We start from the raw sequence: 60,948 nt of genomic DNA on the forward strand, positions 1-60,948 counted from the left end.
TGTACAAGTGAATGGGAAACTTCTGCCTCAAAAAGTTAATGTCAAGCCCTGCCAGTCTAAAATCAATGCGTTTTGAATTTCATCTTGAGAAATGTACAGCTAATCATAAGCACAATGATGTATGGGACAACTACAACAATGGGTAGACTTCTCCATATGATACAACGCCGACGGTGCATAACCGAGTGAGTGTTATGCTTCACATGAGCGTCACATTATTGTAGAGAAAATTTTAACTTGTCCGACGGACAACTAAGATTTGAATCTGCATGTCCTAAATTGTTAATTACTTCTCAGGAAAAGCGGACAACCGTTAATGTCGAGTCCTGTAATAGCATGTAGCGTGTAGTTAACTCATTGACACAACGGCGTCACTGAGCGTTGCGTCGCTGTTATTCCAGCGATTTAATTGTCTACATCCTAGCCTATTTAGACAGTTATATTATCTAAATAGGCTACGAAGTTGAATAAAAAAACTGATGAACATGTGATTGAATGGAATCAGTGTAGAGGGTCCTCATCTGGAGATGTTTGATACCTCAGTCTCTTTGAAGAGATGGATGGATGAGGGACAGAGTCAGGACACTACATTTTAAATCCTGGCCCCAGAATATTACATAAAGTCCCAGTGGTCTACCATGCATTTTTAAGGCTACTTTCATCATTGTAGGATATTTTTAAACCACATAGTTATGTTATTGTTTTTTATTAATTATGTAAAACAAATACAATAATACATGATACATATGGGTGCTCCTTAAACGTTGGTGGGTGCTCCTAATCTGTTCTGGTGCTCCTCAATTTTTAAATTTATAGCAGCAGTTCTACCAAGTTAAACAGTTACATTTGAGCCCTGTCTTTGACACATTATTTAGAAGTGAGTCTTTGGAAAGTATTTTAAAAGTATCATGAAAGTCTTCTAAATGTGATGTTGATTGAACATAAAACTACCACTGTATTGTTGAAGCTCTTCAGTGATCTTCTCTGTGGTATGTGAGGTTGATGAATGAAAACTAAGTGTTTTTTATTCTATTTCCACAGAGCACCACAGGGAGAGATCTACGCTATCAAGAGAGATGGCCTCCAAAAGATCATTAACATGGTCAGAGGAACAGCAAGAACAGAGACATGGACTGTTTGATAAAATGCTGCAACCTGTAGTAAAGTTGTACAGGATAGGTATGTACTGTTTTATCATTTTCAACTGACTACTACAGAATGAAGTCTGTATTTACAGAATCATATATTTATAGTGGTCGATCTACAAAATACGTGCTATACAGTATTTTAAAGACAGATCTCTTTAATGTTGCTTGAAGTTTTTAATAACCAACAGCAAAGAGTTGCAAAGTAGGCAGTGTTATTGTATTAACGCATTGACTGTAATGTATTAATTCATCATCCGTGCCAACAAAATAGATAGTCACTCAACACTTCTGTTAAGGTTTAGGGAAGTCTGGAAAGCCACTTAAATCTACACTTAATGTACACTCACTTATCATCGCTCCAAGTGGCTTGGGGAGCCTCCTCTCTACTCACTCTGTGCTCCCCCTAAAGCAAATGAACATGTGTTATGTGAACCATTTCTGATTCATGCCCGAGTGCAGAGGAGGCAGACGTTGAGGAATTGGAATTTGGCTTTTGAGTTGTTCTCCCCTGATGTTCTCCCTCCTCTCTCCTCCTTCTAGACCTCACTCTACTTCCTGTATGTAAAGAGGAGGTTTCCCCTGAACAGCAGGAGAGGAGCTCCAGTCTGGTCCAGGTGAAACTAGAACCTCCACAGACTAAAGAGGAACAGCAGGAGAGGAGCCCCAGTCTGGTCCAGGTGAAACTAGAACCTCCACAGACTAAAGAGGAACAGGAGGAGAGGAGCCCCAGGCTGGTCCAGGTGAAACTAGAACCTCCACAGACTAAAGAGGAACAGGAGGAAATGCTTCCAAGCTCAGGGAAGGCTGCAGGGTCATCGTTGACATTATTGGCAGTGAAATGCGAAGATGATGATGAAAACGGAGAGACAGAGCCTCAAGCCAGCACCTCAACTGAACACATGACAATACAAGCACCACAACCAACTAGTGATGTTATAGTGATGATAATACATACAGGCGAGAAGCCCTACCACTGTGACCAGTGTGGGGAACGGTTCCGCAAAAGCAGTCATCTCAAAATTCACCAGATAATACATACAGGTGAGAAGCCCTACCACTGTGACCAGTGTGGGAAATGGTTCAGCCAGAGCAGTACTCTCAAAAAGCACCAGAGAATTCATACAGAAGAGAAGCCCTACCACTGTGACCAGTGTGGGAAACGGTTCAGCAAGAATGGTGATCTTAAAAAGCACCAGAGAATTCATACAGGAGAAAAGCCTTACCAATGTGACCAGTGTGGGAAACGGTTCAGCCAGGGCAGTACTCTCAAAACTCACCAGAGAATTCATGCAGGAGAGAAGCCCTACCACTGTGACCAGTGTGGGAAAGGGTTCAACCGGAGCGGTACTCTCAAAGTTCACCAGAGAATTCATACAGGAGAGAAGCCCTACCACTGTGACCAGTGTGGGAAACGGTTCAACGGGAGCAGTCATCTCAAACGGCACCAGAGAATTCATACAGGAGAGAAACCCTACCACTGTGACCAGTGTGGGAAAGGGTTCAGCCAGAACGATGTTCTCAAACAGCACCAGATAATTCATACAGGAGAGAAGCCCTACCACTGTGACCAGTGTGGGAAAGGGTTCAGCCAGAGAGGTGTTCTCAAAAAGCACCGGAGAATTCATAAAGGAGAGAAGCCTTACGTCTGTGACCAGTGTGGGGTACGGTTCCGCGATAGCAGTCATCTCAAAAATCACCAGAGAATTCATACAGGAGAGAAGCCCTACCACTGTGACCAGTGTGGGAAAAGGTTCAGCCAGAAAGGTGTTCTCAAAAAGCACCAGATAAGTCATACAGGTGAGAAACCCTACCACTGTGACCAGTGTGGGAAAGCGTACGGACGTCAGAGTACCTTAAATAAACACATTCAAACAATTCACACTGAATTGAAGCCTTTGAGTTGCGAATAGTGGGAGAATGGTTTTAACCAACATGGTTTAAGGTCTCCTCAGCACATCTATAGAGGATTTGCTGTTGTCACATTGTGAATTATTTCATGGACACTCCTTGTCAAGAAGACACATTTAGTGGTTACACTTCCTCCCTTTGAAGACATTAACACATTCATTGCCAGGTATAAATTAATTCATCAGCCACTGCCAGCGGTTTTACCTTATTTTGAATCTTTTTGACGATCCACATGTTTTCTTTTTCAACCCTGATGTAAACAAACAATGTCTCGGTGGAAAGACAAGTCTCTCTTTTTTCCTCTGGAACAACAACATCGTAACCACGATTGTCCGTACTTTAGGTAACGGCAGTTACATATGGCTCATCTTGGCATCATGTCAGCCAAGATGGCAAACACCGGTTTGGCTCGCAAAACGTCGCGGCAAACTTTTAAGGTATTCAGGCGCTTTTACACGGATAAAGCAACAAAATTGTTAGGGGAACCATGGGCAACAACAACAGCACCCTCGTGGATTGCGATCTGATTTTTAATATCATGTGTAGGTTTTCTCCAGTTACGGCATCTCATGCTAAACAACAACAAGCTGAGAGAAAGCCTCTACTTAAAGGGACATTTCACCGCAGATCACTTTTCACCACTTTTAATGAAGTTTAGGACTCAAGAAACAAGGTCCTGTTTTTTTTTGGGTGTATAATCTGTGTTTTTAGATATCTAGTAATCTTCGAACATCTCGTGACGTTATTTACGTCACGAGATGTTACGTAATTCCTTTCCGCACTACATGTCTCGACGCGTCTCACACAGACCAGCTCCAAAGACCGCCCCAATGGGGTGTCCCCACACGGCACAGTCACTCCCATTAGCTGCGCCCCCCCGTTGCAGAGTGAGACTTTACTTTACCTGAGTTATCTTCTGATAGTTGTACTTGAATGTTGACATGAAATAATAATCCTGTGTAGTGTTTCATAAGCGCAAGGATGAAAAAAAAAGACAGCATGGAGAGGCAGCGCTGGTAAACAAACCGTCGCGAAAGGCTAGGATAAAAATACCAAGGATTTGACAGTGATGTCACTACTATGCGACACGGAAGTAGAACTGCATGAAGATAGCAAGGATTTGTCAGTGATATGACATCACTAACGAATCCTTGGACATATATGTAACTAGATGAACGTGTGCTAGGTTCAGCCAGTGTTGCCAGATATTGTGAGAGAAATAAGCAACCAGGTCTATGAAAACAAACCCAAAAGAGGATAACTAGGCCAAGAGCACTTTACCTAGACATGGGATATTATATATTTGAAAATTGCCGATCTACAAGCTCACAACGCTTCGCGACCCATTGTGAGCTTGTAGATCTGCTATTTACAAAAAAAATCTTGAGGGGGAAAAAGTGCAAAATGTGGAATATTTTTGACACATATTTGTTAGGGGCTCCCTGGCACAAATTATAATTTCAGATGGGGGACTGGAAAAATACATGAACATGTTTGAGAACCACTGATTTAAACAACAATCAAAACATTTGGAAACTAGCCCAAATATCAATTACATTTTAGAAAGAAGCCGCTTATAATAAGCAGACATGGCAACACTGAACACCAGCTGAAACACATGCTGTGTGTTGCCGTTGAAGATCACACCCACAGGCAGCCTCCACTCCCCCAGAAGGAGGTGCAGTGCAACAAAGCATTATGGTCATTGTAGTATTGCAGCGTTCCAGTCAAATCATAGTCAAATACACAGATTTCATTATTTTTCTGGCCATAGGGTGCAAATTTTAAATTGTGCTACTGTTATCTACTACAAATACTATTACCATTGAGTGATTGCAGTTTCTTCCAGGGGTGAAATGCTCCTTTAAAAGCGGAGAGAAGCCAATTCCTACTGTTCTCTGGGCTGTAGGAAAACGGACACGCAAGGACTCCTTCAAAAAGGGAAACATCTCGCTCCTATAGAGGCTTGGCCCAGGTTGCTGTGATTCTCCTGTTAGCGGGCGACGTGGAACGGAACCCGGGGCCACGACCAACAACTCTGTCACCCCCAGCACAGGCCAATGTGGCTGGCAGGCTACAGAATAACAACATCACGCAGCAGCCGGTGTGGCCACTAGCGCCTGAAGCTGCAAGCATTCTACTGGCTTGGCTCCATTTACCTCCTCCGTTATTCCCATGGCTCATCATCCTTGCCGGTATTCTATCTGATGGCAGGAACCCGTTCCAGGCAGCGTCAAACACGGCGTACAACGAGACGTTCCAGAGCGCCAGTACACTGCCTGACGGCAGGATCCCCGTGTCCGGGAGGACAGCGGCTGCGCTCCAGGCGGAGTCAAACACGGCAGACAGCGAGTCGTTCCAGAGCGCCGCTACACTGTCTGATGGTCGGACACAGAAAACTGTATTGTCAAAATAAGAATATTGCATTGTTTAAAAATGAATATTGCATTGTCTGAACATGCATATTGCATCCTTTAAATATGAATATTGCATTGTCTAAATATGATCTAAATATGAATATTACATTGTCTAAATATGATCTAAATATGAATATTACATTGTCTAAATATGATCTAAATATGAATATTACATTGTCTAAATATGATCTAAATATGAATATTACATTGTCTAAATATGAATATTACATTGTCTAAATATTATCTAAATATGAATATTACATTGTCTAAATATGAATGTTACATTGTCTAAATATTATCTCAAAATGAATATTGCATTATTTAAAGGTAGTGTAAGTGATATTTTTGGGTTAAAACAAAAAGTATTTTGTTAAATGGTTAAATCACTATATTCTGATAGTAATCATTGCTATAGAGTGTTTGTTCAGTAACAGATGTCTCCCTGTCTCTCCAGCTCTTTAATAAACTGAAAATACATTTTTCGGTAGGAGTCAAAATCTCAGCCAATCAGGAGAAAGTACCAATTTTTAAGTGTTCCAGTTCCAATTTCGCCTGCTCATTTCTTAGTGTCATCACTTCCAATTTCACTTGTTTAATCTGTATCCTGATTGAGTTCTCTATCCTGGTTGGATAAAATTGGAAATGAAACTGAAACAAAAATGCATTTTCTGTTTTATAAAGAGCTGTAGAGACTCCATTTACTGAACAAACACTCTATAGCAATGAGTACTATCACAATATAGAGCTATTTAACACTTATTTTACCAAAGAAAATCACTTGCCCTACCTTTAAATATGTACATTGCATTGTCCACACTCGGGTGGCACAGTTAGTCTATGAGCCAGACAAGATTTCAATATCAAATGAGTGGGCAAAACATACCTATATTAAATTGTGGCACCGGCATCGGATGGCAAATCTCTTGAATGTCCTATGTTTACTGGTGCTTGATCCCTAGACTCCAACCTGCTTCCGGTCACCTAATCCACACAGATTAAGACATTAAACCTGAGGTGGTGAGTCTTTATTTTTTTGCGTTTTGGCTACCACCCTGCCACCAAAATGTGGAATGCCCTGTGCTACCACCCTGCCACCAAAATGTGGAATGCCCTGTCACCATCCATTTAACTTTACTGCATGGTGACAGACATTCCACATCAAAAGGAGGAGTCATTATCTGCCACCGTTTTTCCTTTATTCCCCTTTGTTGTTGTTGATGACATGTATTATAATGTGTTTATGCTATGTTGATGAATTGAATACATAGGACCACAATGAACCTTTTAGCCTTAAAGGGATAGTTCACCCCCCAAAAATATTTGTTTCTATCAATGCATAAGAGCAGATGGAGCCAGATGTTTAGAAGAGGTAGCTATTCATACAAATGTATCTTGAGTAATGAGTAATTTCTATAAATTAGATGAATATGTACTTGCCCCGACACTATTGCAGTAATTGAGGTTTGAATACATTTTCACAACACCTTTTCATAGGTGTTGGATTCATGTTAATTTAACCACTTAAACTGTCCATACATATTAAACTTGACCTTTCACTCTGTACTTAGTCTGCTCAGAATAGTGGTGGGAAAAAAAGTTCATTTCAGTTTACGGCAATGATTCGTTCAAATAATTCGCTCACGTTCTCGTTCGGTAGCGCTATTTTCTAGTGTTCAAAATGTACTCGAGTAAAAGTACAAAAGTATTGGCATCAAAATAAATACTTAAAGTACCAAAAGTATAAGGACTAACATATTTGAAAATAGCCGATCTACAAGCTCACAGCGCGTCGCAATGCGTTGTGAGCTTGTAGATCGGCTATTTTCAAATAGCCTAGGTATAAAATAGGGGCTAAAGTGGTTCATGTATGTTTTATAATGTGTGTAAAACACCATCGCGGTCGCGCGTGAACGTAACAGTTTCAGAAAGTGAACGAGCTCGCTCACGTTCATGGCAAATGAACTAGTTATTTTGAACGAATCGATCATGAACGACACATCACTACTGTAGAACATCCAAATGGGAGGACTGTGGCCTGACCAGCCAGGACAGTGCCTGTTTAGCTGCATTGTCCACTCCTCCAAGTAGGCTGTCATATAGACAACTAGCTGGTCTTCTCCACAGAATAAGTTACTGACTGTAAACCCAGTGTGATTTTTCGAACATTCAAACATTCAAGAACTGAATGAACTTGCCATTGGGAGTTAGCCTGGCATTGGACAGACCGATAACGTGGATTCACTCTCAAATTCCTCCCCGGTATCAGTCTGGACTTCGGCCCATAGGGAGCGAGTATGAGAAATCAGAAAATGATTTTAATTCTTTTCACTGTTGTACGGAAAGCAGTTGAAACGTAGTCACTGATTGGCCCGATCATTTTCTGAGAGTGTATCCACGTTATCAGACTGTCTATATGTGATATGTTATATAATTTCCTTTTTTTTTCTTGTGAATTTTGCAATGTGATGTTGTCACAAAATCCCAAATCACACCTGGACTTGTCTAGCACACTGTTAGAGAACCTCTGTCTTAATGGAGCAGACAGTAGAACTAAAGCTCCTATGAGCCACAGCAGTAATTAACCTGTCGTTGTCGTCAGGGATGTAGTGCTCGCTTCACTTCACACACCACCACAGAGTTGCACCAGTCTTTTTGAGCAGGAGCATGCACATGCACCGGTGTGCACGTGTGTGTGTGTGTGTATACATCAGAGCATGTGAGCGGAGCGGAGCGGAGCGGAGCGGGTGAAAATGCCGCTCCGCGCTCCAGGGGGCTGAAATGCCGCTCGCTATTCGCTCATGTTAAACCCCCCCGCGCTCCGCTCCCCGTCGCTCCTCGCTCACGTTGATTTGCGCAAATCTCGCTCCACGCTCCGCTCAAACCGGGTCGCTCAACAGTAAAAAAAAAGAAAAGAAAAAGAAAGTAGAAATTCTAATGACATCTCGGTGCGCTGCGCACTGCACATGTCTGTGTGTCTCTGAGTCCGTGCGACCGGGCATGCTCAAACATTCGGTGCGCGGCCCCCGCGAGGGCGGCCTGGAGCGGGAGGCGGTCCTCGCTCTGAGTAGCGCTCCAACCTTTTTATAACCCGCTCCGCGCTCACGTCAAAATCGCGTCGCTCCGCTCCGCTCACATGCTCTGGTATACATGCACCGGTGTGCACGTGTGTGTGTGTGTGTGTGTGTGCACATGCACCGGTGTGCACGTGTGTGTGTGTACACATGCACCGGTGTGCACGTGTGTGCCCACGAGACTGCCTTCCCATACTACAGTTTAGTTTTATTTTAGTTTTTTCGCACAATAAGAACAGTAAATAATGCAGCAATAATTTAAATACACAGAAATACGTGCAGGTGAGAAAGGAAATGGCCACAGTAGTAAGTTGAACATAGTAATCAAACATAACACACGTGTGCGTGCGTGCGCGTGCGCGTGTGCGTGTGCGTGTGCGTGTGCGTGTGTGTGTGTGTGTGTGTGTGTGCGCGCGTGTGGGAGAGACTCACTGCTGCTGTTCTGCAACATTTCCCCCTGGATAAGAACAATACTAGGTTTACATTGCCCTCTAGTGGCCGAACAGATCAATGGCCAAATGACCATATAAATGATTTTTATCTCATCTTACTTGATGTACTGTATTGTCAGCAGTGTCAAAATAATGTATTTATATATCATATAAATAGTTTACTACATATGTTGCCAGACGAATGGGATGAATTGGGATCATACCTTTAACACAAACAGAACTATCAAACTACTTTACCTTGGGCTGTAGTAATGACTTCAACTGCCTTCATCATTATGCCATTATTTTATGTTTTAATGTATTCATTGTTTCTGTGGTTTATTTAACAGACATTGGCTTATTTTGTGTTACCACTGTGTGTGTAGGAAGTGTATTAATGCCATACAAGACAGGTGGGCACTAGGGACATCTGGGCACCTGGACGAGTGGGCACCTGAATTAGGATTTGTGTCCACAAGTGTTTTTTTTACTTTACAGAGCATGCTGCTTTGTTGTTGGTAAGTGATATTTAACTCACCCTGTGCACAACTGTACTGTTTAACGGTAGGCTACTATTTATCTCAATTTTTTCCATAATTTTTAGTGCACTGGTTAGCTATGTTTTCTGTATCTTAACTTTATTACTTCATTATTTTCAAATAAACTCTTATATTGTACTTTTGACCTCGTTGTTGTGTTGTGTTTGGGGGTTTAAAGAACAGTGCCCAGTTGTCCTTAGTGCCCAGGTGGTTTTGGTGCCCACCTGTCCTGTTAAGTAAGTATCGCGAGAAAACCAAATTTCGCGATACGGCCGAGCCGGGAACCAGCGTTGCCATGTCCACTTTTTATAAGCGACCTATAATAATATAATAAGCTGCTTATTTTTCTGTGGAGTTGCTTGTAAATATTGGTGGTTGTGGTTTTCTGGTCTTGCTTCTAAAGTGTAGTTGATTATTTGGGCTTGCTTTACATTTTTTTATATATTTTAACCAATGGTTCGCAAATGATTTCATGTCAAATTAATATATATTTGTCCCTAGCCCTGAAACATGACTGTCATGTGAACCATGGCTAATTTGTCCCTAACCCCCATCTGAAAATATTTTGTGCCATGGACCCCCACAACAGATTTGTGTTGTTAGAATGTTTAAAAATGAAAACATTTCCAAATATTCCACCTTTTTATTTCAATATATTTTGAATAGCCGATCTACAAGCTCACACCGCTTCTTGTGAGCTTGTAGATCTGCTATTTTCAAAAGTGCTCATGTGGCCTAGTCGCTTTAATACTCGCTTCCTCTGGGCTTGTTTTCCTAGACCTAGTTGCTTATTTCTCTCACACAATCTGGCAACACTCTGTGTAGACTTTAGTCTTGTTTTTCTCGTCGCTTCAAACGGATTAAAAGCTGGAGACTCTCAGTGACGTCATTGATTGTTAGAGTTTATCAGGTAAAGTTCATGTTGTATCTTCTTGTTGTTTTCACTACAGAATGTGTGTTTGTGTTGAGAATGTTACTGCGTCACATATGAACCCACACCGTGGATAAGGACAATAAGCTAAGCAGTTAGCATAGTGTGCTAGCATAGCTGCTACAGCAGTCCTAGCAGATCAAATGTGTGTTGTTGGAATGTGTTGTGGAATTCATGGTCATTGTAGGAGCTTTTTCCAGACCGCTGGAACTGCAGACATACAGAGATTACCTTTACATTGTTCATACGATGTTCAAAAGATAAGAATTGGACCTTTACCAACGCGGGCCGGGATCCACTCGAGTCACACGTTTTTTTAAACCGTTTGGGTCACCAGAGATGGTTGTTGCGTTGGGGACATAGACTATGTGTTATTGAATAATAAACACAACACTTATTACCTGTGGACGTGAAGTATTCCTAGGTAAATATAAGTGTATTTTCGAGGAAAGTGAATGGTGGAGATGGCTCCAATGAATGTACAAAATGAGAGCACAGTGAGATGTTTTATAGCCTAGCCTATCTCCTGTAATCTAACGTTAGCTGATGTATCTTTTATTTTTATTTTTTATAATTTATTTGCACATTTAAAAATCAACACATTTGTAACAACAGCATAAAATATTGGGTTGGGACGTGCAGGTGAGATTTAGAAAACCCTGTGGGGTTTATAAAGTTCATCTGACCTCACTTAAGTAGAAATACAAAGTAATAAAAATATAGCTGTTCCATAACTGAGCCCCCCTGTGGAAAATTGACACAGACCAGTACGGAACGTTGGGAGATGTGAAACAGCATTTCACATAAAGTCTGTGAAATGCTATATTAGAGTGAAAGATCAACTGACAGCTAGTCAGTATTACAATCAACAATATGTCCAATAAACTACATTTTCATAGTTTACATTTTAAGTTGAGGGGATGTTCAAATAAATATAGTTTAGGGATGCACAATATTGTTTTTTTGAAACCGATACCGATATCGATAACTTCCTGCTTCTCAAGACCGATACCGAGAACCGATAATACAAATATATATACATATACATATATTTAAAAATAGAAAAAATGTTGTCAAATGTATATGAATCTGTAGTATTAGCACACCTTATTATGGTAAGAAATACTAGTAGTGGGCAAAGGTGGATTTAACATAGCTTTGGACAATAGAATACATTTAATCATAGAACCTTTTAATCATTATTATTATTTTATTTTGTATTATTTATGAAAGTAGAATTTCTTTTTACTATTGATTGTGTAGCAATAAAATACTCAAAACACTGGCTTACAGTTGAATTATTGGCAACTAAAGCCAAATAAATAGGAATTCAAGAAATAATGAAGACAAATACTGACAATGTCTATGAACATTGGCTTGCAGTTATTGCACATAGCCAAAATGCAATATAGTATGCTTGTCATAGTAACCTTAGAAGTCACTTTAAGTTTAGCATGAGGGAGAGGGGGTCTACCCTCTTATGGGAATTACTTGATAGCTCTAGGCTACAGAAAACATTCAGTTGGCTATTAAACATACACAAGACACAGACGACAGACAACCAGTTACTTACAGCTGACATTAATTAGTGCTTTTGATTGCCTCTGTGGTCAAATCAGGGTCAAATGCACAGCCTCAATGAGCCATTGTTGACCTGCTAATGTTACACAGCTGATTGGCAACATGCCTTGGCTTAAACGCATCCACCACGTTACTCTGATCTCCAAGCAAGTTGGAGAACACTCTAAAATTCTACTTTGGCTTGTCAATTTAAGATGACAACAGCAACAAAGCAAAGCAAAGCAAAAGCAAAGCAAAGTTTGTTGTTTACCCAGGGTGTTGGACTAAGTGCGGAACTTATTTACAGCCAGACCCTGCATGGAAGCCTTGCTCAAGGGCTATTCAGCGGTGATTCATGATTGATGTGATGAATTGGGGAATCGAACTAGGGACCTTCCGGTATCAAGGCCGCCCCTCTAACCACTAGGCCACCGCTGCCACCTACACAGGTTAGTAGTAGACCTGTATGTATGATGATCAGTTATTATTCCAGGCAGTGGTCTATCCAAGACGTTTTAACACGTTTGAGACCAGCTAGCCCCATTTAGTACCTCTCCCTCCGCTATGTAGCTCCGAGATGAGGTCCTGCGTGGAGCGGTGCCGTATGGTTGAAAAATGTTCCGCACATTTTCCACTTTACATGTTTCTTACCCCTTTCTGCACATCGTATCCAAAAAGTAAAGGTATTCTGAAATGATCACAGATGTTTGAAATTTTAACTCACCATAAAATCCATCCAACGAGTTGAAAAAAGTGTTTAAATCGCTTCTCTTTCAATAATATTATGCATTAGAAGATGCAATTCAACATTTGACCAGTAGGGCAATCAGTAATGTTATCTCTATGGGCGCAACTGTTGCGCAATGTCTTAAAAACATGTAACCGGCGGAGGAGAGAGGCGAATTAAGTGCTTTTTTCAACTCGTTGGATAGATTTTATGGTACATTAAAATTTCAAACATCTGTGAGCATTTCAGAAAACCTTTACTTTTTGGATACGATGTACAGAAAGAGGTAAGAAACATGTAAACCATACGGCAGAGATAAACATGGAACCTCATCTCGGAGCTATACAGCGGAGGGTGAGGTTCCGATTGGAGCTAGAGACCAGCCAGCTCTCCTCTCTCTCTGTGTAGCGTAGCTGTGTGTGGGGAGGGGAGGGGCTGTGCTGCTGCTGCTACAACGTGTGCGAGAGAGCCTCACAACGGTGTCTAACCGAGTTGTACTTCTCCAGTGTCTAACCGAGAGTTATACTTCTCCACACAACTGTGTTTAACCAAGTTATACTTCTCCAGTACAACAGTGTCTAACCGAGAGTTATACTTCTCCACACAACTGTGTTTAACCAAGTTATACTTCTCCAGTACAACAGTGTCCAACCGAGAGTTATTACTTCTCCACACAACTGTGTTTAACCAAGTTATACTTCTCCAGTACAACAGTGTCTAACCGAGAGTTATACTTCTCCACACAACAGTGTTTAACCAAGTTATACTTCTCCAGTACAACAGTGTCTAACCGAGAGTTATACTTCTCCACACAACAGTGTTTAACCGAGTTATACTTCTCCAGTACAACGGTGTCTAAAAGAGAGTTATACTTCTCCACACAATGGTGTCTAACCGAGAGAGTCCATGCAGATCACAGCTGACAAATATTATATATTATCGGAGCTATTATCGGGGATAATTAGTGTTATCGGTTTTATCGGGATGACGTCATAATTTCTGATATCGGACCGATTATTATCGGGCCGATATTTATCGTGCAACACTAATATAGTTCAATTGGAATGTAAGGTTGAAGGTATGCCCTACACCCTGTAACAATAGTAAAATGTGTGCTGTGATGCTGTAAATAATATCACTGATGTAGTTGATGATACAGTCAAGTCATTGAGGGCAATACTATTTCCCTCTAAAAAAAATGAACTTTTTACGTAGTCATATAGGCCAGTGGTTCTCAACCTTTTCAGGCAGTGAAAATAATCGTATTTGATCTGCTGTGAACTAAAAGATCTGCTGTGAACTAAAACATCTGCTGTGAACTAATTGAATACAAAATAATGAAATGCTGTATTTCCAGATATACTTTGTCTATGTTACAGCCTGTCTGGCTGTAGTATTTAGGTATGTCATAAAACATTGGGGAATTTCTTATTTTCTTTTAAAATGACACATGCACATTGTGGCTGATAATGCTGCTATTTCAGAATTGCTATTATTATGATGATTACAATTATATTGTAATATTGTTTATTATATTTGACAGAGAATGAAATGCAAGCACAGTGCCTTAATATGGTGTTTTCCTTATTGTAATAGCTACAGTATTTATATGGAACTGCACTGTTTGGACAAAACCTTTTTAGTCAACCTTACACGTGACCGTACAACCTTATCCCTCACCCCAAATCTAGTCCACAGTTTCCAAAATACCAGTTAACGTCAGTTCCAGAGTCAATATTCACAGCACAGTCAATGTTCCTCCAATACACTTTATTTTCCCCTAACCTTCCGTCAGTTTAAATGGTGAACTTAAATAAGAAAATAAAAATAAAACCCACATAAGAACCTACAGCCTTTACCATAGTGTGAGGCAAAAGTGTAATGTGAGTGAGATGGTGGCCGTGGCCATGCAGCCAAAGGAATCCACTCCGTGTCTTCCAAGCGACCGGCAAATGGTGTGTTTGCAGAACGGCTTGATCCTCTGCAGCGAGCCTCTGGGTGAATGTTCCTCCTAGGATTAACTTGTTAGAAGTCCTTCACTCGCGCTATGAGCTACCACTCTCGTCTCCACTACTATGACAGGATACATGGACACGCCATGTTTGATTCAGTTCATTCATAAAACGTAGGTGAGCGCAACGTTGATGCAGGGGGTGTGTCGGGGACTTGACGTGTGTGTGTGTGTGTGTGTGCGCGTGCGCGTGTGAGTGCGTGTGCGCGATAGCAGATCGCTACAAGGTTGCTGAATGAAAACTAAATGTTTTATTCTCTTGGTGCTTTCCACAGAGCACCACAGGGAGAGATCTACACTATCAAGAGAGATGACCTCCAAAAGATCATTAACATGGTCAGAGGAACAGAGAGAGATGGACCAGAGACATGGACTGTTAGATGCAATGCTGCAACCTGTAGTAAAGTTGTACAGGATAGGTATGTACTGTTCTATTTACAGGTAGTTAAACTTACAGTAAGCTTCTTATAACAAAGATATAACTTGTCTCTTTTTCTCTTTAAATATTTTAGAACACTTAATGAAGTGATTAACAAATGCTGCTGAGGAAAAAAAACATTAAGTTACAGCTAAATATTATATTTAGCTGTAACTTAATTATATATATATATATATATATATATATATATATATATATATATATATATATATATATGTGGTGACCTTTTGTCCTTGTGGTGGTTGACTGAGAGTACCTTTTTGCACTGACTGGCTTTGTGCAGCAAACATGACCAAAAAAGGGAAATGAGGAATGTCCAAAAGTTAAGGTTGAACTCAAAAAAGGTTTATTCCATAAGTTGTGATCCAGGCTTGAAAACATAAAATAAATAGTCTTAGAATATATCAAATAACTTAGAAAAGAAGGCAGCAGCAACAAAAAACAGACGTAAAAAGCTGTGAACCTCCAATCAACTACACCTGGCCCTCTCTAGGCCAGGTTCTTATGCTTTCCTCTCTTCCATGTCTGTAGAGGGTGACAAAGCACACTGACAGGGGTATTAGGCATGGCACATACATTTGGCCTATTGTAGATCGGCTCCTACAAAATATATATATATATATATATATATATATATATATATATATATATATATATATATATATATATATATATATAAATATAAAAATAGAAAAAATACAGCATGCATCTGGTAATAATATGACTTCTTGTTTATTTTATAAAAGGCGGTATCACTTGTCAACCAGTCATGTTAGACATAGAGTTCTCAATGGGCCTGAAGGTTGCCAGTAGGCAGTGCCAGTGGCTCAAATTATAGTAGAGTGAGTGTGAGAGAATAGACTTATAGTTGACGAAATGGCAACTTCACATGTCCAATAAAATTGTTGATACAAAGCAAGCAAAATTGAACACAAAATGAAGTTAAATCCTCATCTTCACACCTTAATCTGCAATCTCTGCCTCTCTCTCCCCCTGACTGCCTCGCTTCTCGCTGTCTGCTGCTGCCTGTCATTTATACTTAGACAGTACAACAGTCACCGAACACAGCAGTAGATCTATAAACCCACAACGCATAGCATCTGTGTTGCATTCTGGGCTTGCATATCTGCTATGTTCATTGCGCAACACCGCCCTGTGACAAAGTCACAGGGCGGTGTTGCGTTCAAATCAGGCTTTTGTCAGCCTCTGCGTCTGTCTGCTTTATGACTCCAATAAGTAACCGTCAACAATGCGTTAGATCTGGATGCATTATGAGATTCAGTGAGCTTGTAGATCAAATGGCTATTCGGTGCCTAACACCAGCGTACAATGAAGTATAAATCAGGCAGCAAAGACTTGTCTGCTGCCTGCATGTAGCCTCTCCATTAAAAACTTAATTATCAGCAGTCACTGTCAGCACAGCACCACATGGACATTGCTGCTGTTTATAATTAATAAATACACAAAGACAGAACAGAATTATTATCACGAATATTATTATTATTATTATTATTATTATTATTATATTTGTATATTTTCACAGAGCCAGAGGCCCAGCTCCGCCCGACTAATTAGCGTACATTATCGGCCCGAAAACATCTGGTTCGGGTAGAAATTTGAGAATGGTGTTAGTATTCCGTGGAGAAGTATTCCGTGGAGAAATATTGTTAGTGGGAATGAAAACATAGTCGCACCACCGGAAGTGGAGGGCTGAAGACAGACCAAAACCCCGGTTTCCCTGAGCACGAGTCTTCCGTACAGCTCCGCCCAGAGCCAAATGAATAAGTGAAAAACAGCAGAGGGCGCTGTTTTTCCTTTTCATTTGACGATGGGTTCCCAGATTGGGAAAAGCGGACAACCGTTAATATCGAGCCCTGTAATAGCGTGTAGTTAACTCATTGACACAACGGCGCGGGGCGTAGCTGAGCGCTGAGTCACTGTTATTCCAGCGCTTTAATTGTCTAAATCCGAGCCTATTTAGACAATTATATTATCTAAATAGGCTAGGAAGTTGAGCAAAAAAACGGATGAACATGATTGTGATGGAATGGAATCAGTGTAGAGGGTCCTCATCTGGAGATGTTTGATACCTCAGTCTCTTTGAAGAGATGGATGGATGAGGGACAGAGTCAGGACACTACATTTTAAGGCTACTTTCATCATTGTAGGATATTTGTAAACCACATAGTTATGTTATTGTTTATTATTAATTGTGCAAAACAAATAAAATAATACATGATACATATGGGTGCTCCTTAAACTTTGGTGAGTGCTCCTAATTTGTTCTGGTGCTCCTTCATTTTTCAATTGGTAGCAGCACCCTGTCTGTGACAAATTTTGTGAGTCTTTGGAAAGTATTTTAGAAGTATTATGAACGTCTTCTAAATGTGATGTTGATTGAACATAAAGCTACCACTGTATTGTTGAAGCTCTTCAGTGATCTTCTCTGTGGTATGTAAGGTTGATGAATGAAAACTAAATGTTTTTTATTCTATTTCCACAGATTACCACAGGGAGAGATCTACGCTATCAAGAGAGATGGCCTCCAAAAGATCATTAACATGGTCAGAGGAACAGAGAGAGATGGACCAGAGACATGGACTGTTTGATGCAATGCTGCAACCTGTAGTAAAGTTGTACAGGATAGGTATGTACTGTTTTATTAACTGGATGTTTCACCTGACTACTACAGAGAGAAGTCTGTATTTACAGAATCATATGTTCATAGTGGTCAATCTACAAGCTACGTGCTATACAGTATTTTAAAGACAGATCTCTTTGATGTTGCTTAAAGTTTTTAATAACCAACAGCAAAGAGTTGCAAAGTAGGCAGTGTTATTGTATGAAGTGTTACGGTAGTACATTGATCAAATTTGCCTATAACAAAATAGATAGTCACTTAACTGTTAAGGGTTAGGGAAGTCGGGAAAGCCACTGAAATCTGCACTAAATGTACACTCACTTATCATCGCTCCAAGCGGCTTGGGGAGCCTCCTCTCTACTCACTCTGTGCTCCCCCTAAAGCAAATGAACATTTGTTATGTGAACCATTTCTGATTCATGCTGGAGTGCAGAGGAGGCAGACGTTGAGGAATTGGAATTTGGCTATTGAGTTGTCCTCCCCTGATGTTCTCCCTCCTCTCTCCTCCTTCTAGACCTCACTCTACTTCCTGTGTGTAAAGAGGATGTTTCCTCTGAACAGCAGGAGAGGAGCCCCAGTCTGGTCCAGGTGAAACTAGAACCTCCACAGACTAAAGAGGAACAGGAGGAGATGCCACTAATCTCAGGTGAGGCTGGAGGGTCATCGTTGACATTATTGGCAGTGAAAAACGAAGATGATGATGAAAACAGAGAGACACAGCCTCAAGCCAGCACCTCAACTGAACACATGACAATACAAGCATCACAACTAACTAGTGATGACCAGCTCATCTCTTCACACTGTTCTGAATCTGATACTGATGACAGTGATAACTGGGGGAACAGGGATTATGAGTCAGTTGTAAACACACTGGAATCACACAAGATGCAACATGTGGAAGGACAAAGATTGTCTTTGAGCAACAAGCTGTCCCAGAACCCGAAATCATTAAAGCAAAAGCCATCCACAAGGAGTCAAAGAGGAAAGAAACAATTTAGTTGTGATCAGTGTGGGTCAATGTTCAGCAGGAAAGATGATCTCAAACTTCACCAGAGAATACATACAGGAGAGAAGCCTTACCGCTGTGACCAGTGTGGGGTAACGTTCAGCCTAAACAGAAATCTCAAACGGCACCAGATAATTCATACAAGAGAGAAGCCCTACCACTGTGACCAGTGTGGGGAATGGTTCAGCCGGAGAAGTCATCTCAAACGTCACCAGAGAATTCATACAGGAGAGAAGCCCTACCACTGTGATCAGTGTGGGGTAACGTTCAGCCTGAGCAGTAGTCTCAAACTTCACCAGAGAATTCATACAGGAGAGAAGCCCTATCACTGTGACCAGTGTGGGGAATGGTTCAGCCGGAGCAGTACTCTCAAAGATCACCAGAGAATTCATACAGGAGAGAAGCCCTACCACTGTGATCAGTGTGGGAAAAAGTTCAGCCTGAGCAGTAGTCTCAAAGATCACCAGAGAATTCATACAGGAGAGAAGCCCTACCACTGTGACCAGTGTGGGAAAGGGTTCAGCCAGAACGGTGATCTCAAAAAGCACCAGAGAATTCATACAGGAGAGAAGCCCTACCACTGTCACCAGTGTGGGAAAGTGTTCAGCACCAGCAGTTATCTCAAACTTCACCAGATAATTCATACAGGAGAGAAGCCCTACCACTGTCACCAGTGTGGGAATGGGTTCAGCACCAGCAGCTATCTCAAACTTCACCAGAGAATTCATACAGGAGATAAGCCCTACCACTGTGGCCAGTGTGGGGTAACGTTCAGCCAAATCAAAAATCTCAAACGGCACCAGAGAATTCATACAGAAAAGAAACCCTACCAATGTGACCAGTGTGTGAAAGCGTACGGACGTCTGTCTTCCTTAAATAAACACATACAAACAATTCACACTGGAAAGACGCCTTTCAGTTGTGAATAGTGTACCAAGGGTTTTATCCGGCATAATTTAAAGCATCATCTTTGCATCTAGTGGAAGTGCTGATGTTAGCTGCGGAAATACTTTTATGTGATTTATTTCATGGACATTGTTTTTGTGTTACCACTGTGCAGGAGGTGTTTATGTTTCTGCCCAGAACTCCTTGTCAAGAGGACACAGTTATTGGTTACACTTCCTCCTCCCTTTGGAGACTTTAAGTTGAAGGAGATGTATGTCTAAATATGAATATTGCATTGTCTCTTTATGGATATTTGGTTAACGGACTCATTTCATTACATTTGCATGCAGTCAGCAATTTTTACTTTGAAGTGTTTTTTTGTGTGTTTATGAAATTTTAGTTTTGTTGTACAATAGTATGCATGTATATGTTTATCTACTGTTATGTTCACATCATATGCATATTTTGAATTTATTTTATTTTATATCTTTATTCATTAACAGTTCAACGGTGGATTGAGGCTGAGGCTGTGTTTGAGCCAAATAAATCCATCAGTAGATGAAGAACAAGTGTGTTGTGTTTTGCCTGGAGGCAGTGATAATGACTGTCTCTGTTGATGAGCTCTGTGCTTAAGTTTGTTGAAGCTCTTCAGGACAACACTGTGATGCAGTGCTTTTCATACTTTGTGTCCAAGGCACACCAATGGGCAAGTCAGAATCTCTACACACCTTTATTTCCTTGCTAATCTAGCCAATTGAGCTTGTAAAGCCGCTATTTTAGAAAATGTGTACAAAAAAGCCGATACAAATAATTTGTAGTTTCCGACTACAATGACATGCCCAAAAGAGGGATGCCAGGTTGAAATTGGTCAAAACTATATTATGTGTTATAGAATTTCCTTTTTTTGTTGTGAATTTTGCAATGTGATGTTGTCACAAAATCCCAAATCACACCTGGACTTGTCTCATAGCACACTGTTAGAGAACCTCTGTCTCAATGGAGCAGACAGGAGAACTGATCAGAATCACTTTATATGTCACTTTCTCCATGTACTTACATATACATACAGAGAATGAAATATCGTTCCCCCTCAGTCACTAGCAGTGTAACATAAAACATCAAGCTTCTCTAAAAACATAAAGGACCCAGACTAAAAACAGCATAACAAACATAAAAACAGCATAAACAAACATTTAAAAAGCTACCAACACAGCACATATAGTAGGTAAAGTTCCATGGTGCAATCCTTTAAAAAAAAGAGCTACCAGCACAGTCTTGGTAAAGTGCTGTTATGCATTTCAAAAGTGCAATTACACATCATGTCCAGTCCAGCACAGTCCAATCAGTTTAGGTCAGTAGGCCTGGGGGGGGGGGGGGGGGGGGGATTGGCAGGGGGCACAGTTCATTGACAGTCCTTACTGCACTCAGGAAGAAGCTATTTTGCATCCTGCTTGTTGGAGCCTTAAGGCTCCTGTACCTCTTCCCAGAGGGTAGGGGGGCAAACAGGCCATGGGAAGGGTGATGGAGGTCCCTTATGATGCTGGTGGCTCTTCGTGCACAGCGCTCTGTGTAGAGCTCCACCAAGGACGAAACAGAGGCACCAATGATCCTCCCAGCTGTCTTCACCCGGTTCAGCCCATGTTTCTCTTCTGCAGAACCAGGAGGTGAAGCTGTAAGTCTGGCCCCACAGTGGTGGATTATGGATTTACACCTCAACTCCGCATGGATTATACACCAGAAGGATATGGAATTATACGAGACAGAAAAGGTAGAATCACACAATGACTTCTACCTAACTACTGGAACCGAGAAAAAACACCCAGGTTATGGAACCACGGCGATCCACTCGACTCTCACAGCCAACCCGAAGCGAAGAAACAAACCCCTGAATGGTAGATGTAATCGGAAGACGTACTTCTGTTTAATTCTACTACTTTCCGGAGACGTTGAAGTTAACCCTGGCCCTGTGACCACAAGGCAATCCGCTCGGCTCACAGCAGAAACCAACAGGCTAGCGGCAAACGTTGCCACAAGCAACGGGGCAAAACAACAACAAAGCCATGCTGGAACAAAGAACTTCCGGAGCACCGGAGCTAGCCTAGCCAACGTTGCTACCGAAGCTAGCCTCGACGACAACACCAACGGCTTCCCACCAACTCGACTAGGCGAATCAACCCAAATGATCAACCTAAACACCAACGTCGTATCCACCGCAGCCGTCGACGAGGACGCTTGCACCGACGCACAACGGCGATCAACCGGGAGATGCAGCGTAGCCGAGAACGTGGAACCAAGGAGTCACCTAGCTGTTTTCACCGGAGCAGAGACCTTGATGCACCGCTACAAACCTACGGTTCGCTCCAGGGCCAGGGTCCCAGCAGAGACCGTGATGGGACCATTAGCAGAGGCCGTGCTGGGACCTCCGCGCCCCATCCCCCCCCAACCCCCCAACCCTCCCCAATCCCCCAACCCCCCCAACCCCCACTGCTGGCTGCCCACGACGGAACAATGGCTTTGATGGACACTACACCCCCCTCCCCCCCCGAGACTGCTCCTAAACATCTCTCAGTGGATAAACACCTATCCATTGAAAAAATGATCAAATCGTTTGGCGTTGGCTTGCACATGATACATCTTAATGTGAATTCTCTAGCAGGAGACAAGCTAACACAAATCAAGCAGATGTTTTATGATGGTAAGGTTGACATTTTAACTTTCTCTGAAACAAAACTTGATCAAGCGATAACTGATTCTGTGATTGAGATTGAAAACTACAAACTCTTCAGGAAAGATAGGAACAGAAACGGGGGTGGTGTTTGCATGTATGTTCATACTGACAATGTCTGCATCCTTCGGGAAGACCTGATGGATGAAAACATTGAAGCTGTGTGGGTCGAGATCATTTTTAAACATGCCAAACCTGTGCTAGTCGGTACCATATACAGACCTCCTAACCAGACTGATTTCTATGATAGACTTGATGAATGCTTAGCTAAAGTGGACCATGCGGAGACGATTCTTCTTGGTGATTTTAACACTGACATACTCCGCAAGGAAGCGTCAGTGTATAAGTCATTCAAGGCGTGTTGTGATCGGCATTCACTCCACCAGCTGATCACTCAGCCCACAAGGCTGTGTGTTTCCTCTCAAACTACCATAGATCTCATTCTAACAACGGACAAGGAAAAAATCCTAAATAGTGGTGTTTCCACCTGTGGCATATCTGATCACAACATGATCTTCTGCACCAGAAAGAAACGTAAACCTAAGACCGGTTACCACAAAACAATCACAATCAGAGACCTCAAAAATTATAAGAGTGAGGACTTAGATCACAGACTGGAGGAACAGGATTGGTCCGACGTTCTAAACAGCACACAGGTAGACGAATCCTGGCTTTGTTTCAAAACCAAATTCATTCAAATTTTGGACAGTGTGGCTCCCATGAAAACCATCAGGGTCAAAACCCGCTCGGTACCATGGATGAATTCGGACATCCTTACTGCCATGAAAGTCAGAGACAAAAAGTGTTCTGAGCTTCATAAAAGTAGGATCAAACTAGCCAAATGTTCAACAAAGGTCTCGAATCCCACGTAGCTAAACTTGAAAAGGAAAAAAACAAGCTAAGAAACAAGGTAAATAGCATGCTCCTGTTAGCAGAAAAAAGCTACCTCGATGACAAGATTGAGGAAAAACAAAAAAAAACACGAGAGCTTTGGAGGCTACTCAAGAACCTCCTAGGCTGCAGCAAAAAATTGAAAACCAGGCTTTCAAACTTAAGCCTCAAGGTGAATGACACTCTCATTTCATCCAAACACGAAGTGAGTAAAATCCTCAACATATTCTTCACGACCGTAGCCTCAGATTTGGTTGAAAAACTTCCTCCACACTCTGGGAGATATGGTGAGGAGTATGTTGTCTCATTTTACGAAAAACAGGGTGTTTGCAAAGATGACTTTAAACTCTCCCCTGTGAAAACAGAAGAGGTGTTTAAAAAATTGAGTGCTCTTCATCAACACAGAGCCACAGGCCTCGACAATATCCCCCCCAAATTTCTAAAAGACTCAGCCGCCTCCATTGCTCCAATCATTACCCACATATTCAACCTCTCCACCACACAGGGACAGGTCCCCAACGACTTCAAAAAAGCAAGGGTGACCCCTCTGTTCAAAAAAGGAAACCAATTAGACCCTGGCAACTACCGCCCTATTTCTATTCTAAGCTCCATCTCGAAAGTCATGGAAAAAATAGTCTATGAACAGGTCGACAAGTATCTTGCCGAGAAAAATCTAATCTACAAATTCCAATCTGGCTTCAGAACAAACCACTCCACTGACACATGCCTTCTCTATTTGAACGACTCTATCAAACAAGAGATTGAAAAGGGCAAATATTGCGGCATGGTCATGCTGGACCTCCAGAAGGCTTTTGACACCGTTAATCACCCGATTATGATCAATAAACTCAGAGCAATAGGTTTTGATGACACGTCAGTGTACTGGATGAGATCCTACCTGGAAGGGAGGGAGCAAGTGGTGGAAGTAAACGGCACCCAGTCCCCCCCCCTCCCAGTGACTTGTGGTGTTCCCCAAGGAAGTATACTAGGACCCTTACTGTTCCTGATATATGTGAATGACATGTCGTCAGCCTGCGACTGCAACCTGTTCCTGTTCGCAGATGACTCGGCCCTGCTAGTCTCGGACAGGGACAGGCTGCAGGTTGAGAAAACTCTCAGCTCTGAACTCAACAAGATCTGCATCTGGCTCTCCGACAACAAGCTCTCATTACACCTGGGCAAAACGGAATGCATCCTCTTTGGGTCCACTCCTAACCTCAGAAAGGCAGAGAGCTTCACGATCAAAGCGGGTGATGATATCATCAAAAGAAAAAACGAAATTACCTACCTGGGCTCTATCTTGGAGGCTGACCTCTCTGGTGACAAAAATGCTGAAAAAACGATCAAAACGGTCCACAAAAAAACACGCTATTTGCGGAGTATTGATCGTAAAGTCAGTAAGAAGACTCTGAAGACTCTTGCAGTGGCCCTCATACAAGGTCATTACGATTATGCATGTACTTCATGGTATCACAACACCACCAAGGCCTTAAAAACAAGGCTCCAAACATCCCAAAACAAACTTGTAAGGCTACTTCTTGGCCTCAACTACAAAATCCATCTAACCCCTGATCATTTTGATAGGATTGGATGGCTTAGGGTTGCGGACAGAGTACAGCAACTTGCTATGGGCCTGGTCTTCAAGATATATCACAACATTGGGATCCCCCTGTATTTGTCAAAATACTTCCAAAATGTTAATGATGTCCACGATCACAATACCAGAGGCAGCTCCACAAACCTTGTCCAACCCTTTTTTGGCTCAACAAAGGGAAGTAACTCGTTCTCATGCTATTCATCAAAAATGTGGAACGCCCTACCAAAAGGAGTAAAGGAGTGTAAAACCCTACTCTCTTTCAAAACAGCCCTAAAGATACACCTTCAGGAGGCCGCAATTGGAAAATGGCCCCTGTCTAAGTCCTAACCTAACCTACCCCCCTACCCCCCCCCCCCTCTCTCCTTCTCCTTTTGTACATATTTCTCACTCTTCATACCAGTAACCTGTAAACTGATTGTATGACATTCTATAGTAGTTGTGTATATCTGTCTGTCTCTTATATGTCATCATGATTTGTGTGCATGGGGAACTCATTTGAAACAAGCTCTGTGCTTTTATGAGTCTTCCAGTTTAGTAGACCTTGTATTGTGAATTTGTACTTCCATGTACTGTTGTTCTCATGTCTTACTAAATAAAGTACATCAATCAATCAATCAAACTTCCCACTGATGTCAGGACAGCAGAGTCACTGCCCATCTTTCGCCGCAGGCTGAAAACCCACCTCTTCAGGAAACACTACCCTTCCTCTTTGCCTGGCCTACTTGTTAACTAGTTGTACGAATGCTTGTTTTATCGTTGAATTGTTTATTGGATCTTGTTTAGTCAATACAATTATTTGTTTTTAGCTCCTGCTCATTTGACTACTTTGTCTCATCTGTTTAAGGAAATAGGTAGCTGATATATTGCACTTTTACCTTAGCGCTAGGTATGCTCTTGGTTGCTTGTTATTGCAGAAAATGCACTTATAACCTCTGGTGATTAGTAGCTTTCGTTCCCTACCTTTGTTGATTGCACTTATTGTAAGTCGCTTTGGATAAAAGCGTCTGCTAAATGACTGTAATGTAATGTAATGTAATGTAAGTCAGGATGGACTCAATGGTGCCCCTATAGAAGGTGGTGAGGAGAGGATTAGGAAGGCCTGCCTTTTTAACCCTCCAGAGGGGTGTAGCCTCTGCTGGGCCTTCTTGATGATGGCCGTGGTGTTGGCAGTGGAGGTCAGGTTTTCTGCCAGATGAACCCCCTGGAACTTGATGTTATTTACCCTTTCCACAGGGGCTCCACCGATGGTCAGCGGTGGATCTCATCTCTGTATTAAAGGTCCTATGAGCCACAGCAGTAATTAACCTACCTTATAATTTGAGTTAGAGTCGTTGCCGTCAGGGATGTAGTGCTCGCTTCACACACCAGCACAGAGTTCCACCAGTCTGTTTGAGCAGGAGCACGCACATGCACAGGTGTCCACGTGTGTGTGCACATGCACCGGTGTGCACGTGTGTGACCGCGAGACTGCGTTTCCATACTTTCTGATGTAAGCATGAGCTGAGTTCCGGGCTCTCTCTAGGCTGGCAGAGGGAGAGTAGCACCCAGGATTACACGCTTGGGCATTGGCACTGGGTGAATAGGGTTTACAAAATCGTGGGATTAAAAAAAATGAAAGAAACAAGCGCAGGTGAGAAAGGAAACCCATAAAGGGCTACAAGGTTGTCACCTAAAATAAATAACAAGTACAGTAGTAAATTGAAAATGGTAATCAAACATAACACACGACAAGGTGTGTGTGTGTGTGTGTGTGTGTGTGTGTGTGTGTGTGTGTGTGTGTGTGTGTGTGTGTGTGTGTGTGTGTGTGTGTGTGTGTGTGTGTGTGTGTGTGTGTGTGTGTGTGTGTGTGTGTGTGTGTGTGGAAGTAGGGCTACATTGTTTAATCAAGTTAAAAGTTACTGAGTGAAGTTGAGGAGTTGTCAATAGAAAAGTGTGTATTCCAACTAAATAAATATTTTATAGAACATTTTTAAATTAGAATAAAGCTTGTTAAATTAGAATAACGTTTGTTACTTTTTCCTATAACAACTGGCCTGCTGACTGTGGTGTCTCGGGGGTATTGTATTATTGAGCCCTTGTTTGGTGACCCCCACTTTAAAATAAATCACCACCCTGACAGCACCAGGCCACTGAGATCCTCTGACCAGAGGCTTCTCAAAGTCCCAAACAGTAACACCCGGTTAAAGCAAAAGGGTGACCATGATTTTTCCATGGTTTGTCCAAAACTCTGGAACAGCCTTCCCGTCCACTGTTAGGTTGCCCCTCCCTCCCTCCCTCCCTGGACACCTTCAAATCTAGGGCTTCTAAAAACACACCTCTTCTCCCTAGCATTTGATCCACCCTAGACTCTTTCCATCCAGCCTGCAGAGTGGCTGAAGCTAATTGGAGGAAGTTATGTCCACATTCTTCACCAGCAAATTGGTGCCACAGTTTTCACAGCTACTAGAGAGTGATTATTTTGTATTTATTGCTGGATGTGTGTAGCCGAGTGGCAAGCACAAATCAGTATCAGCTTTATCTCAGGTTAACAGAAAGGAGCAGCAGGCCCCCCGCCTAAGATTCGGGTGGGCGAGTCCTTTATTTCTGATAAAAAAATCATGTCAAATGCTTTCAATTCGCATTTTAAAAGGGCGGGACACATTTTTGATGAGGAAATTGCCAATGCTCCTCATCAAGACGCCCATGATGATAACGTTGACTCATCTGTTGTTTCTGTTTCTGTTTTTGACTTTTCTCCCATCCTGGTATCGGATGTTCTACACGCCCTGTCTACCTTAGACCCTAAAAAATCTGCAGGCCCAGACGGCCTTGACCCTTTTTTCCTAAAATTATCATCGGCTATCATTGCTCAACCTGTCACTGATATGTTCAATATCTCCTTAGCCACTCAAAGTCTACCTGAAGAGTGGAAACAAGCAAATGTTTCCCCTCTTCTCAAGGCTGGCGATCCTTGTGATGTAAACAATTACAGGCCCATTTCTAACCTTTCCACCTTGGCAAAGATCTTAGAGGGCCAAGTATCAAATCAGGTAAAGGTTTTTCTTGATTCATACTCTATTTTGAACCCCATGCAGTCAGGTTTTAGAGCAAAACATAGCACTGTAACGGCATGCCTTAATGTTATCGACGACATCAGGGCAGCCCTGGGTAAGAAATCTTTTTGTGCGGCCTTATTCATTGATTTGAGTAAGGCCTTCGATACCGTGGATCCTCACGTACTGCTCAAGGTCCTTTCTAAAGCTGGTTTTTGCCAAAATGTGCTTGGTTGGTTCAAAAACTATTTAGTTGGCCGCACACAGTGTGTCAAATTTGGTGATACCATTTCTGATTCCATCACCCTTGAGAAAGGAGTCCCCCAAGGTTCCATTCTTGGTCCATTGCTTTTTCTTTTGTATGTCAATCATATTTGTAGTCAATCTAAGCATTGTAAGTATCATATGTATGCCGATGACACAATTCTGTACTCTTGTGCTCCTTCTTTTGATGTAGCAGTGTCAAACTTGGCCTCAGATTTTGTCTCATTGCAGCATGAATTGGTAAATAGCAAATTGCTATTAAATGGCCAAAAAACCAAGGCCATGCTATTTACTCCAAATAGAGCTGACATTATCCCCCCAAATATCACCACCTTGGAAGGAGTAACCATCGAATGGGTGGTGCTTTACAAATATCTGGGAATTTGGTTGGATAACAAGTTAAACTTCAATCATCACATTGAAGCGTTGATTAAGAAGTTAAAATTCACAGTAAGCTTCTTTTATAGAATGAAGTCCTGCTTTTCTTTTGCTTCAAGGAAAAGGCTGGTCACTGGCCTGTTTATGTCGCAACTCGACTACGGCGACATTGTGTATCGATTCGCCTGTCCCTCAATATTGGGTAGACTTGATCCCCTTTATCATGCTGCGTTGAGGTTCATTACCAGCTCCACCTATAGGACACATCATTGTATTCTGTATTCCCTAGTAGGGTGGTCCTCCTTAGCATCTCGCAGGTTGCTACATTGGTACACTTTTATATATAAAGCCATTCTTGGAAATTCCCCCTCGTACATTTGTTCAAAATTTAATCTTGTCCAAAATTCGCTCAACCTCAGATCGAATGCCTGGATGCGCTATGTCGTACCCACCACTAAATCTGAGGCAGGGAAAAAAAACCTTGCGTTTTTTGGGCCTTGGTCGTGGAACGATCTACAGACCAGATTAAAATTGGCTTCACTGATCCCTCTAGTGTCTTTTAAGAGGATTGCCATGGGCACATTCTCCAACCATTGCTCCTGCTTTGACAAGTAGTAATTGCTGTGATCTTAGTCTTATATTAGTTTATTAGTTTTATGATGTATTGTTGTTATTAGTATTTTAAATAGTCTGTATTGGTGCTATTGGTAGTAGGTCTTTGGTATTACGGATGTCATGTTTGTCTTTGTTTTGTTATGTCCTGTATTGTCGTTACTGGCAGAGCTGTGTAACATTTTATTTGCCTCTTCTCTTGGCCAGGGCACACTTGTAAAAGAGACACTAGTCTCAATGTGATTTCTCTGGTGAAATAAAGGTTAAATAATTTTTTTTTATATGTGTAAACAGAGGATGGGAAGAAGTAGAAGGGCGCAAGGGGGAACTTTGACCAGTGATCTGTTTGGCCGCTAGAGGGCAGTGTAAACCCATATAATGGATCAGGTTTATGGAGTTATATAGAAGGTAGACTACTTTTCAGAATAGTCTTGTTGTTACAAATACCTATTGTGGGATGGTTTAGTTCATGGGTCTTCAACAGGAGGTCAGCCGCAGACTTACTACAGCCACATTCTTGTGTGAGCTATAGTCTCAAATATCTCAACAATCATATGGTGATCTACCTTTTGAAAGCCTTTCATCAAGTTGCATGGAAGGCTTTAAGTAACATCAGATATCCTGCTATGGCGTCTACCCCAATGGTCCAGAGGAACCAGTTCTCATACATACCTCCTGACACAATCTCCAGGACTTGCATTCCAAGAACTGGGAGCAGCGATGGCCGACAGGACCTGGTGGAAAGACGTGGCATCTAAAGGATGAGGATGAGGATGAGGATGATGATGATGATGGTGGTGGTGGTGAAGGCTTTAAAAAAAAGGTTTAATATACAAAACATTTTCATCCCGTATATTTAATGTGTCTCTGCTTCATCTCTCTCTCTGCTAAGTGGTCCTTGACCTGAACACACACCCCCCATACAAGATTTGTGTTGTGAAAGTACTGTGTGTCAATGATATACCACTTTATTTTCATAATTTTCTCACTATTTCAAGATTCTTTGAAAAGAGCTCATCTACGAGCTTGTATATTCATTATTTTCAAATAGCCAATTTATAGGTTTAAAGGTAAACGGTTTTGGTTTCAGCGAGTTAGGAGTATATTGTTGTTTGTGCAGATCACTGCCTAACAGCAGCTACCATACGAGTAGCCTGTGGCAAGATGGCCAAATTACATATTCGCTTCCACAGATACATATTGTGAAAATAGCCGATCTACAAGCTCACAACGCCTCCTGCTATTTTCACAATTTTTGCATTTTCTTATATTATTTGACAATTTGGCCAATGTTTGACCAGTTTTTATGGTTTGTTGAATACTTTTGATGCAGTAATGGTCTTCTTTCATTTCTTTCTTTTTGAGGTATTAAAAAGGTCTTAAAAGTCCTTAATCGTCACTCAACTGTCATCTGGGGACCCCTCCAAAATCATGTTGGGACCCCCCTGGGTGTCCCGACCCAGAGGTTGAGAACCACTGATCTGTGGTGGGCAGTGCCAAAAAAAATGCTGGGTTTCCGGATGTGTAGTTCTTTGGCTATTTCGATTTGTAGAAGTGAAGACAGAGGAATAACACATGATGCACGTGCAATATAAAATATTAATATTATCCATATTATCCAGCAATATGAAAACATTAGTGCACCTTCACAAAATGAAAACACCATTACATTATTATGAATAGCATTAACCACATGAACCCCAGGCCCAGCATGCCTATTCTGGGGGGAACATTTGCCAAAAATAGCGGCAACGCGTTGTGAGCTTGTAGATCGACTATTTTTGCCAAAGAGATTTGGTGTGGACAGAAAAAAAAGCAGTACAAGAAATGTAGGTTTTTACCGTTTTACTGAGAATAGATCGTTTAAGTAGGCTACATGGGGATTACATCAATAATTATGAATGACAGATGTAGTAGAAGGGTGCAATTTATGACAATAAGGCAGAGAGATGTTTAGTTTTTTTTTTGTAGCCCACGTTTGTATGTGAAACAGTAGAATTAATAAAAAAAAACTTCTCACTTATTTTGTCTAGTAATGTATTATTCTGCTATTCTTTATGTATTATGCTCACATAAGCTATTCAGATGGGGTAAAGTAAACAGTGTCAAGGTATTTAGGCCATTCACCACAAATCAGGATGTTTACATTGATTGAAATATGAGCGCATGTGTCTGGCCTTTTGTTCTGGGTTTTCTTCCTTGCATTTGGAGGCTGGATCACTGAAAGAAAACTACAAGTGAAACCCCGCCCAGTGGAGTGACCGCAGGAAGCATCTGTCCCATTGGTTAGTGCCTATCACTGCCGGGTCATAGTTCACCAATGCCGAACCCGACGCCGTCGGACTTCACGTTAGTGCGCACGCGCACTGAGTGCACTGCACGGCACGCGCATCAGCTCCGATGCTTATTTCTCTCACACAACCTGGCAACACTCTGTTTGTCTAGTTTTCCTCGTCGCTTCCAACGGATTAAAAGCTGGAGACTCTCAGTGACGTCATTGATTGTTAGAGTTTATCAGGTAAAGTTCATGTTGTATCTTCTTGTTGTTTTCACTACAGAATGTGTGTTTGTGTTGAGAATGTTACTGCGTCACATATTAACCCACACCGTGGATAAGGACAACAAGCTAAGCAGTTAGCATAGTGTGCTAGCATAGCTGTAGCCCCTTTCGGGACCCTGTTTACCTTTTTTGTATTTGTGAAGGCGGTATCCAGGGTCCCTTGTCGCTCAAAGCACTCTCTCTTAAAGTCGCGGGTACCACTGTCTCGTCTCGGGCTAATAGCTCGTCGCTTGGAAGTTGCAGAGATTTCTCAAAGGTACCAAAAAGAGCAATACTAACGCGCGGTTAATCTGCATTAATGCGCTCGGATCGGCACTGCCGTTTAACATTTTTAATCATTTAGTAAAGCTAAATGTCCTCTCTCAAACAATGCTCCACTTCCCATGTCCCGCCTCCCCGCGTTGTGATTGTCATGCAAGCATGTAGGAGCTCGCCAATCAGAGGCAGTACTGTAGGACCATAGAGGTATGCGTAGGACGCGCGCAGCTTGTCAGTCACAGCGGGGAGGCGGGACATGGGAAGTGGAGCATTGTTTGAGAGAGGAAATTTAGCTTTACTAAATGATTAAAAATGTTAAACGGCAGTGCCGATCCGAGCGCATTAATGCAGATTAACCGCGCGTTAGTATTGCTCTTTTTGGTACCTTTGAGAAATCTCTGCAACTTCCAAGCGACGAGCTATTAGCCCGAGACGAGACAGTGGTACTCGCGACTTTAAGAGAGAGTGCTTTGAGCGTCAAGGGACCCTGGATACCGCCTTCCCAAATACAAAAAAGGTAAACAGGGTCCCGAAAGGGGCTAGCATAGCTGCTACAGCAGTCCTAGCAGATCAAATGTGTGTTGTTGGAATGTGTTGTGGAATTCATGGTCATTGTAGGAGGTTTTACAATAACATGACTGTTGTTTTGATTGATTGAATATTTTATTAGGCAAAAAAATGTAAAACAACACATTTACATTTAAACTACTTTGTCTAACAGGTCCGGTCATAAAAGTCCTTGCGGACTTGTTTCCAATGAGGGCCTTGGTATTCAATTCATAGACATATATAGTGGCATCACAGTTCGAATATCATTACACAAAGAAAATAAAAAAAACAGCAAGAATATATATATATATATATATATATATATATATATATATATATATATATATATATATATATATATATATATATATATATATATATACATACATATATACATACGTATAATACTATGTACAACAAAAGAAAAAAAAAAGGGGGGGGAAAGATATGTACAAGAACAGGGGGGGGGGGGTCGGCTGTCTAATGTGAAAATGGTACTACCTCCTCTTTTGGCCTCCTGAAAGGTGATTTTTTTAAGGCTCTTTTAAATGAGCCCAGCGAACTGCATTTTTTGAGGGATGGGGTTAGCCCATTCCAATCCTGGGTGGCAGTGCTGTAGAAGGAGAATTTGCCCATCTTTGTTTTATGGGTGGGTGGTACCAAATTGTTGTTAACGCTCCCTCTGGTATTGTGACTGTGGGTGTCACTAACCTTTGGGAGGTATTTACTCAGATATGCGGGAATAGGGGGCATATCGGGCAAATTTTCGTTTACAATTTTGAAGGCCAGTCCCATTTTTAGTTGTTTAACCCTGTCTTCCACCCTGAGCCAGCCTAGGCTGGCAAAATGGGTGGGAGAAAGGTGGGTCATGGGCCCCAATCCGAGGAGTAGCCGAATCAGTTTGTCAAACAAGTCCATGTTTTACTGAATGAACTGAATAGCAAGGGTAGCCACTCCACTGACACATGCCTTCTCTATTTGAACGACTCTATCAAACAAGATGTCGACAAGGGCAAATATTGCGGCATGGTCATGCTGGACCTCCAGAAGGCCTTTGACACCGTTAATCACCCAATTATGATCAATAAGCTCAAAGCAATAGGTTTGATGACACGTCAGTGAACTGGATGAGATCCTACCTGGAAGGGAGGGAGCAAGTGGTGGAAGTAAACGGCACCCAGTCCCCTCCCCTCCCAGTGACTTGTGGTGTTCCTCAAGGAAGTATACTAGGACCTCTACTGTTCCTGATATATATGAATGATATGTCTTCAGCTTGCGACTGCAAACTGTTCCTGTTCGCAGATGACTCGGCTCTGCTGGTCTCGGACAGGGACAGGCTGCGGGTTGAGAAAACTCTCATCACTGAACTCAACAAGATCTGCATCTGGCTCTCCGACAACAAACTCTCATTACACCTGGGTAAAACTGAATCCATCCTCTTTGGGTCCAACCCTAACCTTAGCAAGGCTGAGAGTTTCATGATCAAAGTGGGGGAAAATGTTATCACAAGAAAGGAGGAAATTACCTACCTGGGTTCCATCTTGGAGGCAAACCTCTCCGGTGACAAAAACGCAGAAAAAAACGATAAAAAAGGTCCACAAAATAACACGGAGGATGTGGAGGATTGATCGTCTAGTCAATAAGAATACTCTGAAGATTCTTGTAGGGGCCCTCATACAAGGTCATTATGATTATGCATGCACTTCATGTTATCACAACACCTCCAAGGCCTTAAAAACAAGGCTCCAAACATCCCAAAACAAACTTGTAAGGCTACTTCTTGGCCTCAATTACAAAACCCATCTAACCCATGCCCATTTTGCTAGGATTGGATGGCTTAGGGTTGAGGACAGAGTACAGCAACTTGCTATGGGCCTGGTCTTCAAGATACACCACAACATTGGGACCCCCCTGTATTTGTCAAAATACTTCCAAAATGTTAATCAAGTCCATGATCATAACACCAGAGGCAGCTCCACAAACCATGTTCAAACCAGATTTGGCACAACAAAGGGAATGAACTCGTTCTCATGCTATTCATCAAAAATGTGGAATGCCCTAACAAAAGGAGTAAAGGAGCGTAAAACCCTACTCACTTTCAAAAATGCCCTAAAGATACACCTTCAGGAGGCTGCAATTCAAAAATGGCCCCTGTCCAAGTCCTAAACCTACCCCATGTCCTAACCTAACCTACCCCCCCCCCCCCTCTCTCTTTCTTCTTTTGTACATATTTTTCACTCTTCATACCAGTAACCTGTAAACTGATTGTATGACATTCTGTATAGTAGTGTGTATATCTGTCTGTCTCTTATATGTCATCATGATTTGTGTGCATGGGGATCTCATCTTAAACAAGCTAAGTGCTTAACTGAGATATCCAGTTTAGTAGACCTTGTATTGCGAATTTGTACTTCCATGTACAGTTATGTACTGTCATGTACTGTTCTCATGTCTTACTAAATAAAGTACATCAATCAAAGCCACTAGCCATGGATCACACGACGCTCGTCCGTCCAGAGCGTCATGGCGGATCTTCAACCTGCTTTTTGCTCTTTCTCCATTTACAGCCCGTACATCTACATAAACATTCACATTTCAATTATGAAGTGCTGACCTCATGGCCACGGATGTTGCAATTTACATCGGGTGGGTTTTAGTACCCGTATCTTCCGTATTGTTCAATAAAAAGCATTTTAATCAGATCGGTGGCCATTTCCTCTGAATTGTCTCCATATGCTTTCAACTACGCGACTCTATCGGTTGGGAGGTGTATTGCACCCTGATATATTATAACTTTGTGAGAAAATGGCTGCCGATCGAATTAAAATGCTTTTTATTGAACAATACGGAAGATACGGGTACTAAGACCCACCCGATGTAAATTGTAGCATTCGTGGCCATGAGGTCAGCACTTTTTATTTGAAATCTGAACGTTTATGTAGATGTACGGGCTGTAATTAAATGGTAAAAGTGCAAACACCAGGTTGAGGTTTCATCATGACTGTCATGATATGACAGTCATGTTTCAGGGTTAGGGTAACTACTAGGCCTAGAATTAAGCAAGATTACATCAGAGGGTGAGCTTTACCGTGATTATTGGCACACCAGTGATTGATTGAATACTTTATTAACAGTTTGTAAAATGAAAACACAGGAAAGTACAGTTCAATAAAAGGTCTGCTAAGAGGATTTTAAACCCAATAAAACACTAATGCTTGTTTCCATTGGGGTCCTTTGTACTTAATTCATCAAAGCATGTAATGACAGACACATTTACAATACTATGCAAAATCATCATATAAACGAGTATTAATCAAAAAGAAAAATATGTACATTAAACATTCTGGGGGGGGTGGTGCCCTCAGGAATGAGGCGGAGCCAAGTTCCGCAAGGAAAGAGAATGAAAGAGAAGGAAAGATTGATATCTTCTTCAATAATTAAGCTTTTTGCTTTTATTCAATGTAAATTAATTAGTTAATAGTAATTAATGTAGCCTACATCAGTGAATCATTCTCTGACACTGCTTCTGTTTCTGCTCCAGATATTGTTCTTTCCAACAGCGACATGATGGAAAATAACCTCTGTGTGTTGTTGGAATGTGTTGTAGAATTCATGGTCATTGTAGAAGATTTTACAATAACATGACTGTTGTGACCTCATTAGGACCTACATTTAACACAGACATTTATTAACATGAGCTGAATGCTAACAGTAGATGGGGATGCTAACCTTCCTGTTAACCAGTGTTGTGCCTGAACGCGTTCAATGAACGATCGTTCATGAACTCGTTCGTATTTTGGGCGAACGTGAACTGAACGTACTGTATATCCGCTAGATGAACGTTATTGTGAACGCGTTCATTCTGGCGTTTGTGAACGGCGTTCTCTCTTCGTTCAAACTTCGTTCAAGAGTGTCCCAAAATTCCATGGTTACATCGGTTTGTCATGTTGTATTTCATCCTATTCTGTGTTTCCGAGGCGTCTTGAACGCACCATCAGACAAAAAAAGAGAAAAGCAAGGCGGCGTCTCACATTCATGTGCGCAGCGCGGAGACAGACTCCGAGTGAACAGTCTCATTGCAGCGACAGCTAGTGAACAGCACAGACAGTTACGGCCACTCGGCCAGGGCGAAGAGCTGACACTTTATCCGCTCTGCGAAGCTCATTTCCCGGCCACAAGCATTTGGAAGTTGACTTGTGTCTCTTCCAAAGTATCGGTGTTGTTTCCTTGGCTTCACTGCCGACAAAATTAACTTGAAGCTGGGCTGAATTAATAAAGTAAACACCGCGGAACGGCGAAATGAGTTTGGGATGTTACAACAACATGTCCGGACCGTGGCTGATGCGTCGTGCACCGTAGCCTACAGCCGACTTTAGGACGGTAGCCCCGGCCCCCGAACCTCTGAATGAACGTATTGTAGTCTGGACGTCCGACCCGACTTTATTTTGGCATTAAAAGTGGACTTCTGCACCTGGCTTTTGATGTTAACAGTGTCATACACTCACTTTGACAAGCCCCCAGCCCCCCCGCCAAGATGAATGAAAAATTAAAATACCATTACATTATTATGCATTACATTAGTATTAACCACATGAACCCCAGATGGGGGGAACATAAGCCAAAAATAGCTCACAAAAAAAGCTCACAACGTGTTGCAGCGCGACGCGTTGTGAGCTTGTAGATCTGCTATTTTTGGCAGAGAGAAAAAAAGCGTCCAAGAAAAGTAGGCCTCCCACCAAGATGAATGAAAATCTTTAGAAAATAGCAGATCTACAAGCTCACTGTGTCGCACCGTGACCTGTTGTGAGCATAGAGGTATAGGTTGTGAGCTTGTAGATCGGCTATTTTCCAATAGCCAAAACTTAAATAGGGCTGAAGCGATTCATGTATTTGCAAAATCTACATAGTAACTAGTAACTTCAGTTTTCAAATAATTAAAAATAAGTACAATATTTGCCTCTGAGATGTAGAGTAGAAGTAAGTAAGTACTGAAAACTGCTAATACTCTAGTAAAGTAAAAGTACCTCAAAATTGTACTTAAGTACAGTACTTGAATAAATGTACTTAGTTACTTTACACCACTGGAAATAATAAATATAGGGTGCTTTGTGTATGTACACCAGAGAGGATATAATGTATAAGAAAATTAAATAAATAACATTGGTTTTATAATGTATTGGATAAAAAATAAAAGTATAGTAATAATAATAAATAATAGATTCGGATGCATCCTGCTCCATATACAATACAATACAATGCACTGCTTTTCAGTTAATCATTCAAGTTTGAGACAATAAAAATATGCGATTAATAAGCGATTAATCGCGCGATTAACTACACAAATCATGCGATTAATCGCGATTAAAAATTTTAATCGCCTGACAGCACTAATATATATTGAAAAAAAAGAACGAAAAAGAACTGAACTAGTTCATTTTTTGAACCATGAACTTTAGTTCAAAATTTTGAATTATGAACTGAACTTTGAACTAGTTCATTTTAAAATTTGTGAACTGAACTTTGAACTAGTTCATATTTTAAGTGAACTTTCCCAACACTGCTGTTAACAACACAACTAAAGCTATTGCAACCACTCCACATTAATCCTTAGTCGTCCGACGGACAACTAAGACTTTAATCTGCTTATCCTTAATTGTTAATTACTAAAAGCGGACAACCGTCGTTAATATCGAGCCCTGTAATAGCATGTAGTTAACTCATTGACACAACGGTGCCGGGTGTCGCTGAGCGCTGCGTCGCTGTTATTCCAGTGCTATAATTGTCTAAATCCTAGCCTATTTAGACAATTATATTATCTAAATAGGCTAGGAAGTTCAGCAAAAAAACGGATGAACATGTGATTGAATGGAATCAGTGTAGAGGGTCCTCATCTGGAGATGTTTGATACCTCAGTCTCTTTGAAGAGATGGATGGATGAGGGACAGAGTCAGGACACTACATTTTAAATCCTGGCCCCAGAATATGACATAAAGTCCCAGTGGTCTACTGTGCATTTTTAAGGCTACTTTTTTGATATGTGTAAACCACATTGTTACTTAAGATAAATAAATAAATACATGATTACATACGGGTGCTCCTAATGTGTTTTGGTGCTCCTTAATTTTTAGATTGGTAGCAGCAGTCCTTCCAAGTAAAATTTGAGCCCTGTCTGTGACAAATTCTTTAGAAGTGTCTTTGGAAAGTCTTTTAAAAGTATCATGAAAGTCTTCTAAATGTGAAAACTACCACTGTATTGTTGAAGCTCTTCAGTGATCTTCTCTGTGGTATGTAAGGTTGATGAATGAAAACTAAATGTGTTTTATTCTATTTTCCACAGAGCACCACAGGGAGAGATCTACGCTATCAAGAGAGATGGCCTCCAAAAGATCATTAACATGGTCAGAGGAACAGCGAGAGATGGACCAGAGACATGGACTGTTTGATGCAATGCTGCAACCTGTAGTAAAGTTGTACAGGATAGGTATGTACTGTTTTATTAACTGGATGTTTCAACTGACTACTACAGAGAGAAGTCTGTATTTACAGAATCATATATTTATAGTGGTCGATCTACAAGCTACGTGCTATACAGTATTTTAAAGACAGATCTCTTTAATGTTGCTTAAAGTTTTTAATAACCAACAGCAAAGGGTTGCAAAGTAGGCAGTGTTATTGTATTAACACATTGACTGTAAGGAATTAATGTATTAATTCATCATCCTTACCAACAAAATAGGTAGTCACTCAACACTTCTGTTAAGGGTTAGGGAAGTCGGGAAAGCCACTGAAATCTACACTTAATGTACACTCACTTATCATCGCTCCAAGCGGCTTGGGGAGCCTCCTCTCTACTCACTCTGTGCTCCCCCTAAAGCAAATGAACATTTGTTATGTGAACCATTTCTGATTCATGCTGGAGTGCAGAGGAGGCAGACGTTAAGGAATTGGAATTTGTCTATTGAGTTGTTCTCCCCTGATGTTCTCCCTCCTCTCTCCTCCTTCTAGACCTCACTCTACTTCCTGTGTGTAAAGAGGAGGTTTCCCCTGAACAGCAAGAGAGGAGCCCCAGTCTGGTCCAAGTGAAACTAGAACCTCCACAGACTAAAGAGGAACAGCAGGAGAGGAGCCCCAGTCTGGTCCAAGTGAAACTAGAACCTCCACAGACTAAAGAGGAACAGCAGGACAGGAGCCCCAGTCTGGTCCAGGTGAAACTAGAACCTCCACAGACTAAAGAGGAACAGGAGGAGATGCTTCTAAGCTCAGGGGAGGCTGGAGGGTCATCGATGACATTATTGGAAGTAAAAAGCAAAGATGATGATGAAAACAGAGAGACAGAGCCTCAAGCCAGCACCTCAACGGAACACATGACAATACAAGCATCACAACCAACTAGTGATGACCAGCTCATCTCTTCACACTGTTCTGATTCTGATACTGATGACAGTGATAACTGGGGGAACAGGGATTATGAGTCAGTTGTAAACACACTGGAATCACACAAGATGCAACTTGTGGAAGGACAAAGATTGTCTTTGAGCAACAAGCTGTCCCAGAACCCCAAATCGTTAAAGCAAAAGCCATCCAAGAGGAGTCAAAGAGGAAAGAAAACAAATAGTTGTGATCAGTGTGGGACAATGTTCATTAGAAAAGATCATCTCAAAGTTCACCAGAGAATACATACAGGAGAGAAGCCCTACCACTGTGACCAGTGTGGGGAACAGTTCAGCCAGATCAGTAATCTCAAAGATCACCAGAGAATTCACACAGGAGAGAAGCCTTACCACTGTCACCAGTGTGGGAAAAAGTTCAGCCAGAGCAGTAGTCTCAAAGCACACCAGAGAATGCATACAGGAGAGAAGCCCTACCACTGTGACCAGTGTGGGAAAGGGTTCAGCCAGAACGGTGGTCTCAAAAATCACCAGAGAATTCATACAGGAGAGAAGCCTTACATGTGTGACCAGTGTGGGGAACGGTTCCGCAATAGCAGTCATTTCAAACTTCACCAGAGAATTCATACAGGAGAGAAGCCCTACCACTGTCACCAGTGTGGGAGAGGGTTCAACCGGAGCAGTCATCTCAAACTTCACCAGATAATTCATACAGGAGAGAAGCCCTACCACTGTGACCAGTGTGGGAGAGCGTACGGACATCAGAGCACCTTAAATAAACACATTCAAACAATTCACACTGAATTGAAGCCTTTTAGTTGCAAATAGTGCGAGAATGGTTTTAATCGACATGGGTTAAAGTCTCCTCACATCTATAGAGGATTTTCTGTTGTCAGCTTTGTAAAAACAATATTTTTTAAGTGAATTATTTCATGGACACTCCTTGTCAAGAAGACACATTTAGTGGTTACACTTCCTCCCTTTGAAGACATTAACACATTCATTGCCAGGTATTAATTAATTAATTCATCCGACACTGCCAGCGGTTTTACCTTATTTTGAGTTTTTGACGATCCCCATGTTTTCTTATTCAACCCTGATGTAAACAAACGATGTCTCGGTGAAAGGACAAGTCTCTCTTTTTTCCACTGGAACAACTACATTGTAACCACGATCGTCCGTACTGTAGTTAACGGCAGTTACATATGGTTCATCTTGGCATCATGGCAGCCAAGATGGCAGCCACCGGTTTTGCTCGCAAAGCGTCGCGGCAAACCTTTAAGGTATTCAGGCACTTTTACACGGATAAAGCAACAAAATTGTTAGGGAAACCACGGGCAACAACAACAGCACCCTCGTGGATTGCGATCAGATTTTTAATATTATGTGTAGGTTTGCTCCAGTTACGGCATCTCATGCTAAACAACAAGCTGAGAGAAAGCTTCTACTTACCAGCGGAGAGAAGCCAATTCCTACTGTTTTCTGGGCTGTCGGAAAACGGACACGCAAGGACTCCTTCCAAATGATCTGCCACAGTTTTTCCTTTATTCTCCTATGTTGTTGTTGATGACATGTATTATAATTTGTTTATGCTATGTTGATGAATTGAATACGTAGGACCACAATGAACCTTTTAGCATTAAAGGGATAGTTCACCCCCCAAAAATACGTTTTTCTATCAATGTGTAGGATCAGATGGAGCCAAATGTTTAGAAGAGGTAGCTATTCTTACAAATGTATCTTGAGTAATGAGTCATTTCTGTAAATTACATGGATATGAACTTGCCCTAACAATATTGCAGTAATTGAGGTTTAAATACATTAAACCAGGGGTCTTCAACGTTTTTCCGCCCAAGGAACCCCTATCTGAGAGAGATGAAGCAGGGACCCCCACTATATATTGCCTACAATTGTGTTGCAGATTAAACCTTTTCATAGGTGTTGGATTCATGTTAATGTGTATTTTCAGACATTTAACCACTTAAACTGTCCATGCTTAGTAAACTTGACCTTTCACTCTGTACTTAGTCTGCTCTTGTTTTCCCCTTTCTTTGCGGAAAATAGACGATCTTCAAGCTCTAAACGTCTTGCAGAACGAGGTGTTGTGAGCTTGAAGATCGACTATGTTCAGCTAAAGTTGTTCTTAGAATAGGGATGCTAGGGTTCAAGTGGTTAATGTAAAAAACAATTATCTCATCACACAAAGATTTGGTTGACCCCCTGTAGTAACTCTGAGGACCCCCTAGGGGTCACAGACCCCCTGTTGAAGACCGCTGCATTAAACCGTAATAAAGGGTTAAGAGGCAAGCCTGATTAACCAAGCCCCTGATTCTTCTGATGATACTTAGTGATGGTGTAACTTTGGTAACTGTACGTATGGTTGTCAATGTCCTACTCTAACTTTGATATCAGCTTGGCAAAGGTTTACTGTGGAAAAGTGGAAACATTTCACGTTAAAATCTGGTACAAAAAAAACACATATTAGTCAAAGACAGATCCCACAACTTTGACCTTTCCCCAAATACATTCCTTCACAGGTTAGTTAACTGTTACCAAGGAAACCACTTAACAATGTCGTACTCTGTTAAAAAGTAATTTTACCAAACTGGAGAGATATAAGTTTGACCTTTAAAAAAAAAAAAGACTCCCCCACGTTTTGATCACAAATAGAGAACTGTGCAAATTGAATGAAGGCAGAATGAGATTCACAGACTACTTGCAAGTGGTCTGACTACAATGCCAGACCACTGCAATGCCAGTCCTTTGGAATGGCCACACATGTTGGGTGGTACCATTCCAGGCACTTGGAGCATTGTACCATCAGATCCGTGCTGTGGTGGAAAAAGTACTCAATTGTTTTACTTAAGTAATGTAGAAGTACTCCGTTACAAGTAAAAGTCTGGGATTCAAAATTTACTTGAGTAAAAGTACAAAAGTATTAGTATCAAAATATACTTAAAGTACCAAAAGTAAAAGTACTAAAAGGTTTGAAAATAGCAGATCTACAAGATCACAACGCGTCGCAGCAAGTAGCCTAGGTATAAAATAGGGCCGAAGTGATTGATGTATGTTTTATAATATAATTTATATTGCAAATGCAAAGTAACTAAAGTTTTCAAATAATTGTAGTGGAATAAAAGTACAATATTTGCCTCTGAGATGTAGTGGAGTAGAAGTAAAAGTATAGACAACTGGAAATACTCCAGTAAACTAAATATATAAGTATAGTATATATAAGTAAATGTACTTAGTTACTTTACACCACTGGCTCCGTGTTATGTGCTGTACGCCAAATGCAGTACACACGGATTCAGATTTTTTTGGTCATCTTTATTTATTAATTTTTTGGTTGAATCCAATTAAAAATGGTCCTTTTGATAATGACTTGAATAGCTGTGCCCTCCATTCTGCCTTCATTGAATTGGCACAGCTCTGGTTGCATACCTTTGCACAATGTGTAAGCAAAGGCCAGAGCAAAGACCCCATAGTTGCTTCCATTTGTTTGCTGCTGCACAGCTGGCTGCAGAATAGTGGTGGGGAAAAAAAGTTCATTTCAGTGAACGAACGATTTAATTCACGTTCACGGCAATGATTTGTTCAAATGATTCCTTCACATTCTCGTTCAGTAGCGCTATTTTCTAGTGTTCAAAATTGACTTGAGTAAAAGTACAAAAGTATTGGCATCAAAATATACTTAAAGTACCAAAAGTAAAAGTACTAACATATTTGAAAATAGCCGATCTACAAGCTCACAACGCATGCGACGCGTTGTGAGCTTGTAGATCTGCTATTTTCAAATAGCCTTGGTATAAAATAGGGGCTAAAGTGGTTCATGTATGTTTTATAATGTGTAAAACACCATCGCGGTCACGCGTGAACGTAACAGTTTCAGAAAGTGAACTAGCTCGTTCACGGCAAATGAACTAGTTCTTTTGAACGAATCGATCATGAACGACACATCACTACTGCAGAACATCCAAATGGGAGGACTGTGACCTGACCAGCCAGGACAGTGCCTGTTTAGGTGCATTGTCCACAAGTTACTGACTGTAAACCCAGTGTGATTTTTCGAACATTCGAACATTGAAGAACTGAACGAACTTGCCATTGGGAGTTAGCCTGGCATTGGACAGACTGATAACGTGGATTCACTCTCACGTTCCTCCCCGCTATAAGTCTGGACTTCGGCCCATAGGGCATAGCAGTGGCGGCCATTTTCTGGTTCCACTCCAAAATAGTCAATGCATTTTTCCCATTGACATTTCCAAAAATATTTATATCAATTATTTTAAGCCTAGAATCAAGCCATCCAGGGTCCTGGTGAATCATGACCATAAAACGTTTGATTCTGTGGGAAACGGTAAAACAAAGGGTATTTTTTAAATGTCAATGGGAAAATGCATTGACTATTTTGGAGTGGAACCAGAAATGGCTGCCACTGCTATGCCCTTTTGGGAGCGAGTATGAGAAATCAGAAAATGATTGTGATGCTTTTCACTGTTGTACGGACAGCAGTTGAAACGTAGTCACTGATTGGCCCGATCATTTTCTGATTTCTCATACTCGCTCCCTATATGGGCCGAAGTCCAGACTGATACCGGGGGAGGAACGAGAGAGTGGATCCTCGTTATCTGTCTTGCCAATCCCAGGCTAATTGGGAGTGCCTCTGACACCCCCTGTTGGTACAGATGCAAAAGGCATACTGACTGGAAGCCATCCATTTGACTGTGCTCGCTTCCCAGTACATAACTGGCTTGATCCATAATATCACCCGTTAGCCAGAAATCCCTTTGAAGGATTGATAGTAGATTTCTCAATGTTGGCACACTGGTACGGACTGTTTGCTGTAATTCTTCCTCTACTGGAACCACGCCAGACTCAGACTGGTCCCTCAATTTTGGAGAGCCTTCTTCTCACTCTGTCTTTCTGTGGAATTGTCTTTCTTTGTACATATTAGATAGACAGACAGAACATATATATCTTTTAAATGAATTGTCCACTGACATGTTGGCAATGATATTATTATCAAGGTCCAGTAACATAGATGTTTGAGTACAGTATATTTAGAAATTGATTTAAAATCAGTAACAATTGAAACACTACCCAATAACTTTTCAGGCATGTTGTAATTATTTAAACATTTCTGCATAATTTCAGGAAAAAATATGCAGACAAGGAGTATAAACATTATCACTACTGCCGTCTGCTCTTACATTGTGGAACAAAAAAACATGAAATACATTTGATCGTTGTTGTTTTTCTGTTGTTGAATAATTGGCAATTACTTAAATTACATTTAAAAACTCTGCATATTAACGTTTCTGTAGTTGGCTTTTAGTAATTGTTCAGTCATTACAATAGTAATTGTTAGATAGGGAATAGTCTGGATGCTAGTTCTTTCAGGTATATGCAATAATCTAGAAGGTGCATCGGTCAGGATGCAAAGAATGGATGAGGAGACGTGACTTGGTTTTGAATTCGTATTAGTCCAGTACTTCACAGTATTATTTACAGAAGTTCTGTAATAACAAATAGCTCGCGCTGCGAGGCGTTGTGGGCTTGTAGATCGGCTATTTTTGGCAAAGAGGTATAGGTGTAGAGGAAAAAAGAGCAGACCAAGTAAACAAAAAAAAGTATAATTTACTTGAGCACCTGCCCCTCAAAATGTCTGTGCACGCCACTGAGTGGACTGTAACTTCTGTTAATTACCAGTATTATGTTTATCTGTCTGTCTCTTATATGTCATCATGATTTGTGTCCGTGGGGAACTCATTTGAAACAAGCAATGTACTGTTGTTCTCATGTCTTACTAAATAAAGTACATCAATATATCAATAAGGGAATCTCAATCATCAAATAAAAAAGAAAAGAAAAGTAAGGCAGAATGCCACGTGCAGTGCCAGGTTTGGATGTGCTTGCAGTTTTTGGAGCCTGATCACCCTACGTCCTACAAATGGGCCTTGAGCTTGTTTGGAGGTCCTAGCAGGGGAGTGGAGCTACTATCACCGATGAGCGCCAGGGAGAAGGTCCTCTGACACCGAGCGCGGAGCTTCGGGAGTGGACACACATGGAGCGGAGAGGGAGGAAGGGGACACCCGCCTAACCAGCCAGATCAGCCGAATCAACCCAGACAGATGCCGCCGCGGATCACCCTCACATCCGATAAATACTGATCCTCCAGGTATATATGCCTTTCAATTTCCCCATCCCTATCATTCACGGTTTTATTGTCCATTTAAAAAATGTATACTTTGCATAGCTATATTCATGCATTGCATTGTCCATCTCACATAAATGTACTTCTATATCCTAATCATTTTTCTTTTAAACAGTAACATAGTTTAACAGCAGTTTTTTTCCCCACAATGCATTGTTGACATGTAAATCAGTCTCTCTTGATTGGTTCCCACCAGATGGCCAGCCCACGCCCACCCCTCCTCCTCCGCGCACACACACACACACACACACACACACACACACACACACACACACACACACACACACACACACACTAGGGGGCGAAAACATGAGCGTGGAGATATTACTGCATGGGAGGTTTTCATTTAATATATGATTTGATCTGAAATGTATGAATCTGTGCTTAGTGCGTACACATTACTGTATTCCTTTTTAGCGGCGCCATACCGGATCCTGCTCTATACCTGACTTTGTTCGTGTTCACCGTCAACGCTCTGATTGGTCAGACCCGTCAACGCTCTGATTGGTCAGACCCGTCAACGCTCTGATTGGTCAGACCCGTCAACGCTCTGATTGGTCAGACCCGTCACCCGTCAACGTTCTGATTGGTCAGACCCGTCAACGCTCTGATTGGTCAGACCCGTCAACAAAGTGATTGGTCAAGCTTCACGTGACACGTGGCTATAATCACATTATAAACACATATCCATGACAAAATGTATCAAAGGCGCCGCTACCTTCACACAGGGTGTGATTTTTAACTGTGCATTGGCCTGCATTTTTTGGTTTTGATCGTTTTGTTTCACATTTGCGTTGTTGGCAACATAAACATAAAGCATTGTATTTCATCATTTCTAATTGCACTTTCCTTTGAATTATTTTGCATAATGCTTCAATACCAGTGGTGTAAAGTAACTAAGTAGGCTACATGTACTCAAGTACTATACTTAAGTATAAGTTTGAGGTATTTTATTCCACTACATCTCAGAGGAAATATTGTACTTTTACTCCACTACAATGATATGAAAACTTAAGTTTGTAGTTACTTAGATTAGATTTAGTTAGATTTGGATTATTATTACAAAACATGCATTAACCACTTCAGCCTTATATTTCGGCCACTTGAAAATTTAGCGTCGCATCGTGATAGCAGATTGGTATTTTCAAAAGATTTTTAATACATTTTGGAACTTGTGAGATGGGACATTTGCACAATGAGTACTTTTACTTTTGATATTTTAAGTATATTTTGATGTCAATACTTTTCTACTTTCATTCAAGCACATTTTGAATACGGGACTTCTACTTGTAACAGAGTATATCTACATTGCTGTATTGGTACTTTTACCACTGAATACAATAAAAGATCCTTTGAGATTCATCTAATTCAGGGGTTTTCAACCAGTGGTCTGGGGACCACCAGTGGTCCTTGAGGGGGTTCCAGGGGGTCCCCAGCCAAATTAATAGTTAGCAACCAAATTGACCCTTATATGTATGTAACTCTGAGAGTGTACAAATGGAACCAAATGGACCCTAACGGGTCCATTTGGTTCCATTTGTACACTCAGAGTTAAATGAACACTGATGATGGTGATACAGTGTAGATTGGGACCCCCAAAAAATCTAAATGGTTGAGTCCCTGGCATATCTTTTCAAATGGGGGTCCCTGGGCTAATATTTGTCAATTTGGGGGTCCTTGATGCAAAAAAGGTTGAAAACCACTGATCTAATTGAATCTCCCCTGTGCTGGAGAGACTGTAATGAAAAGGAGCCACCGGCAGGTGGCAGCACCTTCACGGTCAATCATTGAACCTGTCAACGATGACCCGGAACTCCATTGCATTGTTGTTGTTGTTGTTGTTGTTGTTGTTGTTGTTAGCGGAGGCTAAAGATAGCTCTATGCTACAGACACAGAGAGCTAATGTCGGTCAGCTGTCCAGATGGTTTTTAATACAAATGAACTCTTCTAAACATGGCTTTACTACAAACACTTAAGTCCTTTGTCAACGAGCGTCTCTCCATGGCCGCTGAAGAGATCTTTGTGGTGGTTGAAAGGATTCTAACAGAATATGAGGATCAAGCTTTCAGCTCCAAACAACAGATTGAGCAACAACAAAGAATCCTGGATGTGGTTTTAAAGCCACACAGAACAGGTTGGTTAGACCTGGTTACACTCACACATGCCTGGCTGGGACCCCCAACCCAAATTGATATATATTTGGCCGCGGACCCCCATCTGAAAATATGTTGTGCCAGGGACTCCCAAAAGCAAAGATTTGTGTTAAAAAAAAATATTTAAAAAAATCTAAAATGTTCTCTAATGTTAAAGATTTTACAAAAATAGCAGATCTACAAGCTCACAGCGCGGTGCTGTAGATCTGCTATTTTTGAATAGCCAAAGTATAAAAGGTTAAGGTGGTCAAAAGGATTGTGATGCTATATTATTAACACATTTTGCTGGGGACCCCCTGGAATCTCCCCAAGGACCCCTGGTGGTCCCCGGAACCCATTTTGAGAACCAATGGCTTAACAAACACTGCTTTGAAACCGGTGTTTTCATATGCTGGAAAAAGGACTCGCATGGTTTTACTTAAGTAAAAGTATCAATACCCTTCTCCCGACTGCGTCTGTGGTTGCCATGGTTACCACAGCTGTATCAAGAAGGTTTAATTTGTCACTATTTCAATTCAAAGGAGCTTTATTGGAATGAAAAACACATACGTGTACATTGCCAAAGCAAGTGTCAAAACATAATAAAACAATTAAGGGAGAAAGTAAGTACAACTGGAGGGGGAGTATTGTTTAAACCCATGGTTCTCAAAGTGGGGTCCTTGAGCGGGTACCCAGATAAATGTTGGATAGTTAGTAACCAAATGGACCCTTATGTTGCTGTAACTCTGAGAGTGTACAAATGGAACCAAATGGACCCTTATGTTGCTGTAACTCTGAGAGTGTACAAATGGAACCAAATGGACCCTTATGTTGCTGTAACTCTGAGGGTGTACAAATGGAACCAAATGGACCCTTATGTTGCTGTAACTCTGAGAGTGTACAAATGGAACCAAATGGACCCTTATGTTGCTGTAACTCTGAGAGTGTACAAATGGAACCAAATGGACCCTTATGTTGCTGTAACTCTGAGAGTGTACAAATGGAACCAAATGGACCCTTATGTTGCTGTAACTCTGAGAGTGTACAAATGGAACCAAATGGACCCTTATGTTGCTGTAACTCTGAGAGTGTACAAATGGAACCAAATGGACCCTTATGTTGCTGTAACTCTGAGAGTGTACAAATGGAACCAAATGGACCCGTAAGGGTCCATTTAAATGGAACCAAATGGACCCTTATGTTGCTGTAACTCTGAGAGTGTACAAATGGAACCAAATGGACCCTTACGGGTCCATTTGGTTCCATTTGTACACTCTCAGAGTTATGGTGGTCCGTGGTCTAATGCAGGGGTTCCCAACGTGGGGTCTGGGGACCCCCAGGGCCCTACATACATCAGCTATTTTCAAAAAATCGTGATATTCTTTGAAAATATTTGAATATTTTTCACATTTTTAACACCTCATCTGAAACTCTTTTCAGATTGGGGTCTGCGGCCAAATCCGCATTCATTTAGGGGTACTTGACCTGAAAAAGTTTGAGAACCACTGGTTTAAACAGAGCTATGTGCAACTATATATATATATATATATATATATACACACACACACACACACACACACACACACACACACACACACACACATGTATATATGTTGGCAAGGGTATAAAGCTTTTTGAAACATATAGCAGAAGTCTTTCAGGATTTTGCATTCACTTTTGGGACAATTAGCAGCACTTTCCCCCAAACTATTTAAAATAGTATACGAAAAGCCTCAGATTTTCAAATGTGTTTAAAGGTACTAGTAGCTCTGTTTGTATGTGCAGTAGGTTGAGAGTAACACTAACTTATACAAGTACAAGCAGAGAAAATTACAGTCTAATGTAATAATATACCGTAAATTTCGGACTATAAGCCGCAACTTTTTTCCCATTTTTCGACCCTGCGGCTTATATAACGGTGCGGCTTATCTATGGATTTTTATAGCTAACGGCCACTAGGGGACCTCCTAAATCTAGGGATTTTACACCCGCGGCTTATAGTCCAGTGCGGCTTATATATGTACAAATCATTCAATTTAGCTGCTGCGGCTTATATTCAGGTGCGGCTTATAGTGCGAAAATTACGGTAATAAAGGGGGGAAAAGACTGAAGAATAGCTTATCTTTTAGCAGCATTTAAAAAAAAAAAGCATAATCTGCAGATATAATGCACAGATACGATATGGAATCGATAGCAGCAGTGTCCAGTCTAACGTGCAAAGAGGAGTCATGCATAGCGTTGCTTGTCGATCTGCTATTTTGGCAACTTTTTAATTTGAAGTAACGGTTTTGAACATAAGAGGTTTCCACCCGACAGAGACAATACAAAATGTCTTGTTTTTTGTCCATGTCCTCATTTAGGGCTCTGACAGCTGCTGGGGGGGGAAACAAACTCTTAAGCCCTGCTTGAGCCTTTGGCTGTATAAAGGCATCTTAGGCGTTAACCATTTCACATCATCACAAACAGTCCGTTGCTAGGATGATGTCTGTTGAACAGCTGTAGATACAGAGAACACATCTTTCTACTTTGAGACTGCACTTCAGTTCACATGATCATCCACTGCAGCTCGCTGTTCTAATCTACTGTGTGTGTCTGTGTGTGTGTGTGTGTGTGTGTGTGTGTGTGTGTGTGTGTGTGTGTGTGTGTGTGTGTGTGTGTGTGTGTGTGTGTGTGTGTGTGTGTGTGTGTGTGTGTGTGTGTGTGTGTGTCCTCACAAGAGCAGTGGTTGTTTTATGGTTAATACAATACTTTTAACAATTGACCTCATGGACAGACAAATACATTTATTTTATGTTTTGTCTCGTTTTCCAGTGTTAAGTGCCACTGAACATGAGGGGTCTTTCTAAGACGTGATGTGACAATATAAATATGATTCTGATTCTGACATTGATTTGCTCTTTGCTAACGTTTGCTACATCTTCTCGCCCTCTATAGAGCGTTCCCCTGAACAGCAGCAGAGGAACCCGAGGCTGGTCCAGGAGGAACCCGAGTGTCCACAGATTAAAGAAGAGCAGGACGAGCTACTTCACATGCCAAAAGAAGCCGATGGGTCACCGTTGACATTACTAGATAGGAAGGCGAGGGGCAACACTCTTTCTCTCTCAGGTACAACAAAATAAAAAAAATCACACCCAGTGTGAAGTGGGCGGTGTGGTCACAGTGGTCATCACAGTAATGGAAGTGATTCACTTAAAAAAACAAAAGAAAACAATGTTTTTTTTAAGTGCATAGTCCTATTTATAGGGCTATGCACATGTGTCATGTGTTTCTAGCCAATCACAGTCCTGAATAGAGTCATGGTGGCCAATCACGGTGCAGGGTTAGGGGGGTACACTGGTGGCCAATCACAGCGCAGGGTTGGGGGGGTGCAATTGGGTCGATGTCCAAACCTCACATATAGGGGCGGTTGCACCGCCCAAAAAAATGATTACTACTAATCAAAAACGTGGTTGATGTTTTGGTCTGTTGAACATTTATCAGATAAAAACATGTGGTAGGTTGCTATTATACACAAGACCACACAGACGGAGGGGAATTAGTGGAGAAGCCGTACTCCGTACAGAAGGGAGAACAGTAACGGCAGGTTTGCTCTATAGCCTGATTATCAGCCTGAAGCTGCGTGGAGCTTCAGGCTGACGTTATCTCCACTGTAGTCGATCGCAAGGGGGAGGGGATTAGAATCTCCCTAAACCAATCACAAGAGATCCACGGATCCGCCTACATCTGACGTCATCGCACAGCTTGTTTTAGCAGATATTCGCTGATTGGCTTGTCGTTAGACCCACCCCCACCTCCGACTCTGATTTGACGTTTTTTTTTTCTACCGTTAAAATCCATAGGCTCACATTATGACACCAGACCAAGAGGAGCAGTGGGAGTGGGCGGGGTCTATGGTTTGGAACCAGGCTAGGTTTGCTCCAGACCCTTTTAGCACATTGGTTCTCAAAGTGGGGTCCGGGGACCCCCAGGGGTACTCGAGGGGGTTCCAGGGGGTCCCCAGTTAAATGATGGATAGGAGCTAAATGGACCCCTATGGGTCTGTAACTCTGAGGGTGTACAAATGGAACCAAATGGACCCGTTAGGGTCCATTTGGTTCCATTTGTACACTCTCAGAGTTACAAATTAACATTGATTTTACAGTATGAAATGGGGTCCCAGAGATAAAAATGCCATTAAATGGGGGTCCGTAGCCTAATGCATGTCAAACTGGGGGTCCTTGAAATGAAAATCACTGCTAGAGCCGTAAAAATCTTCTCTTATGGGGAGTCCCTGGCTTATCATTTCAAATGGGGGTCTGTGGGCTAATAAGTGTCCATTTGGGGGTCCTTGACATGAAAAAGTTTGAGAACCACTGTTTTAGCAAACGAGTTTCTACACCAATTACAAATGTGGCACATGCGACGTCGACACATGCCGTCCATGCCTTCCTGAATCAATTGCTAGTATGGCAAGAAAAACAAAAAGAAAAACAATTGCTACGGGGTATACCAAACATGAAGAGAGGGTCAATGAAACTACACTACATCTATCATCCTCTGTGCTTTCTCCGAATACCTCAGTCATGGTTCCCCCTCATCATCATCATCATCATCATCATCCTCTTCATCTTTATGACCACTGGATGGTCTTCGTCTGTCTGCAGTGCACCAGGATCTCCACTTTGATGTGCTCCAGGACTGACTTGAGTCAGTGTGTCCCTGGTCTCTTGAGGCAAGTGCATCTGAGAACTGGCTAAGAAGGGCCAAAGGAGCTTGTTCACTCACTTGCTTTGTGACAGTGATCTAAGAGTAATTTGGCGTCAGGTGCCATGTCCTCTCTTTCTCCTGCCAGGGTTGCACTGATTGCCTGTTGTCGACTTAAGTAATCGTTCCAACGTCTTGATATGTTTTGGGGACGGGCTTTTGGGCTTTTTGATTGTAAATGTGTATGTGGAGTGCTTCGGGCCGGTTGACATGCATGGTGTCAGATTAACATTGCAGCGCATCACCAAACGCATTACAGACAGAGCCTACAAGGTGAACAACGTCCAAATAAAGACAGTCATCTGTCTTTCTGGAAATGTTTTCCATTGCTGGTGGTGTGTAGTCCCTTTATCAGCTACAGCTTCAGAGCAAAGCCTTTTTCATTTTTTACTTAAATACATTTTACCTGCCATTTATTGTGTAGAATACAAACCGACATTTCCCCCCTTAATATGCTGCTTGTTTTGACGTTAATATTATATATTTTGTGGCGGCCAGCAACAATGAATATTTGATATACACGATGGATGAATCAACATCGTGGCTCTGTAGGTAGTTCAGCTGTCACTGCTAGAGCAGTGCAGTGAGCAGCATGTCAATGATGTGTTGAATCCAGTCTGAGAACTGCCAATCGTCACTTTGAAAAACAGGAACGAGTGAGCAACACTGCTATGGTATGAGTTTACAAAACAATATTACAATTATTTTTGATTATTTATAGTAGTGTAGTTGTTTATAGTTATATTATATTTCTTTGGTTAATTCGTTCTAAACGGATAGTGGTTTTCTTTTTGTTTAGCTTAGCTGCTTGAACGTCCCATCCCTAATATCGTCTCTGTCCAGTGGAAACCCCATATGTCCAAAACTGTTACTTTTGAGGATTCAAATTCAAAAACAGCAAAAGTAGCAGATCTACAAGCTCATAACTTGTTTCGAGCTTGCGGATCTGCTGCTTTTGATGCATGTGGTGATGTAGTACTTGATCATACTGTGACGCTGTAGTATGATCAAGTAGGACATTAATTTACGAAAAAACACAAATATGGAGACAATCGGTTCCTACCCGACAGCAACGATATGTTGATTCTCACACTGTTTGCTTAGCCTTCAACAACACCCTCTACCAGCTCCCTCGAGAAGCACTGGACAAGGCAGGCTCGGACAGGCGGCCTCTTTGCGTTTGTTCTAATCAGGAGGACCTTTGTGATGGCCAGGTTTAAATTGTGGCCGAAGAAGCACCCGATCCACAGGTCAGGGAAATCTGCAAAAGCCCTTTGCATATTTTAGGCATTATCTGTTAGTGATGCACACTAGTTGCTCTTTCTGGACTCTCCACTCTTGAAGTATAATCTCATTGATCTCAGTGATGTTATCAGCAGTGTGGTATTTTGGGAAGAGCAAGGTATTTAAGCATCTGGATTCTAGTTTCCTTTCTGGTGTTAGATAATGTATGGTGAAGCTCAAATATGGTCTACCTTAGGGCTGGGTGATATAACTTTATATTCATCCATCCACACACACACACACACACACACACACACACACACACACACACGTTGTTGTTGTCCTCCATAGCTCTCTGTTGATGACCTTGCCATCCTCAGTGTCATGATCCATGCAAGCCCTCTTCTTCCTGTTCAACAGGGCTACGGGTATGGTGGTCTCGTTCATCCAGGGCTTGTTGTAGGAGAAGCAGCGCACCATGTTAATGGGTACGATGGCTCCTCCTCATAGATGTAGTCTGTGATACTCTGGCAGAGACTAGTGCCGTCATCACAAGTCCCCAGTCTGTTGTCCTGAAGCATTCCCCTCTGTACCTCCTCAACCATATCTGACCGCTGTTGGACCTCCCTGGTAAATGGCGGGCTGCCCCCTTAACTATGCAGCCAGTGCAGTCTGTTTTATGCAGAGCCTCTTTTACTGTTAAACAAGAAGAGGGAGCAAACTCGAACAATTAAAGGAGACACACCATGAATTTAAAAAAAATATTTGATATTTAATATCATATGGTGTATGTCCCTCAAACCATTTTCAAAAGGTTTGAGCCTAAATCAACACTCAGATATACTCATCCCAAGTCAATTCTCTCAGGCTTATAAAGCACTTTCAGCTGCAATACCAAAACGTCCTGTTGGGCAGAGGGGTGCTGTACTGCGGTTCTGAGCAATTCTGTCTGTCAAAATACATGGGAAGAAAGTTTGGTGAGGTAAGCAAACTTGCCATTCTGAGATGGCCTGTTTAGACACGCCCATTCTGAAAATCTCTGAAATGAGAATGAATGACTGAATGTTAAAACAAAATATTTTTTGGGGTACAAGAGACACTGGGGAGCCCAAAAAATACCAAAAAAATAAAAAAAAATGAAATTCATGGTGTGTCTCCTTTAAAGCCTTTTTTTTTTTTTTTTTAAATATTTTTTTTTTGTATTTTTTTATTGTTTTTTTATTGGAGAGGGACAGGGAAAGTAGTCTGACAGGAAGAATGGGGAGAGAGATGGGGGGAAGACATGCAGGAAAGGCAGACGGGAACGGGACGCGAACCCGCGGCACACTGCTATTAAGGATTTGCAACCAGGGTGCCTAGACCGCGACGCCACGGTCTAGGCCAAAGCCTTTTTAATAACGGGTGGCATGCAAATAACGTGACAACATTTCGACGTTAGCACATCTTCATCAGGTCATTTTTTGTTAGTGTTTATGGGTGCTGCTGGACACAGCGTTGAAGAAAATGGGTGCATTTCTCCTTTCCGACATGTCGCCTTTCCGACGTTGACGAACCCTATACCTAACCCTAACCCTAACCCTAACCGCACGCGGAAGCCACTAGTCGGAGTGGTGAGATGTCGGAATGGAGAGTGAACACCGAAGAAAATAAATGTAGTCAATATGAAGCATGAATTGAACCAGTAACCATTACTTGTTATTATTTTATTCATTTTATTAATAACTTCTCGCACAAGCTGTAATCAAAGATGTCCGCTCTAGGGTACCTATGTTCACTACTTCTTTTTTTTTATCAGGTTAAAAATAAGGTGCGTCCCCTCGACGCATCAATAGGGAGTTTACTGGGTCCTTTCGGATTTATATGCATCCGGGACGCAAGGCACGCCCCCTAGCAACCCAAGTTTTCTTATACAATCAGAAAACGTTTTGTTTATTTGCTCTCTGCTGACATCACCTCCTCTTCCCTCCTTCTAGACCTCCTACTCCTTCCTGTGCGTAAAGAGGATTCCCCCGAGCTGCAAGAGAGGAGTCCCAGTCTGATCCAGGAGGAACCAGAGCCTCCACAGATTAAAGAGGAACAGGAGGAGCTACTTCAAAGACCAGAGGAGGCTGATGGGTCAACCTCGACATCACTTGATAGAAACGCAAGGGGCAACAACACTCTTTCAGGTAAAAAACAGTCACTTGTATTTGTACTAATCTACAGTGTTGATTTTGTCGACTAAAACTATGACGAAAAATGTTTGTCGACTACCTTTTTTCACTGACGAAAACTAAATAAAAACTAAGCTATGATGACTAAAACTAAGACTAAATATATTGACATTTTCGTCAACAAATAAAAACTAGATAAAAATGTTAGTGAGGGACTAGTGGAGAGCAGATCCAGTAGAACTAAAAGACAAGTCATTTTATATTTGGTTGCGCTTAGGTGTTGCGCTCTGAAAATAGCCGATCTACAAGCTAGCTCACTGTGAGCTTGTAGATCGGCTATTTTCAGTATGCAACCAAGTGTAAAATCAGCCATTACGACGCCATCAAGGCACCGCCAAAATAGATTTGAGTCGACTAAATCAACTGTAGATTTAGTCGACTAAAATCTTATGACATTTAGTTTAGATAATTCTATTCAAAAGACTATGACTAAAACTAAATCAAAATTTGCTGTCAAAATCAACACTGTCGACAAACAATGTTGATGTTTTGGTCAGTCGACCATCAGACAAGTTTGCCGAAGCAGACATCGCCAACAACTCTGTTTCAATGAGAATGATGTAATCCTGACACTTCGTCTTGTCTGTGCGTTTGCAACCTGACGCATGAAGCTCAGTAAATCGGACCTGAGTTGCAACTGTACTTGGTATGCTTTTTCTCACTGTAAACCATATCTCTTTGTCAAAAATAGCCTACACAACGCGATGTGTTATGAGCTTGTAGAGCTGCTATTTTTGCTGAACGTTCCCCCCAGTATAGGGATGCTGGGGTTCAAGTGGTTAAAATATCAGATTATCTTTTAACAGACTTCAGAAACAAAATTGAGATACTTTTGAACATAACATATCTATATAAAGTTGTTCGGGCTGTAACAATATTTTTGCCAGATGTGTAGGTATGTTTTAAAACTTAAAAACTATGAATCACATTCTATAATTAATTGTGTGCGCAGGTTTGCGCACAACTGTTCTCACCAAAGACATCTGGTCAATGCATTTCAATGAGAATGCGCGTGGACTAACCTTTTTTCCCCACCCCGAGCAGGAAAAATATCTTCACGTGCGTGACTGGAGCATCCGTGCGCGGCCAGTGAGAATGGCTACATTCATTAACATGAGTGGATTAAAAATCAGCATCTGTGCTCTTATGCTTGCACGTCTGGTGGGTTTCAAGCGTACTAGGATCTAAAACATTCGTATGTACTTTATGTATGTCATGCCCAAAAGAGAGTAGGAAAATCTTTATTTACTGCTAGTGCTCTCCCTACTGCTGTATGTGGAAGGGTAGGAAGATCCCAGAACAGAGCCCTGCAACCAAACATAATATGCCTTAGTATTGCCTTATTATATATTAAATGCATTTAATGCATTTTTAATATGCTATTAAAACTTAGTATTTTGATTAAAGGGAACACACCATGAATTTTAAAAAAAAAAGATATTTAATATCATATGGTGTATGTCCCTCAAAGCATTTTCAAAAGGTTTGAGCCTAAATCAACACTCAGATATACTCATTCCAACTAACTTCTCTCTGGCTTATAAAGCACTTTCAGCTGCAATACCAAAACGTCCTGTTGGGCAGAGGGGTGCTACTGAGCAATTCTGTCTGTCAAAATACATGGGCAGAAATGGTTCGTGATGTAAGCCAGTGGTTCTCAACCTGGGGGTCGCGACCCCCAGGGGGGTCGCCAAATAATTTGGGGGGGTCGCCAGATTTTTTGGTGAATTACAAAATATTTTTTTATGTTATTATCATTAATTCATGTTTTATGAGCTAATTTACTCAATTTACCCACTTTTTGCAAAAATGTTTTGATAATAAATAATTATCAAATAACCTATTATAATTAAATAACCTTTGCGCGCGCGAGCGGGCCCGCTCGCACGCGCGAACGGGACCGCACGCGTGCACGCGGGGGGTCGCGGGAAATAATATCATTATTTTGGGGGTCGCGGCCTGAAAAGGTTGAGAACCCCTGATGTAAGCAACCATGCCATTCTGAGATGGCCTGTTCAGACACGCCCATTTTGAAAATCTCTGAAATGAGAATGAATGACTGAATGTTAAAAAAAAAAAAGGGGTACAAGAGACACTGGGGAGCCCAAAAAAAAAAAAAAGAAATGCATGGTGTGACCCCTTTAAACAAATTGTTTTCTCTCATTTGATTTTTTGCCTAGAGTTCCTGCACCTCCCTATTTGTAAAGAGGAGCCTTCCCCTGAACAGCAGGAGAGGAGCTCCAGTCTGGTCCAGGAGGAACCAGAGCCTCCACAAATCAAAGAAGAACATGAGGTGGCTGATTGGTCAATGTTGACATTACTATCAGTGAAAACTGAAGATGAGGTTGACAACAGAGACACAGAGCCTGTTGCCAGCACCTCAACTGGCCTCATGATAACACAAGTTGATGTAGAGGACTGTGGAGCATTACAACCAACAAGTCATGTCCCCCTCCTCTCTGCACACTATTGTGAATCTGACACTGAAGACAGTAATGACTGGGAGGAGACCAGGGAAGCTCAGTCAGCTTTAAACATACTGAAATCTTACAAGACAGAACATGTGGAAGGACAATCATTGTGTTTGAGTAACAAACTGTCCCAGGAGCTGATGTTATCGAAACAAACTCCATCCATAACGAGTCAAACTGGGGATAAGAAATTTGGTTGTACAGTTTGTGGTAAAAGCTTTAATCTAAGGGGCAATTTGAACGTACATATGAGGACTCATACAGGGGAAAAACCTTATAGTTGTACTATTTGTGGTAAAGATTTTGGTCAAATGTACAATCTGAAGATCCACACAAGGACTCATACAGGGGAAAAACCCTTTAGTTGTTCAGTTTGTAACAAAGGCTTTGTTTGCATGAGTGATGTGAAAAAACACATGAGGAGTCATACTGGGGAAAAACCCTTTAGTTGTGCTTTCTGTAGCAAACCGTTTGCTTATGTTAATGATCTGAAAGCCCACATGAGGACTCATACAGGAGAAAAACCCTTTAGGTGTACAGTTTGTGGCAAAGGTTTTGTCCAAAGGAGTACTATGAAAAATCACTTGAGGACTCATACAGGTGAAAAACCCTTTTGTTGTACAATCTGTGAAAAAACCTTCAACAACCGAGGTAATCTGTATACACACATGAGGTCGCATTCAGGGATAAAACCCTTTAGTTGTACAGTTTGTAGTAAAGGCTTTGCTAAAAAGAGTGATATGAAAAAACACATGAGGACTCATACAGGGGAAAAACCATGTATTTGTACAGTTTGTGGGAAAGGCATTAATCAAATGAGTGATCTGAGGAAACACATGAGGATTCATACAGGGGAGAAAGTTGTTAGTTGAATAGACCATTCACTAAGACCCGTCCCCCACAGTTACTGTTATGTGAGCCAAGCAAAAACAAGTGGTTTTGTCAGTCCTTCTGTTACCAGAGCCCCAAAATCTCTTCTAAATCTCCCAAAGACAGAGGGAGAAACCACATCTAATAGCAATTGTCTACATTAATATCATCAGAAAGAGGGTTTGTGTACCACAGGGTAAGTAAGACTAATAGTAGTAGTAGTCAATAAATAGACAAATGAATAAACACTAACCATCTGTACATCCTGTCGTGATGCGTGTGTTTGTTTTGTGATCCTTTTAACGGCAACAGTCTTCAGATTGCGTTGTCGTAGTAACTACAGCTGTTGGCCACGGCAAGATAAGACGTTGCTGTCCTTGTGAATGACTTCTCGCACAAGCTGTAATCTGAAGTAAAACTGAATTCTAACTTGGCACAACACATCCCCAGGTTCTCGGCGGCACACAGCAAGTTTGAAATCGGTATACAGATAGATAGATAGATACTAGTTTACGTTGACTCCCTGTTGTGTCAGCAGTTGGTCTATTTTCATGGCGGATAGCAACGGTTGCTATACCCTAGACTTGGACAATCACTATTGGAGGTGGGGCTTATATTTCAGTGCATTATAACAAATGCATTTTTCTAAGAAGCCTCACACAGAACAAACTTCATTGTAATCATTCATGTTTCCATCATTTTCTCTTTGGAAATGCTAGTAGAGTAGTGCAATGTTTCTCAAATGGGAGTGCATGTATCCCTAGGGGTACGCGGCAGTACTACAGGGCGTATGTGAGAGAGAGTGGAAAATTATGTTTATTTATGTTAAAACTTAGCAAACTGTGTGACCTTGCAGACATATAAAGCGTTAAATCATATTAAATCCAAATATTGACTAGCACTAACTGTTATTGAATAGATGCAACTCTTTCACCTCATTACATATTTTTAAATGTTATATTGTTACAGGTAGCTTATCTAACATTGATGGCATCATATAATGGTGGTAGCTAGCGTATGTTTTTTGTCTTACGAAAGTACATTGGAAACGGGGGGGCTTTAAATGGCAAAAGCTGCCATTGTGTTTAACCACTTAAACCCTATATGGTT

General features: G+C 41.5%; 3 protein-coding genes across 3 annotated transcripts; all 3 read left to right on the plus strand.

Moving 5' to 3' along the window:
- Positions 1 to 1,076: 1,076 nt before the first annotated feature.
- Positions 1,077 to 3,632, plus strand: LOC311052452 (uncharacterized protein; the record flags this gene model as incomplete). Its single annotated transcript, XM_084067412.1, has 3 exons — positions 1,077 to 1,179; positions 1,689 to 1,981; positions 3,603 to 3,632. The coding sequence occupies 3 exons, from the start codon at positions 1,077 to 1,079 to the stop codon at positions 3,630 to 3,632; spliced, it is 426 nt and encodes a 141-aa protein (XP_083923538.1).
- Positions 3,633 to 31,638: 28,006 nt separating this feature from the next.
- LOC311051654 (uncharacterized protein) lies at positions 31,639 to 40,674 on the plus strand (the record flags this gene model as incomplete). The annotated part of the gene is made up of 4 exons (XM_084066238.1): positions 31,639 to 31,731; positions 38,918 to 39,061; positions 39,586 to 40,482; positions 40,565 to 40,674. The coding sequence occupies exons 2-4, from the start codon at positions 38,953 to 38,955 to the stop codon at positions 40,672 to 40,674; spliced, it is 1,116 nt and encodes a 371-aa protein (XP_083922364.1). The 5' UTR covers positions 31,639 to 31,731; positions 38,918 to 38,952.
- Positions 40,675 to 48,086: 7,412 nt separating this feature from the next.
- LOC311052012 (uncharacterized protein) lies at positions 48,087 to 59,855 on the plus strand. Its single transcript, XM_084066768.1, has 4 exons — positions 48,087 to 48,319; positions 51,252 to 51,422; positions 56,258 to 56,452; positions 58,678 to 59,855. Exons 1-4 carry the CDS (start codon positions 48,139 to 48,141, stop codon positions 59,838 to 59,840), a joined length of 1,710 nt encoding a protein of 569 aa, XP_083922894.1. The 5' UTR covers positions 48,087 to 48,138; the 3' UTR covers positions 59,841 to 59,855.
- The last annotated feature ends 1,093 nt before the right edge of the window (positions 59,856 to 60,948 follow it).

This window comes from Gymnoscopelus microlampas (genome assembly GCF_963454915.1).
Source record: "Gymnoscopelus microlampas genome assembly, chromosome: 9".
Classification (NCBI taxonomy): Eukaryota; Metazoa; Chordata; class Actinopteri; order Myctophiformes; family Myctophidae; genus Gymnoscopelus; species Gymnoscopelus microlampas.

What these genes read in the sequence shown, in the direction of transcription:
- LOC311052012 (XM_084066768.1), top strand. Translation starts at nt 48,139, where the DNA reads ATGGCTTTACTACAAACACTTAAGTCCTTTGTCAACGAGCGTCTCTCC. An exon ending in TTTAAAGCCACACAGAACAG is followed by an intron (nt 48,320 to 51,251) that starts GTTGGTTAGACC and finishes CGCCCTCTATAG; the next exon opens with AGCGTTCCCCTGAACAGCAG. An exon ending in GGGCAACAACACTCTTTCAG is followed by an intron (nt 56,453 to 58,677) that starts GTAAAAAACAGT and finishes TTTTTTGCCTAG; the next exon opens with AGTTCCTGCACCTCCCTATT.